Raw genomic sequence first — 72,089 nt, 5'->3', positions numbered from 1 at the left:
GTTGTTTATTTGTTTAGTCGCTTCCGACTCTTCGTGACTTCATGGACCAGCCCACGCCAGAGCTTCCTGTCGGTCGTCAGCACCCCCAGCTCCCCCAGGGATGAGTCCATCACCTCTAGAATATCATCCATCCACCTTGCCCTTGGTCGGCCCCTCTTCCTTTTGCCTTCCACTCTCCCTAGCATCAGCATCTTCTCCAGGGTGTCCTGTCTTCTCATTATGTGGCCAAAGTATTTCAGTTTTGCCTTTAATATCATTCCCTCAAGTGAGCAGTCTGGCTTTATTTCCTGGAGGATGGACTGGTTCGATCTTCTTGCAGTCCAAGGCACTCTCAGCATTTTCCTCCAACACCACAGTTCCAAAGCATCTATCTTCCTTCTCTCAGCCTTCCTTATGGTCCAGCTCTCGCTGCCATATGTTACTACGGGGAACACCATTGCTTTAACTATGCGGACCTTTGTTGTCAGTGTGATGTCTCTGCTCTTAACTATTTTATCGAGATTTGTCATTGCTCTTCTCCCAAGGATTAAGCGTCTTCTGATTTCCTGACTGCAGTCAGCATCTGCAGTAATCTTCGCACCTGGAAATACAAAGTCTTTCACTGCTTCTACATTTTCTCCCTCTATTTGCCAGTTATCAATCAAGCTGGTTGCCATAATCTTGGTTTTTTTGAGGTTTAGCTGCAAGCCAACTTTTGCACTTTCTTCTTTCACCTTCATCATAAGGCTCCTCAGTTCCTCTTCGCTTTCAGCCATCAAAGTGGTATCATCTGCATATCTGAGATTGTTAATGTTTCTTCCAGCGATTTTAACTCCAGCCTTGGATTCCTCAAGCCCAGCATGTCGCATGATGTGTTCTGCGTACAAGCTGAATAGGTAGGGTGAGAGTATACAGCCCTGCCGTACTCCTTTCCCAATCTTAAACCAGTCTGTTGTTCCGTGGTCTGTTCTTACTGTTGCTACTTGGTCGTTATACAGATTCTTCAGGAGGCATACAAGATGACTTGGTATCCCCATACCACTAAGAACTTGCCACAATTTGTTATGGTCCACACAGTCAAAGGCTTTAGAATAGTCAATAAAACAGAAATAGATGTTTTTCTGAAACTCCCTGGCTTTTTCCATTATCCAGCGGATATTGGCAATTTGGTCTCTAGTTCCTCTGCCTTTTCTACACCCAGCTTGTGCATCTGGCAATTCTCGCTCCATGAAGTGCTGAAGTCTACCTTGCAGGAACTTGAGCATTACCTTACTGGCATGTGAAATCATGGGGAATACTCTCAAATAATCATAGAATGGGGAAATACTGTCATATAATAAATCACATAAAAGGAGGTAATTGTTTTTGCACTTGTTATTCAAACTTTCTACCATACCTCCGAAGACACATCCTTTCCAGGTGCGGCCTGTGAAAAGCATCATTGGATCGTAAGTGATCTTACATGCAGCTGGGGGCACCCCCACAATGACACTGGTCCCAAAATTCTCATGGCAGGAAGCGAGGGCAGTCACCTGAGATCAAACAAACAAACAAGCAAACCAAAGACATGCTCTTTATCTGTTGATACATATTTTTACATTTACATGCTGCTCTTCAACATCCTCAGCTTTTCATAAAGGTTACAACCAAATGAAGGATAGAGAAAGTTCTTTTAGGCAACTGCACTCTCATTTTTCCCCTTTCGTTCATTTTACTGAAAAAAAAAATCAGGTGGAATTGTATATGCATTGCTTAAAACAATGATTCAAAATATAAAGCTAATCATAGTCAGATGATCAGTAGATGCACTGAAGAGTTTAAATCCCCAGCTGGACACAAATTCTCAGACAGGAAAGCCTAAGTGTAAAGATAAGCCTTTAATGTGCACCTGGAAGACACCACGGTTGGTGCTTCTCAGCGGGTAGGCACTGTCACTGAGGAGGTGCAGGATGAATCCATCTTCTCAGAACTCTTGACAGGGCTGTTGAAGCACTGGAGATACTGGTGGAAGCCATCCTTTCCCCCCAACCTCCTGTTGGTACTTCTGCTGTACTGGGGAGGAAATTGTTCCCAGCCTAAGCTCCATAGTAGGGAGAAGGTTTGCATAAACAAAGGTGTAATCCTGTCACCCTCTCTACGGTGAGGGGCATCTCAGACCTTCACTCTTTGATGTGATGAACATAAGGAGTGTCTTATTTTTGTTTACTAAAATCATTTACATTCTACTCCTTATTTTAAAAATGTTGAAACGGTCTACATCGATGAAAAAACAGAATAAAAGCAGAACAAAAATAAGCTATAAAAGTATATATTGGGGCAACTTCATGGATACAGAAAAATAACATATAATATCAGTTTTTAAATAGCTCTCAGAGTCCTTGCTCAGAAATTGCTTTATTTTCTCATGCAGTTAAGTGACAAGTATAACTGCCCAGAGTCCCCTATATGAGGGAGATGGGCGGTGATAAAAATATGATTGATTGATTGATTGATTGATTAAATAAATAAATAACATTCCATTCCCAATCACAGGGACACCAAAATGAGGAAATGGGTTCATAATGCAAACCCTGCTTTTTCAAACTTGTGCTGCAACATTGCACACTCATACAAAAGGGGTGGCATTTTCAATGCATTGCATGTTTGGACACTTGTCTTCCCTGACACATTATGTCACAAGAGGGAAGTCTTTGAAATATAAATATGTAGATAGACTTAGATATAGAATCAAAGCAGAATGTTTTCTCTTTTATTAATTACAAAATCTCCATCACATTTTGGTTGATTTGGGGAGGCCCAGCACTTTATGTCAATAGAGGAATTATGTTTTGCTCCCCTAGATGTACCTTGCTGTGTGAGCCTAGCCTATAAGATCAACTGGTCTCTTTTCAGGGGCTTCTAATGCAATCTTCTCAGGGATGAACTGGCTTCTAGAGGTTTTAAGTCTGATACACTAATCCAACAGACAGTCTCCACTTAGATGTCCTCAGGCCACTGGCTAACCGTACTCTGCTCTGGCAGTACATTCCTCCTCCATCAGACATTTCTACTCCTTTTTCTTCCCTTTCTGTTATAGCATTCCCAGGGATACTAAGAAACAGTATTATCATAATGTCAGATGTCAATAACATAATGGTGTGACCACATCTGGGATACTGTATGCAGTTCTGGTCACCACACCTCAGAAAGGATATAGTGGAGCTAGAGAAGGTTCAGAGGAGGGCAACTAAAATAATCCAAGAGTTGGTGCAGGTTCCCTATGGGGAAGAGTTGTGACATTTGGGGGTTTTTAGTCTATAGAGGAAGCAAATGACAGGGGGCATGATTGAGGTGTACAAAATTATCCATGGTATGGATAAAATGGAAAAGGAAAAGCAATTTTCCCAAAACATTAGAACCAGAGATCATTATGTGAAACTGAATCTTGGAAGAATCAGGATAGACAAAAAGAAATTTTTCTACACAATGTATAATTCAACTTGTAATTTGTTCCATCCAGTAACCAGGAGTATACTGGCTGCTCTGGCCAATTTCTGGCTGGGACCCATAGATGATGTTGGTTATGGGGTGCTGGAGCTAACAACCGATTGCTGCTGTATGTTGCTGTGCTATAGTTGGAGAGCAGCGATGTACTGAATTTTGATAGTGTGTTCCTTCAGAGAATTCAAGGTGATATGCATGATTGTCCTCTACAACCTTCAATCCAATGTTAACTTTAAAACAACCCTTGATAATTTATTAGGCTGGAATTGGATCATCTTTTTGAACTTGTAATCATTAGGCAAGATTGGATCCCTGAGACAGAAAATGCTCTACAATAATATAGAGGAAGTATAACACACATGAGGCTATAAATTGCCAGACCCAACCTCTGGCAGAAGATATTTAATATCCATAGGACTGCACAACAGGCTATTTTAATTCTGTCTTATCTGCATTATTTATTGTGATAGTTTCCAAAGTTACATACCATGGTTTCAGTGCGCCCAATCACTTCAAAGGAATAGTCTACTCCACCCTCAGTCAAGTCAAACAGCACTTCATTGATGGGCTTCTTGAAATCGAGGGGGTTGATACATTCTGTGGCTCCCATTTCTTTAGCCTTAGCAAATTTATCCTTGTTGATGTCAACTCCAATGATTCGAGAAGCTCCAGCTGCTTTACAGCCCATGACTACTGAGAGACCAACTCCACCCAAGCCAAAGACAGCACAGATAGAACCAGGCTCTACCTAGAAAATCATGAAGTCAGTATACATGGCATGGTTGTTTTTTTAATTATCTTAACAAGCTTTATAGAAAGAAATATAAAAAATGCAAAATACAAAAAGGAAAAAGGGAAAACAAAAGGAAAAGGAAAAGGAATACATGAAAAAACTATGGCATGGTTCTGCTTTCTCAAGATGGGTGATCCATGCAGTAGACAAATTACCCTGATGTGGGAAAAAAACTTAAGTCCTCAACTAACTACTGAAAACTGGATCTGGAGTTAATCTTGTCTGAGGATTATTTTCAACCTGCTTGGCTCATTCTCTGGGCTGAAGGTTGCCTAGATATAACACCATGTAATATGGGCCTTCTAATATATAGTACAATATATAAAAAAATAGTACAATATTTTTGAAATTTTTAGTCATGAGCTCTGGCACTCGGTATCTATTCCATCTGCCAATTGTTTCTGAAGTACTTGAAATCCAACCTGCAATTTTCCTACTTTCTCCTCACCATCTATGGAACCCAAATGCATCTAGCATAGTCTTCAGCTTGCAGGGAGCACCTCCGGCCAAGAATTGCTCAGCTGTTAGTCAATAGCTGTACTTCAAGAATGCCAGCTAATTATCACTCACCTAGTAAACTAGCATTCAAGTTTTCTATCAGCATGAGGTAAAATAGTTGCATGGGAAGGTGCTTTAATGTTTCAAGGGCATTTCTCCAATGTCTTCAGATACGTCACCTCCCTGACACCTACAGTTTCACCCAGACTATAGCCTGCCATGTTGTAGACATGAAATGACCTCTGGTCTGCAGTACATCAAGCCCCAATATTTTAGGTGTCTGTTAAAATAGTTTTTAGGATGGCCTTTCACTGCCAAGCTAACTTCCATTAATATTTCTTTAATCTTTTTTTTTGCCTCTTTGTAAAGCTGTTTTTATATATAATTGTTGTACACTGCACTAGCAATTATGTAATTCAAAGCAGCCTAAATATTTTAGGGATAGCTACCATAACTTCAGCAAAGGATCGTTACCTTGTCGTGGTGCTGGAGCTTGAGCACCTCAATGATGCCATGAGCTAAACCGTGAAGGGCCACCCAAGACGGGAAGGTCATAACAGAGAGGTCAGACTAAATGCGATCCCTGGGGAAGGTAATGGCAACCCACCTCAGTATTCTTGCCGTGAAAACTAAATGGATCAGTACAACCAGAGATATGTCGGTATACCATCGGAAGATGAGACCCCCAGGTCGGAAGATGGTCAAAATGCTACTGGGGAGGAACAGAGGATGAGCTCAACTAGCCCCAGACGTGATGACGCAGCTAGCTCAAAGCCGAAAGGACGGCTAGCGGCCGACGGTGCTGGTGGTGAACGGCGAATCCGATGTTCTAAGGATCAACACACCATCGGAACCTGGAATGTAAGATCTATGAGCCAGAGCAAATTGGATGTGGTTATTGGTGAGATGTCAAGATTAAAGATAGACATTCTGGGCGTCAGTGAATTGAAATGGACTGGAATGGGCCACTTCACATCAAATGACCACCAGATCTACTACTGCGGACAAGAGGACCACAGAAGAAATGGAGTAGCCTTCATAATTAATAGTAAAGTGGCTAAAGCAGTGCTTGGATACAACCCAAAAAACGACAGAATGATCTCAATTCGAATTCAGGGCAAGCCATCTAACATCACAGTGATCCAAATATACGCCCCAACCACAAATGCTGAAGAAGCTGAAGTAGAGCAGTTCAATGAGGATCTGCAGCACCTACTGGACAACACGCCTAAAAGAGATGTTATTTTCATCACAGGAGACTGGAATGCTAAGGTGGGCAGTCAAATGACACCTCGAATTACAGGTAAGTATGGCCTGGGAGAACAAAACGAAGCAGGACACAGGCTGATAGAATTTTGCCAAGACAATTCACTCTGCATAACAAACACTCTCTTCCAACAACCTAAGAGACGGCTTTATACATGGACTTCACCAGATGGACAACACCGAAATCAGATTGATTACATCCTTTGCAGCCAAAGGTGGCGGACATCTGTACAGTCGGTAAACAAGGCCTGGAGCTGACTGTAGTTCAGATCACGAACTTCTTCTTGCACGATTTAGGATCAGACTAAAGAGATTAGGGAAGACCCACAGATCAGCTAGATATGAGCTCACTAATATTCCTAAGGAATATGCAGTGGAGGTGAAGAATAGATTTAAGGGACTGGACTTAGTAGATAGGGTCCCGGAAGAACTCTGGACAGAAGTTGGCAGCATTGTTCAGGAGGCGGCAACAAAATACATCCCAAAGAAAGAGAAAACCAAGAAGGCAAAATGGCTGTCTGCTGAGACACTAGAAGTAGCCCAAGAAAGAAGGAAAGCAAAAGGCAACAGTGATAGGGGGAGATATGCCCAATTAAATGCAAAATTCCAGAGGTTAGCCAGAAGAGATAAGGAATTATTTTTAAACAAGCAATGCGTGGAAGTGGAAGAAGACAATAGAATAGGAAGGACAAGAGACCTCTTCCAGAAAATTAGAAACATTGGAGGTAAATTCCAGGCAAAAATGGGTATGATCAAAAACAAAGATGGCAAGGACCTAACAGAAGAAGAAGAGATCAAGAAAAGGTGGCAAGAATATACAGAAGACCTGTATAGGAAGGATAACAATATCGGGGATAGCTTTGACGGTGTGGTCGGTGAGCTAGATCCAGACATCCAGAAGAGTGAGGTTGAGTGGGCCTTAAGAAGCATTGCTAATAAGAAGGCAACAGGAGACGACGGCATCCCAGCTGAACTGTTCAAAATCTTGCAAGATGATGCTGTCAAGGTAATGCATGCTATATGCCAGCAAATTTGGAAAACATAAGAATGGCCATCAGACTGGAAAAAATCAACTTATATCCCCATACCAAAAAAGGGAAACACTAAAGAATGTTCAAACTATCGAACAGTGGCACTCATTTCACATGCCAGTAAGGTAATGCTCAAGATCCTGCAAGGTAGACTTCAGCAGTTCATGGAGCGAGAATTGCCAGATGTACAAGCTGGGTTTAGAAAAGGCAGAGGAACTAGAGACCAAATTGCCAATATCCGCTGGATAATGGAAAAAGCCAGGGAGTTTCAGAAAAACATCTATTTCTGTTTTATTGACTATTCTAAAGCCTTTGACTGTGTGGACCATAACAAATTGTGGCAAGTTCTTAGTGGTATGGGGATACCAAGTCATCTTGTATGCCTCCTGAAGAATCTGTATAACGACCAAATAGCAACAGTAAGAACAGACCACGGAACAGCAGACTGGTTTAAGATTGGGAAAGGAGTACGGCAGGGCTGTATACTCTCACCCTACCTATTCAACTTGTATGCAGAACACATCATGCGACAAGCTGGGCTTGAGGAATCCAAGGCTGGAGTTAAAATCTCTGGAAGAAACATTAACAATCTCAGATATGCAGATGATACCACTTTGATGGCTGAAAGTGAAGAGGAACTGAGGAGTCTTATGATGAAGGTGAAAGAAGAAAGTGCAAAAGCTGGTTTGCAGCTAAACCTCAAAAAAACCAAGATTATGGCAACCAGCTTGATTGATAACTGGCAAATAGAGGGAGAAAATGTAGAAGCAGTGAAAGACTTTGTATTCCTAGGTGCAAAGATTACTGCAGATGCTGACTGCAGTCAGGAAATCAGAAGACGCTTAATCCTTGGGAGAAGAGCAATGACAAATCTCGATAAAATAGTTAAGAGCAGAGACATCACACTGACAACAAAGGCCCGCATAGTTAAAGCAATGGTGTTCCCTGTAGTAACATATGGCTGCGAGAGCTGGACCATAAGGAAGGCTGAGCGAAGGAAGATCGATGCTTTTGAACTGTGGTGTTGGAGGAAAATTCTGAGAGTGCCTTGGACTGCAAGAAGATCAAACCAGTCCATCCTCCAGGAAATAAAGCCAGACTGCTCACTTGAGGGAATGATATTAAAGGCAAAACTGAAATACTTTGGCCACATAATGAGAAGACAGGACACCCTGGAGAAGATGCTGATGCTAGGGAGAGTGGAAGGCAAAAGGAAGAGGGGCCGACCAAGGGCAAGATGGATGGATGATATTCTAGAGGTGACGGACTCGTCCCTGGGGGAGCTGGGGGTGTTGACGACCGACAGGAAGCTCTGGCGTGGGCTGGTCCATGAAGTCACGAAGAGTCGGAAGCGACTAAACGAATAAACAACAAGCTACCATAAAGTGGTGGTGTTCAAACTTTGCTGCTTGAGAAGTATGTTTTGCTATGCTTTTGTTTTCTGCTGCTACTTTCATGCTACAGCTGCAATTCTTGGGTTTCACTGACTTGTGGCTGAAGTTAGCATAAACAGAGGCTTCTTCTACGTGGCCCCAAACCTTTTGTGTGTGTGTGTGCTGTGTATGCTTTCAACAGATTTTGCAAGGACTTTTCCATGGCAACAAAAGTCCTGTACTAACTAGCCCCAAAACTCTGGGGGCCAAAGCATCTGTGATTGATATTTGAGATACTGAAGTTCTTTATAGGCAAAATGGTTTTCTACTGGAGAGAACTCCTCTCTGTCCTAGCTTTATGGTTTCTTGGTTCTCTTTTCTCCCTGCAGGCAAGCTGCATCTTATGTTGGGTTTCGGGACAGCCTGACAGCCAGCCATAGTGTTTCTTATTTTTTGTTCACAGTGAAAACAAACACAGCTAAGGAAAGGTAGGGCTGGGGGAATGAGTAGGGTGCTGGTAAGAGGCTGGTTTTTGCGTTCTCTTATTGGTTAGCAAGAGGACATGTTTGTCAGCAATCCATGGCTACAATGGAAGCATTCATTAGCAGACTCTATCAGTGACATTGGAAGCAGTGGTGGTGTAAAAAATGCCCCACATCATTTTTCATCTCAAGGTTTTCATTTATAACAGAGAACTACAAAGTGGAGCACAACATGTGCTCTGGAAGGTCATCATAATAACTAATTAGGCTATGTGCTGTTGACATTAGACTACATGGAACATTATAGGAAATGCCAATGATTCTTGGGAATTTTATATCATTTTTCAACCCAGGAATTTAATATGGAGCAAAGAATGCTGGGCAATGAACAGAACAAATGCAGCCTGAATCAAATTGAAAAGGTTTGGTTCAGGCAGGCAGATAGGTTGTTGAGTGAAATGCACATCACTGTAGCTGCCTTTAAATAAAGTGCATGTTCTTGAAATCAGTGCTCTAGGGCTTACCTTAGCTGTCTGTATGGCTGCCCCATAACCGGTTGAAAACCCACAGCCAATCAGACATACTTTTTCCAAAGGGGCTGCAGGATCAATTTTGACCACTGCAGTGTCATGTACCACGGTGTATTCAGTGAAGGTGCTGGTGCTAATGAAGTGGTGGAGGCTCTTTCCTCTGCATGTGAATCTGCTGGTGCCATCAGGCATTAAGCCACTAGCTGAACTAAGGCTGTGAAAAAAAAGACACACAGAGAGAAAAGGTTACAGCTGGCAAAAAGGGACTTTGCGAAGACCAAAGGTCAAAGTCTACGAGTCATTAAATATTCTTTGCATTTAGCATTTGGAGTTTCTAAGTGCATGTTGACAAGGGGAGGAGAGAGAGCACAGGTGGGTCTGCCGAACATGACAGGCTAAAATCAGGTTGAATAGTTTATGGTTCAGTGTAATGTGGGAAGGGAGCCAAACTATAGCCTTAACATGAAGTGTGATTCAGGCCCTTGGATTAAGCCACAGGGCAAGTTATTTGTTTAGGCCAGTGTTTTTCAACCTTGGCAACTTTAAGAGGTGTGGACTTCAAAGCACGTTGGCTAGGGAATTCTGGGAGTTGAAGTCCACACCTCTTAAATTTGCCAAGGTTGCGAAACTCTGGTTTAGACATTGTACGTCATAGAAAAACAGCAGCTATATTTTGATAACCTGACTCTGAGGTGAAACCCAGCCAGCCCAGCAGCAGGGAGGAAATGAACCCCTTCCTCCTTTGCCATGATCCTGAGGAAAATCTGCCACTAAATTGTTCTCTTTATTGGAAAAAGACTTTGGTACAGCATACTGAAGGGAATTTTCTTCTAATCCAAATGCAAACTTCAAGGAGAGAATTTTCTAATTGCCTCTGCCCATGTTTTGCAACCCTGTATATTTTCACATGTGCACACAAACACCCAAACTGAGTCCTAATTAAATTTCAAGATTATTTGTTTTCTTACGTTCCATTACTTGTATACTGCCACAATTGCATATTTCTAAGTGGTTCACAAACAGCAAAAGCATGACAAGCACAACCTAACACTTATTTAAAATGATACAAAATTAATACTGCATACTGCCAAACAGGTGGTGGCAAGGAAAGCAGAGGGACTGATTTCTAAAGCCTTGTGGAATAGCCAAATTTTACCAGTTTTCCAGAAGATGGCGAAAGTGGAGGCCCTCTAGATTTCAAGGTTAGGGCAGCAAATCAGGAACTTTTGTGTCCCCTTTACCTCCCAGACTGTGGGTAACCAGGGCATCCTGCTGCGAGGAGCCCAAATAGGCCAGAGTCAGCTTGGAGGAAATGGTTCTGTAGGTACTCTGACCACATATTCTGGCATTTATAGGTTAAATCCAGCCCTTTAAATTGTACTTGAGTATCTATTGGAAGCCATTGCAGCGCCCACAATATAGGTGCTATTCTGCTTAACTGGCTCAAACTAGTCAAAGTGCTGACTGCTGCACTCTATACCAACTGCAGTTTTCAGGTTTGTCTTCAAAGATGGCCTCAGAATGCATTGCATTAATCCAATCTGGAGGTAATGAAGGTCTGAGTAGCTAGGATAGCTCAGCTTGCTTCATCCCAGCCTGATCCTTAGAGCCTCTAGATATTAGATGAGAAACTTCACAGACTCTCCTGTTTGTTCTAGATATAAGCTGGATATCCACAGCATGTTGATGACGCCTAATCTTGAACCAAAGGATGATCTCCAGTGTCTTCATGTAGACCTAAATAAATGGTGTGCTACAGAAGTTGGCATTTTCCCCCATATAGCATGGGAGAGAATGCCAACTTCTGTAGTACACTATTTATTTATTTATTTATTAAATGTATATACCGCCCATCTCGCTATATAAGTGACTCTAGGCAGCTTAAGGTAAAGGTAAAGGTTTCCCTTGACGTAAAGTCCAGTCGAGTCCGACTCTAGGGGGCGGTGCTCATCTCCGTTTCAAAGCCTTAGAGCCGGCGTTGTCATAGACACTTCCGGGTCATGTGGCCAGCATGACGACTCGGAACGCCGTTACCTTCCCGCCGAAGCGGTACCTATTGATCTACTCACATTTGCATGTTTTCGAACTGCTAGGTTGGCAGGATCTAACATATAAAAGAGGTAACCGGCTTGCCTGCTCATCCCCCTTCATTACTGGCTCCCATTCAGAAAGGAATGGAACCACTGCAATACAGTATTCCCAACTCCCACTCCACATAAGCAGTCCAGGGGGATATCATGGTGAAAGGTATAAACTAACAGGACAAGGCGGGGTCTCTGTTGGGACCAGCCCATGGTTGTTTTTGAGACCAGGATTTCCTGAGCCACTCCTGACCCTGTTTCAAGAACATAAAGTCTACCAGCATTAATAGTCTCCAACACCTGCCCCAAGATGAGTTCAGGAAACTCAGATAGGTTGCTAGGGAGCTAGGTGGGTAGTCCACCAGCAGAATCCCTACCTTGTTTGTGAAGCCCAGTCTCAGGTATAAACACTTGCATCTAGTCACTTCTAGAGTCGTATTTCTGAAACAGCCGGGTTATCATGGAGTGTGATCAGAACTTCATCCTTACCATTAAGGTTACCATTAAGGTTATTACACCACTGAAACTCTGGAACAGTGTTTCTCAACCCTGAAGATGTGTGAACTTCAACTCCCAGAATTGGCTGGCTGGGGAACTCTGGGAGTTGAAGTCCATACATCTTCAAGTTGTCGAGGTTGAGAAATCCTGCCCTGGAGGGTAGATATCAGAGAGGGGAATTCTCCCATTTTTTCCAGCCAAGTTTTGTGATATTATCAGGTTTTGTGTACTAAATATGAGATGCTCTTCAGTGTTGAAGGCAGCTGGACCTACAGAATATGGCAGAGGACATAGTAGGAGAGCCAAGTTCAAAGCTCAGAATTTTAAGCCAGCTGGTATTCTTCATCTTACCCTCAGGAGATTAATTCCTCAGGAGACTAGGTGAGATTAGAGGAATAATATGCAATAGTTATAAGGAAGTTAGCAAACAAGTTCTTACTTGTGGAAGCTTTCAGCACCCTTTTTAATCTTGCCTGTTGTATATGCTCTAGTTGAAACACTTGTTTCAAATTAAATTACACTTCTGTTAATTGCTTTGATTTCCTTTTCTGTATTCAGGGTATGTGTTGGGCAGGAGACAGAAGAAAGACAGTTTGGGTAACAACAACTTGAGGATTGCCCTGGACTTGTTCAGAAGCCACAGTTGATTTGCTGTTGAAAGTCACAGGTTCCCCTTTAAGCCTCTCATATAGTACTAAAAGCAATTAAGCTCTCATATACGTACATCTTAACCAAAGTCTTAGTGCCAATTAGAGGCATATGAAAAATGGATTAATGTAACAAGGATTAAATCCAGACATAGATTAGGCCCATCAAAGTCAATGCAGCCTGATGGAAGTTACTAATTAATAATTAAAGCTCCACTGATTACATTGAATCTTCTCCAAGAAATTTGTTCTGGATCCAACCCAGAGACAAAATATTAATTCCATTTAGTGTTATTTCTGAATTGGCCCCTTTAATGTAATTTCAATCATAATAACTAAATAATATATTAAAATACTATCTTTGCTAGGGAAAGAAATAGAAAAGAAATTGAAGCTTACTCATTCGAAGTACACAAGTTGCCTTTAGAACTCTGGCAAGACCTGCATTTTCCACATTGTGGAACAAAGAGTGGAATTACTTTATCTCCTAGAAACAAAAGCAAATAGTTATAGCTAGCATGGTCCAAATCCATTGCAAACAAGCACCCAGCTATTTAAATGAAACAAAACACTCCTCAGTGGTGCTGATTTCAATTGGTTTGGGAGCCATGAGCAAAATACTTTGAAAGTAAGATGTTTGGAAATAGTTACGATTGTCTATATTCTATGGATACCCTTCTTTGTACTTTTAAGTACAATAATGTATGTACTGTAGTTAAAGATGGATACCAAGGATCAGGAGATAGATCAAATGCTCATTTATTTTAAAAGAAATGCAGTAGGAATCTGGGAAGCATAATAAGATCTTTAGGACTTCATGTCTTATCAAATCCACTACTTTTTAAATTCAAATGAAGTTTCTTTCATTCCTGGGACTAAAAGGCACAATACTGATTGAAGGTATGAAATGTCTTGTATTTAGGAGCTTCAGTTTGTTGACACCGAGGTAAAGTCTCCTTTGAATTGAACTTGACTGCTAGGGACTCCATGAAACATCCATGTAAGTTTCTTGACAACAGCACATAATAGTTTGTCATTGCCTTGTTCTGGAATGTTTTTTCCCAAATTTAGCTGATAGTTGTGGCATTTCTTCATGGCATGATAAACCATATCACTTTCTAAATTATTACAAATACAGTGCTTTAATGTTGTATTAGCCCTTGCACTACTTCAGGCTTAGTAAGTATAGATGGGAGTTAAAAACTATGTTACAAGGGAATAACTATTCATCAACACACAAAAATCCAGCAAAAGGAATGCACAGTCAATGCAAATGCACCTTATTTGAAACAAAAACAAAAGGGAAAAGCTAATCATATGTCCACTTTGGGACAAAGCATTCATGATCCTCTTTTGTAAGACATATTTATATAGTGATTCTGGATGTTATGTTAATTTTGCCACACCCTGTTCTACTGAGAAGCCAGTGAAAATATGCCAGATGTTTTGGTGTTCTGGGCCAGGTTTTAGTGTCCTTGTGTAACCTGCCCCTTCCTGGGCCCCAATTGTCCTCATACCTGGTTTCACACAAGTCACTCCCTCTCCAATGCTTTCCACGACCCCAGCTGCTTCATGGCCCAGCACCATTGGCAAAGGCATGGCAAAAGCACCACTGATCACATGTTCATCTGAGCGACAGATTCCTGTGGCCAAAATCTGCAAAGAAATGAAATCATGCTCCCAGATAGCAGGAAAATACCTTTGTTTGTATTTTGAGCCTGCATCATATTGAAAATAAGACATACTAAATTAAAATGGTGATTTCCATTTTTACAAGCTGAACAACTATGACTCATCATAATGCTCATTATCTTCTAGGGGTTTTTTTTAGCATAGGTTGTTAGAGTTGCTTAATCCAAATATCTTATTTTTACTTGCATGACACAGCATGCTTAACAGAATAGGGGATGTGAAAACGAAGAGGCATAATTCTTGGAAGGAAAAGCTGGTAATGACCAATAAAATTTTGCTTGGCACTATTTCTATATTTGAAAATATTTGCCTGAAAAAAGCAATTAAAAGCCAACTAAATAAAATCAGCACAGGGCAGATTTATATTCTTTCAGAAATACATAATTTGAAATGTAGGTTTCCTCAAAATACTCATCTCCAATTTTTTTGTATTGGGGCTGTGTTGAAACATTAGGGGAATAAGAAAATTGATAGATAACAAAGTTCTAATTTGTATTTTAGTCTCCCAAATTCATGTCAGTTCAGCTCATGTTGCAATTGCATAAAGTGAATTTCTCAATTGCCTCTTCTGTAATTCAGCAAAAACACCATTGTGCTAACACTATCCTGCCTGATTAGAAAACCATTTCTTGCACTTTTTAAAAGCTGTCATATTAAAATATCCCAAACATAGAAAAATTTCAAAAATGGAATAACTTTAAACACTAAAAAATAAAACAGAACTCAACAATCTGTTTATCTTAGTTGAAATCATGGTTGATCTAAGCTGACCATTACAGCCTCAGTCGGGAAATGATGTGTGGAGCTTCATCACACACTGATCATCAGTGGTATCCTTATTTTTCCCATTGGTAATAATATCATTTGGATATATATTGGAGGAGGAGGAGGCTGTGAGGCTGCAGTGAAAATGGGTTTAGTGTCCATGGTGCTCTCCTTCTGGTTTACCTTAATGCGGACTTCATGTGCTTTTGGAGGTGCTACTTCAATCTCCTCAATGCTCAGGGGTTTTTTCAGCTCCCAAGCAACAGCTGCTTTGCACTTTATCACCTGTAAAAAAAATACCAGAGGCATTAAAGGAATGACATGGTGACATTTGAGCAAGCTTTCAGATTTCCTTCATTGCATTAACTCACTGATATCAGAACTACAACTCCTGTCCCTTATAATTGCTAGCCAAAATGGCTATTGAGATAAATTGACATGCAAGATTTGCCTGTTGTCATTCAGTTAGTTTGATAGATTAGAAACCTCCCTCTAAATCTAACTTGTATTTCTTCATTCTTGATTGTATTTTTTTTAAAAAAAGTATGGTCTTCTTTGCTTAGTACCTGCTATTCATATAGTTAAACTAAAATTGCTATGGATGTCATTTCTGTTTGAACCATTATAATTGTTTAAATATACTGCTTTGAAAGGCTTGTGTGTGTGTGTGTCTTCAAGTCAGTGTTGACTCCTGGCAATTGCCTGGCCAAGTCCTTGCAGTTTTCTTGGCAAGGGTTTTCAAAAGTGATTTGCTACTGCCTTCTTCCTAGGGCTGAGAGAGAGGGACTGGCCCAAGGTCACCCAGCTGGCTTTGTGACTAAGAAACTCACGGTCTCCCAGTTTCTAGCCTGATACCTTAACCGCTTCACCAAACTGGGTCTCAAAAGGCTTTATAAATATTGTTTTAATATGTAACTTCTCAGTGTCTTTACGAAAGAAAAAAAATGAAAAACAAGGCAAGTCTAAACATTCCTGTTCCTATCTGCTGGTGAAAAAATAGTGAAAAAACAATATTTGGCAGCTGTATGTAACCAGTAGCTCTAAAAGAATTAGACTTTTAAAACACAAATTACAGGAATCAAAAGTTAAGCATTCCTAAGTGGATTGCTTTCACCAGGAATTTATTATGCATATGTTTACCATTCCAATAAAATCAGGGCAATGTTAGCTGGACTCTCCCTATTTTTACTCTCATTGCGAAAGAGTTTGGTGTCATTAGACCAAAAACAAGTGTTAAATGTTATAGCCTTCTGCAAACAAAGTCTTTGTTGTAATACTGCATTTAATTTAATTTCACAATTCAATGAGCTCTTTCTATCCCTTGCAATATGCAAAATATGTGTTTTTCTTCTAATGACCACGTTTTACATTCAATAAGCTCTTTTTCTGAATTCCATTTTAATTTATTATTTTGGTTTTATTGCAAAAGTTATAACTAGGTGGGTGGGGGTGAATTTATGTGTACATTTTCAGTTTATAAACCACATGTATAATTGCAACTGAAAGAGACTACACAAGCTAACAGAATACTGTAAAATAAAAAATGGTGTCTTTCACCATAACGAGAAATTTACTTTGTACTGTGAATGAATCCACACAAACTTGTCTACTTACTTTGCCTGCAGTACTCATGGTGCTCCTTTTTGGTTTTGTAGTCACTGCTGTTCTCTGCTTCCTTGCTGTAAAAATCAAGGACGCACCCAGTCTCTGAATTGATCAGCGCGGGTTGGAAGGCTTGCTTTTCAGCTGCACAGAGGCTGCAGCTTTTCAACCAATCTCACTAACTGCCCGAGTCCACCCCTGAACTAAAAAAGGAAATACTTTTGGACCTCCCCTTTCTTGATCTAAATTCCAACTCAAAAGCTGAGTTGCCTAAAAACATCTGACAGCCTTGTAAATATACACATCGGAATTGCTATTAGCAAAGACATTTTTAGCTGAGCTCTTGATTTTATTTGTCAGATTCATATCTGCCCTTCCTTCAGGTGCTTACAATTCATCCCCTGTAGGTTGGACAGAGAGAGGGAGAGGGAGATTCACCCAAGGTCACCCCAGTGAGCAACTCTGGCTGATGGTGGACTTGGATCTGGTCTCCTCAGTTCAACACTTTAATTACTACCTCACAGTGACACCATGCAGGTTAATCATCATTGTCTTAATCATCATGATCACCAAGTTTGGTGAAGATGGGCAGATTGTTTTATATTGCCTCATTTGCATTCCTGCACAGATTGTAAAAGGAGAGTTTCTCGTCTTTCATGAGTAGCACAAATGTCCTGTAAGTTACAGGAAATTATCCCTCCTCTTCCAGATTGTGATAGCTAGATGATAGCTAGCTAGCTGGATGATAGAAGATATATAGACAGATAAATAGATAGATGAGAGAGAGAGAGAGAGAGAGAGAGAGAGAGAGAGAGAATTAATGAGTCTGAAACCTCAAACTGTACATGCAAAAAACAAAGCATGAAATAATGTAGCTTTTGCTGACCTGTACCCTTAGGTGTGTTGAGACTGTAAATCCCAGAAATCTCAGTCAGCATGGCTGAATAACTTTTTAAAACTTAATGATAATTTATCTGCATAGCGGGAAGGAAATTAGATTTAAGGTGTCTCATTTTACAAACAAGTTTTATCTGATTTATACTCTACCTGTCTACCTTGAGGGCATTCAAGTTGGCTATTTCTTACATATTTCTTTCCACACTGATGGAATGAGAATGTGCCAAAAGGAAAGGAGGAGGTAGGTGAAGCATCTGGAAGATCGAGGAATGTTTAACCTGCAGCTGGAAATATACTTTAGAAGCCATCCAAGCTGCTTTCCATGAGGGTTCCTGTAGTCCAGTGAGCAAAAGAGACCAGAGGTGAAAAGAAGGTGAAAAGACAGAACAAAGTTACAGTATTGTCATGAAAGGGCACCAGCATCCCAAACTGTAATCAAATCTAGGTCCAGTAGAGGTATTTATTTCAGTTTTGCAGGGACATTTTGTCATGCAGTTATCTCTCTATATGAACAGCCATGAAAAATATATTCTGCCTCTCCTAAGAATAAGGTGGGTTCTCGTAGAAATTTCCCATTAAAGAAAACACAGAGATGCCTATGATTTGTTAATCTGCATATATGGAGACATAAATGAAGATGAACATTTTGACAATTACTGTCATTTAAAGAGATACCCTTTACATTTTCATCATAATGGGCAAGTCTCTGATCAGATGATCTGAGATGATGGCAGCTTTTTGACCTTTTGACCAGACTGTCCGATGATGCTTTCAGACCACATTTTCGGACAGTCTGGTCATAAGGTCAAAAAGCTGCCATCATCTCAGATGATGTGAGGAAGGATACATCAAGGTCCCCACTCTGAGAACCAACAGTCCTAACAAAATTGGGCCACTAAAAAGGTGCCTAATGACCTGTCTCTTCCAACCTTTTCTTCTTTCATTGCCAAACTTATATGGATCTAGCAAGAGTAAGGTGAGGGTTTTTAAAAATCATTTTGTCTACAGCGTCATGCCATCTATTATCTGACAAGTGTTTAAAATTAGAACTTCAACCCAACACAGAGAGGGCCAGTAAAAGCTGTTCCTGAAAAGGATCATATCCCAAGGCTGAGCTTTGTCATCTTCTTCATGCTTCTTCATGCTTAATGTTTCTAGTCTCTAAGACCTGATACCTCACTATGAAGCTGAGGCAGGCAGAGGAATTTTAGAGGTATGTGGTTTTCTAACCTTGAATTTTGTCTGAATATCAGGAGCAAATTTTCCATGTAAGGATTAAATACCTATGCTTGGGTATACTGTAAATGTAATTGAGTTGAAGGTTTTCCCTAGAAAACTGTGCTGGGGCCAAGTTCTGCCTGGTATATGATCAAGGTAATGAAAGTTTCCACAGGTCTGTTTTGTGTCACCTATTTGATTGTATTTTCCTTACTGTGGTTGAATCAAACATTAAATCTTTGCAGAAAAGAAACCTTTATTCAAGACAAACTCCATGTCAGGCTCTGCCCGCTAACCAGTAAAGACACAGACACTAGTGTGGGCTTAGGTTCTGGCTTTATTGATAGAACAGAGTGGATGCCTTTTAGAAAAGCTGAGAGTGAGGGGAGCACGCCGGAACGGGATTTAAATAGCCCGCGCCGGTCAGCGCTCCACCCCTTCTTACTTCAGGTGCTCCCCGAGCCCCGTCGGTTCCGTTGCTGGTAGGTGAGGGGTCGTGGAGCCCCTCCTGTGCTCCAGGCGTTTCCTTGCTTCCCTGGCCGGTGATGGTTCATTGCCAGGCGATCAGGTTCGTAATCTCTTTGACAGCTTGGGCGCGCCTCGTGGTCTGGTCTTGTCAATTACCTTCTTTGCAACATTGTATCTCTCTCTTCTGCACCTCCGGCTAGAGTTGATACTTTGTTGCCAGCACCTGTTGCTCTCTTTTGTTAGCTAGTTGCCTTTTCCCTTAATCCGCCCGGTACCCCTTTCCCTGCATTGTCATGCAAGCCGTTGCGATGTCACAAGCATCGCAACGGTGATCGTGACACTCCAGTTATACAAAACAGAAACCATTGCCATTGTTAAGTTGCTTCTTCCATCTGCTAATTCATTAGTTATTGAACATATTGTTAAGTAGAAAGATGACAGGAAAGTAGAGCTGACGCTGTCATTAGGTCAAGTTGGGCAGAGGCCTTACATAGCAAATCTCTAGTGCCATGGTTATTATTGTAAAGAAAGTCATGAGCGGAGATGCTTGTAGGATTATCTCCTTATGTGCCTAAATGACTTATCTGGCTTTGAGTACTTTATATCTTGACTTGTGGGATATTATTTCCTCACTTTGGGCAGCAAAATGTGTTGGGCTGGTCCTGCTGAGCCATGATGTGGAAGATACTGAAGAAATTCATTTTAGAAAGAATTGTTTTGAACACAAACTTTAAAACTGATGGTTAGATTGGGTATGTGGTTGACTCTTGGACTGTTGGTTAGGTTAGATAATCGCCAGGACCTGGGAGAGGGACAGCCATGTGTGTGTGGAGAGAAGGGAGTAGGACTGATGGTGGAGAAAGGACAGGTAGTAACATCCAGGTGGTGATGGGTAGGAGAAATGTGATGAGAATCTAGGGGTGGGCTGCTCACAGGAAAGGCTGTGCTCATGTTTGAAACTGACTCCACTTTCCAGCCCCTAATATTTACCCCCAGTGCCAGGTCACAAGATCCTCAGTGTCCCTGGCCTCTGGCTGTTGCTGCTAAATGCCAGGTTAGTCTACAACAAAGTTTCGATCTTTCACAATCTTATCATGGATGAAGCAGCCAATCTGGTGTGTATAACCAAGACGCAGGTGGGCCTAGGAGTTGATCTCCCTCTCTTGAAGATGTACCCAGCTGGGTTTTGAGTGTGCCATTAACTTGTCAGGCCCAGCCCAAGAACAACGAAGAGTCAGTCCATTCAAACTCCAGTTCTTTATTTGCTCACACCGTATAGACAGAATCTTGCCAGACTAAAGCTACTCTACCTAACCTAAGGGGAAATAACCTGGGAGAGTCTAGGGCGGGGCTATCCTGAACCCCTTCATTCTCCCACCATTGCCTCCTGGACTGTGCCTCCTCTTATCTCCTCCACCTCCTTGGAATGTGATCCCTCCTTCCTGAGAACCAGCAGCACTGTCAAAATCCACCACATCACCATGAACCCAGGGTGGGGAGTGGGTGAGGGTAGCAGTTGTTATCTGGGAAGCCCTAAGAGCTTTAAAGTAGTGTGCCTGGGATAACCAGATGGAGATACTGTGGTTGAGCAGTTGGGGTTCTTGCTATTGTACCAGCCTCCCTGCTTTGAAGCAACATCCTTGCCTGAGCTGCTTGACTCTATTTCTGGGTTGGCAGTGGAGTCTTATGATTAACTGTTCTTGGAGACATTAAGTTGCCCTCACGTGATGCAAAGTCTGGATGAGCTCAGGAGTTCATGGCCACCATGGACCTATCCAAGATCATTGAGACCCCCGATACACACGGGTGGTCACATATTAGATTTAGTTTTTCTTGGGGGGCAAGAAGATTGAGGATATCTCCATCAGTCCTTTGCCATGGTCACTCGCTGGTTGCCTTTTGGCTTGTTGGTGCTGCCACCCCTGCCTGCAGGGAGGTTGGATCTATTATCTGTCTCATGTGACTAACGGACTTCAATAGGTTTCAGAGGGAGCTTTTTTTCCCCCCCTGCAGATCTGATGGGCAATTTAACTGAGGCCTTTGCCTGGAATGAGTGAGTGTCAAAAGTCTTGGATCAGATTGCTCCTCTGTGGCCTCTTGGGTCGTTGATCACCTGGGGGGAGTGGCAGGTATTACATGGTTTTCTGAGCAGCTCTGGGAGATGACAGGATAGAAGAGATGCCTAGAGTGCTGTTGGAGTGAATCTGACTGAACACATGAAAGAGCCCATATTAGGGGGGAAAGGTCAAGTCAGAAACCCCTGATTTAAATTGAAATGCCCCCTTAATCCTCTAGTAAAGAGGCACTGGCTGAAAAAGTGAGTACCCCATCAGTGTTATTCTCAGTGTCATGTTAATATTGCCTCATTTAGCTGTAGTCTCTCAGACATTTCATAACTTCATGGGCTTGAATAAATAATGTCAAAACATAACCAAATAAATGATTAAACCTGAAACATCTCCCTCAGTGATGGGGCTTTGCCAGCCATGTGCCCAATGGCAGTATCATCTATTGCACTAGACTTTTGTAAAGATTATTCACATTTTGCTTATTTACTCCAAAATCTATATTTACATTTGGACTGGCATTGGCTGCTGGCTCACTTCATGCCTTAAAATGTATTGAGTTGTCCACTATATTCTATAACAGCTTGTTTAATATGGTGCTCTTCAGATTAGAGTTGTCTAGCTGTTGTGCAATCCCAGAAAAAGACAGTTGCTTTAAAGATGAGCTACATTCATACCTCCACATGCTCCAGAATACTTTTGGGGAATCAAATCCAAAGCAGAGTCCTACTCCACATACATTGGGATTACAATTCTTGGACTTTGCAGACCTCTAATTGGAGTAATCTAGCATTTGCTGTCCTAACTACATCTGGAGACAATGTCATTTAATTCATTTTGAATGCAAACCCAGGAAGCACCAAATCAGAAACATTTTTTTGAAATACCCAAACACAAATCACTCACTTTAAAAAAGATAGTTTTGTTGAAGGAGAGTCTGAAAAAAAATGTGTACATTCATAAAAATTGCATATACAAATGCAGGACCATATTCCCCCACCAGTGTTGACCAGCTCAAGCCACGTGTCTGGGAGACCCTGCTTCTAGTTCTCCCCTTTTGTGCAGTGAGGGGGTTAGAGGAGGGTAAGTGTTGCTCTTCACCTGGTAGACCTGCCTTCTGAAGGAGCATCTCCCTGGAAATTCCATCCGCTCCCACGCTTTTGGCTTTCTCGAAATTAAACATTGAGCTATTTCAACAAGTCTTTGGGGTGTGAATTGATCTTATCGGTTATTGGCTGAATGTATGCATGTTGAGGGTTATTTAGATCTTTTTGTTTGTTGATTTATAACATGGGTATTTTATTGTGTTCTTTTATGGATGGATTGTAAACTGCTGAAAATCTTTTGGTTGTGGGTAGTTTAAGTCCAGAAAGAAGGCAGGCAGGCAGGCAGGCAGGCAGGCAGGCAGGCAGGCAGGCAGGCAGGCAGGCAGGCAGGCAGGCATCTGTTTGCAAAAATTGTGACCATTAGACAAAGTTGCAAACTTTGGGAAATATAGATAAAATTGGGTTTCTGTATGTACACACACAGACACACAGATATATATATATATATATATATATATATATATATATATATATATAGGATGAATCTAACAAATGAATTCAAAAATGAGGAAGTGAGGAAAACTGAAAGTGGTTGATTTCTTATCCTTCATCCTAATACATCTGAAAGACTTCTATTTGGTGAATATCCTTACATTCCCTTTCCTTTCCTTTATCTGAGATGTTGACCCCAGTATATCACTTCAAGAAATGGTAGCTAATTATTAGCCAGTATATTATGCAGTAAATCAGCTTGTAAACAGAATATCTCTTCTCCTTTGCGCTCTACTCCATAGAACTACAGGCAAATGCTGCTTCCATATCTTCAGCTATATTCCCCAAAACTTAGCAATAGCCATTTTTCTCTTGATTGGCTCGTACAATAATATCTATTTGTTTTTCCCTTTTGTCGATGGCTTCATAACTTGCAACAGCCTACAATATTGACACAGACACTTGGTAGCTTGCATAATGCTTACCCAAGGAAAATATCTGTATTTCTATAATGAAATGTAAAGGGCAAGCAGAAAGAGGACATAAAAAAAAAGATTCCTGTTCTGACCAGTTACAACATGATTTATTAGATCAGTTGGGGGTGCAGGGTACTGAAGAAATACCAAGAAGAGGGCAATTGACACAGCCAGCTCATTCAGTCTAATCTAGTGGGTTAGATTTTTATCCATTCAATCATGTCTGATTCTCGGAGACTCCCTGGACAAGTCCCTGCAGTTTTCTTGGCAAGATTTTTCAGAAGTAGTTTGCCATTGCCTCCTTCCTAGGGCTGAGAGAGAGCGACTGGCCCAAGGTCACCCACCTGGCTTTGTGCCTAAGGCGGGACTAGAACTCACAGTCTCCCGGTTTCTAGCCTGGTGCCTTAACCACTACACCAAACTGATTATCATGGCTTAGATTTAGCCCAAGGTAAATCCACTGTTGCATTGGATTAAGCTGAATCAGTTCTTTGCACAACAACACGCAACTACTGTACTATCCAGTACAGGAGCCAGTAGAAAAGTATGCTGGTTTTAGGATGTGCTGATTACTCTTCCACCCCCTATTCTGCCTTGTCAATGAAACAGAAAAGAGCCGGGGGGGGGGGGGACAGAATTAGGATGGGGAACCCTCCTTTGATGCCAGTAGCTGCATCAGAAGACTCACCAGTCCCTCACTGTCAGTTCTCCGATCCCACAGAGTGGTCACATTATGGCCTTGGAGAACTGGCACAAGAGAAGCTGTTCTCCCCCATTTCTTCAACCATGGAGAGAAAAGACCTGGTTCCTCTTTTCCTCCCCTGAGGAGAAGTGGCTGTTCACTCCTTTTACCACAGAAGGCACCACCTGAAGAGCCTCTTTCCTCGCTACCCTTCCTCCATGGAAAGGAAGGTGGAAAATGATCTTCAACCAGCACCCACTCAGCAAAGTTGTCATACTCCCCCCCGCCCCCACCCCTGCTCCAGTGTATTAAGATCTTGAGCACATGGTAGTGGATGGGCGGTTAACATATCTTGAAAAATGTGCCCATGCAGCTTGCAGGTCAGGTCCTGCTGTACCTGGCCTGCCAGGGCCGGGGGGCAAAGATACCATGGGGGAATAGCAGCTACAGATCATCCCTTCCCCTGACAGCTCTGTGAAGCCAAAGAACCTCTTTGTGGCATTAGCAAACTGGTGATTAAGCAGTCTCTTCTCCTCATGACACAAACACACTTCTCTTATCATTCTTCCAAGCCCTGGTCACTGTCAGGGAATCTTTGGCCAGGTCTGGCAGGGTTGACAAGAAGTGAAAGAGATGGCCGCTTGCCTGGATTCTTCCCTGCCAAAAGGTGAATGGCCCTGAAGATCAGTGACCAGTGATCAGGGAGGCATGCACGCAGCATCCTTGGGGCCAACAGAAGCAGGGCAGGTCTCCATCCCTAAACTTTCCTGTGTACAAGGAGCCACAGTCAAGCCGCATGGCAAGAAAGCAGAGCAAAAAAAGATGAGTAGAGGCTGCCTCCTTGGGACAGGGTGGGCGAGAGGCAACATTAACCATTCATGTCCTCTATGTCCATTTGCTGAAACATCGCTGAACTGCAGTTAGTGGTTGTCTAGAGGAGTGCTTAGGTAGCCACAACCATATTGTGGGAATGTCCAAACTCAGTCACTGCCTGATTTTGTCCCCCTGGTCCTCCAAGAAAATTGCTGGAGAGAATAGCAATGAAAAAGCAATTTCTGTATGAAAGAACTCATTGCCACAGCTAGGTAGCATTGATTCACTGCAGTGGCAAAGCGAACCCTCTTCAGCCTGCCTGATCAATGGGAAAAGGCAAGTGATGCAACAAAGCCTTGCCAATATTGTCCTAACACAAAGGCTCATGAGCCTGGAAAAAGTGAATAGGGACTCATTATGCCCCTGATAGGTTAGTTTGAATAAGCTACCAGAACCAACCACCAGTCAACAGACATGAGCTGACATGGTTAAGCATAATCTGGGAACAAGACCTATCTATGAATTATGTATTTTAAGTAGAAATTATTGCTATATTTTGTGAACAGTACATACTTCCTTGTGTAATTGCTGCCTAGAAGACAATGGATGGTGTACAATACACCAAACTCTTTTGCTATTCAGGAACCATCCATTTCAGTGTGGCACATATCAAATTCTCACCCAAGAATAGGGCAAATGAATGGGATCAGCCCCAAAACCATATAATGAAATTGGTGCGGGTGGGCTAGGACAAAATAAAAAATGGAACTACTGAATTTTCAAATTCTCTATGTAATATTTGATAGCCTTCCTTTACAGCTTAAAATTTTGCATTCAAAAGTCAAGGAACCAAAATCTTCTATTTTGCTAGGCAAGAAGTGCATGTGGTCTTTGAAAGGAGGTGTGTGTGATTTTCAAAAGCTTCTGCCAGCCAAAACTTAGGTACCATTGTTAAGAGATAAACCACCCAACAACACACCTTATCCTGAAATATATCCAGTGTCACCAGTGTGCATGCTGGAATAACCTGATCTGGGCATGGTCCATGTTGGATACATGGTTATTGCCCAATTAGAAGCTGTCTTATCCATGGCAGTATATTGGGATATTTCATGAAGGACATAGAATATTGTGGCAATACAATCTTGTAATAATAAGTGCTTTGAGTGTAGAATATGAAAAGTGGATTTGTTCGTTTGTTTGACACAATATTGGTTGAAAAATAAACTTGTTGGGTAGATAAAAGGGAATCTATGGGCAAGTTTTGCATATGTGGGCTTTGCTGTGAGATTGAGATTCTATTGAAATATGCAACAGACATGCCACTAATGTACCCTCCTGCAGCAGACTGGACTAAATAAGTCTTTGCAGGGAAAAGAAAAACTGCAGAGAATTGGCAGGAACTGCAGCGTTCTATGAAAACAGCACTACCACTGAATCACAAGAATGGTGAACAGGTCATCTATGGAATATTTGCAGAAAATGAAATTGCACCATCTAGTGGCACACTCGCTTACAGTGTTGCCCATGGATTTCCTACACCAGACAATGGAATTTTCTTTATCCCCACAAAGAGATGTTAAATGAACATTTCTTTGAATTTTAGATGATGCAAGAAGAGACTTGTGACATCTTCTGGAAATTCTCTTATCAACTAATGGACAAACGTGATGAAGAAAACAAAGTTCAAAGATGGATTTCTTCCTGCCTCCCCAGCCCTGGACAGCTGGTTGTTTATCTACCAACAGAATTGAATTAATGGAAAAGACACCTAGAACAATGGTAGTGGAAAACTAGAAGTGATGAGCATTGGTAAGAGCTCATATTTGAGCTTACGTATGTAGTATCAATACGGTGAGGAAGCATCAGTTTTTCTTGTGCTTATATTGTCTGCAGATTCCTCCCTGATGGCCTAGTTCAGAGTTACTCAGATCTTTTTAGAGAAAGATGGGTAGTATAAAGTACCTGCAGGCATGCCAGATGAATTTGCAGGCTGCGCATATCTGCTCTGGGTTGGACATCAGTTGGGCAGTGTCTCTGCCCAACTGATGTCTGAACTCTGTGCTCTCTGTAGTCTGAACTCTGTGACCTGAGATCTTGACTCATATCCTGTCTGGCTCCTTTGGGCAACTAGCAAGGAATGAATAGCTGGATACAGGAGGTTGTTTATGCTTCTTGAGGGAGGGGCTTAAGGCTACCTCCTTTGAAAGCAATACACCCTGTATTGAAGCCATTTCCGAACCCAACCATATTTGATCACTTTTGTTTGGTCTTCAACTTTCTTCCTTTTTTAGTTTGTTGAGAAGGTGGTGAGGAACCAACTCCAGAGGTTCCTAGAGGAAGTGGATTATCAAGACCCTTTTCAGTCAGGATTCAGACCCTCAAGAGACACTCCTACTGTCCCAAATAAAATGACATGAAATAATTCCTTAAAATTTTGTAAGATCACAAATTTCATTTTGGCAATCTCTTTCAATTCAGTTCAGTTCAAAGATTCTTGCAAGATTTCAATGATCTCACACCATAAAGTCACAAGTTGTTAGCCTTCTCTTAGAAGATCTCATAGGGTTTTGCTAGTTCTTACATTGTATCTCACATATGATTTTAGCATTCTGTGCAAGGTTGGATGAAATTTTGTAATCTGGTAGGATTTTGGCCAGGATATTGGGCTGTAAAAGATTGATGACCCCTGCCTTAGTGTAATACAATGGCTGTGTTCACACTACAAGCTAACCTTACTTAGTTTTAACCTCTGTTGAGTGGTGTAGCTTGTTGAATAGCTCCAGTAAGTTCAGTTTGTTTAAGATTAAGTATATTACATGAATCCAAAAAATGGGTCAGACTGTGTATACTTTGAAAATGACTTAAAAAATGTTTGAATCTTGCATGAGCTCACCAGCAATTTGCTGTTCATTAAAATAGCTCACCAAAAGATGCTGCTGCTTTAAAAGTCACATTAACTTTAAGGAGTGGTTTCCTTAAAGCAGCAACATCTCCTTTCCAGGTTCACAGAGAAGTGGGGCTGAAAAATGTGGGGCTGTTTTAATGAGTGAGAGATTACATTTGATGGTCATCCTATCACCAACTTCACTCCTTATTTAGGAATGGCTTTTATCTGCTTTATTTTTAGCATCTGTTTTATTAAGTGAAGCTAAATATTTGTATAAATAATTATGCTTCCAGTAGTAAGCCATGAATTTCACAGAATTCTCTGTTTACAGTACAGTGTACAAGAAACCATGGGCTTACTTACATCTGTATATGGTGGGAAGATGTCATAAAAGAAGTGATGTACACAGAATGCTGGAGGAAAAAGATTCTTGGGTTCCAGTCCAAAGCTGCTGAGTTTTTATTTGCTTTTTTCTTAGCTGTTCAGGAAAGCGAAGAACAAAGAAAGCAAAATATAGGTTGAAAAGCTTATCAAATTGCCTGAGACAAGGGCTAAATGTATTGCAAGAATTGCTTTGCCTATTCAGAGAAAAATAGTTCAAAATCAGAAAAGCAAATCATTTGTCTCAACTGAAAAAGTGCAAGCAGCAGTAGAATAAGGAAGACCTCTTCACTGCACTCCACTAGATATATTAGAGATATTTTGTTTATATTGTATAATTTGGTAAGTACTCCTGATTTCCAGTATTGTTTTGCCTTGACCTTTAAGTAGAGTGAGGATGGCCACAGGGATGATTTAGACATGGTGGTTCCCTCAATTATGGGAAGATGTAGAGGCTCTGTTTGGCAAGTGCTAACAGAGCAAAAGGTTGCATAATAATTGAATTTGGGAAGAATGCCACCAAGATCCATGACAAACCAGGGATGGGGTGGAAAAGGGCATTCCTGGAATGCATGCAGACCTAAAGCATATCTTAATCAATTAATGAATATTATAATGACACTGTAACAAATGAAAAAAAACCTGAAATATTGAGAGGTCTCTTCAGATTGTGAGGTCGTAAGCTGTAGCTTGCTTACTTCATAGCTATATCCATTTCTAGGTAGCAATAAAGCAGCCAATAGCATCTATAAGCACAAGGGATGAACAGGTTCAGTGTTCTTGAATTGAACCTGATATGCTTCTCCTACATTTTAATTCTGCATTTCTCCATTGTTTCCTATAACCAGTCTTCCCTAGGAAGGGATTGGATTCAAAATTAATGAAGGACAAATGGGTTGAAAATTAATTAGGGAACCTCCTCAGCAGATAAATATTTTGTAGTTATCTCTTATGATTAAAGCATCTCACAAACTGCCAATTATGGATGTAACTCCATCAGTTAACTGCTACTAAAAGGTGGTAGCAAGCTTGTTTTCCAGAAAATGATAGGACAGAATAGTACTTGAACATTTTGTTTCATGGCTTGGGTTTTATAAAGCCCAGATACTTTTTCCTTATTTATTGGCAGCTGTGAATCTGGGTTAGCTACTGTGCTCCTGTGATGGAAGGTTTCATAGGTTTCAGCCCTTTAGTGCAATGGTTAAGCCAGAATTTAGCAGTTGTACACATCTAGTTTTGGTAGCCCTACATGGACTGCCATTTCTCCTGCTGACTATGGATCTATGCAGTGGGGATATGTCCAGAGAAGGGGAGAAGCTGGAACCAAAACAGGAAGAATTACTCATGTGCCCAAGTTCCAGGTCATAGGAATAATATTTGGCAGGCTACCTTTTTGCAAAGATTGTGTGGGGCCTGAGCAGTTGGCAGGAGCTATGCTGGGGTGGTGGTAGGATCAGTGCCTTTATATATATATATATAGCCACCCATCTCACAGCGGTGACTCTGGGAGGCATACAAAATTAAAACAGCAACAATTCCACAATGTAAAGCACAATGTCCAAGGTTAAAACAATAATCTCATTTTTTTTTTAAAAGGGAAAACAATTAGACATAGTTAAGCATAGCCTTGTGTGTAAATGGAGCTCCTTTTCTTTAGCCCCAAGTCCTAAAATAGTCGTAAAATAGCATATTTGGCCAATTTCCTATATATATAGTACTGCAGAGTTTTATTGTTAATTAAATCCTTGCCAAGGTTATGAATCAAATATCTGCAGCATTACAAATATTATGGCATATATATGTTCATTCCATTTCAGGAAGGTGAATAGTTGTATAGACTCCAACTTATATAGACTTACACAGTGTTGAGCTTATTCTCTTGGAATGAGACTAACACCATTTCTGTAGGATAAGATTTATTTTCAAATGTACACAGGAAGACTTCCTGTTAACCACAAAAACCCCAATTTAGTAATGGTCCTGTGATGGGAGATAGTATCAAACCCACAGGTGCAATGGGGTCTGTGTGTGTTCTGTATAGAGTGAATATTCCATACTAATCTGCTCTATATTTGTCATGTATAATAGTCTATGGTAACACATGTAAGAAACAGACTTGGATGAAGGAAAAGTAAGTCCTCTCTGTTCATGCCCTCCTAGGGCCAGCTTAGCTCTCATTTCTCAGCTATCAGGTGTGTTCATCCTAGGACAGTACCAACTAGACCCACAGTTATTCAAGGTTACAGAATTGGAAGCTATCCTGGAAGACAGTTTGATCAACCTCCATCCCATAATACTATGATACCTTGATGTGTATGAGTGTTTGTTTGATGTGTATGAATCGTTGTTCCCCTCTATTTCCAGCATTAGAGCTCTCTCCAGGAGATGCTGCAACCAATCTTTGCCCCAGGAATAACTGCATGGAAAAAAGCAAAGCTTTAAGATGAATATCAATTTCCGATCTCAGCCTGAGCCTCAACTGAACTACAAAGGAACTACAAGGCAGAAGTCAAGTGACCCCATACAAGGGACAAGAACTTACTTTGTTTGTAGACACTCCCCACATCCCAAAACAGTATGTCACATTAAAGGTAAAGCTCCCTCCCTCCCAAAAGCCCATATGGCTAATTTCTGTTCTCACTTATGGTTTTCTGAATAGAAACATTGGCTGAGTTCACATATTGTATTAAACTGTGCTTTGTTTCAACCATGGTTTCTTTACTAACTGATTGGGATCACTCTTCACTCCAAACCATAAGCTATGATTTACAAATCATGATGTGTAGGTTTATATAATATGGCTTAGATTGATCAACTGAGAGATATTTGGCATCTCAGGTTCACTAGCAATAACTAACTATGAAACCCTGGAATATAAATTAAGTTGTTTGATGCAGTAAATCACCACCAGCCAGTTAATGAATTAATAAATGGGTATTTTGGCAAACTAGAGTTCACTAAACTGAAGCTTTCTCCTTTTGTGAGATTTTGTGAAATTCATAAATGGATAATGTTGGTTCAGATAAGTATGTTGGATGCTGAAGCATTACATGATTGATCTTAGAGTTTTCATACTGACTGAAGTCAACTCAAATGTGAAGCTCCTCAGCGGAGTTAGTTCAAATATGCTTGGGCAAGGCTGCATCTGGAACAACAGCATTTAATATAGTGAGTATTCCTCTGGGATGATTAATCTGTGCTGGTTCATTTATCCATTTAGCAAAATTATATGACTGTACAGCCATGTAAATAACATTTAGATATGAACCATTTCTGTGTGCTGCATAGTCATGGGTACTTGCCTATATAAGACCAAGATTCAATACCTTTATTCCCAATGTGTTTATACGAGGCAGACTTCCTACCCCACTTAACTTAAATTTTAAAAAACAATTTGAATTAAAAGTAGTCTTTAATTATAGTTTTGCAAAGCAAAATGCAACTTTCAAAAATTGCCTTCACTGATACCTCTGGCCTCCTATATCTCTCAGAAGCATTCTAAGAAAATGAAAATGGACTATAGCTCTGTTGCCTTGTTTTGCTGTAGCACATCCAGAAAAAAGAGAAGATAGTCAAGTTAGAATAGTAAAAAAGATCTTGGCACAGGCGGGAAGGGGTTGCAGGGGGCAACCTCCCTGGTTTGCATTCTGGTAATTTACTGTTTGCATCATGACCACTAAGGCCTTTTCTTTGGTGAAAGCAACCACAACATATTCTTAAAGTTCCTAATATACTCAGTGGCCCCAAAAGATTGCCTGCCCATTATGCCAAACAAAATTACGCACCTGAGAAAATATTAAATGCACATTTTCTTGCCCAGGATTAAATGATGCACCTATCTGTGTTGTACGAGACCGAGCATACAATGAAAGACATTTCATCACCCCAGGCTCAGAACACAGTCAGCCTTACGGGCATGTTGGAACTGCAGCAGATAAGACTTTCCCCAGCAATGCTCTACCAAGCCTGATACCAGGGCAAATCAAGGCAAATGTTCCACGTAAGTAATATGCAAGACTGCAAAGCCACTGAGGCTTGAATCCTTCCTTCAAAGTTACAATCTGAGTTTTCCCTTTGAGACATCAAATGACATCTTAGCCTTTCACATCTATATTATTTTTTTCCATGCTTTCAGTAGAAATGAATGGCTGAAGAGCACTAAGACGAAGCCTAGTCTAAGTGAAGTCTCTGCCATCCCTGGGTGGTTTATAACTAGAGATCCAAAAGATAAATGAGACAGAGAAGCAACTAAAAGGCCAACCTGAGATGCTGTTTAAAAACTGGACCAGCCTACTACAATTTACTTTGTGTTTCTCAAGGTTGATGAACAATTTTTTGTTGTGGTGAATTATAGTAGAGGACTATGAATGGTTTGCAAAAAGGTGTATTCACTAGCATGTATATATTGCTATCACTACAATATTGCACATTTGAATTTGGGTATCTATTTCCCCATTCCCAACTAATAAAAACACTACACATTATTGAATTTTTCAATAGAAGTTTTATTAGCTGCTCATCCTTCTTAATTTCAACTTTAACATTTTAAAAATCTTCATTATATTCCAGATCTTACTGGAAATGAATTTGCAGAGCTAACGAAGCGAGCAGAAAATACTCCTCTCTTAAAGAAAAGGGTAAGGAGTCCTCTACCGTCATTATAATTAAACCAGTCAGGACTTCTTGTTTTGATTGCATACAGTCGTCACCATCTTACAATCATGCCACCCAAATAGCCAAATTTCAGCAATGCTTCTATTCTGAAGAAATGACTGGGGAAAGAGATGATTTCTTCTGATTTACATGGATGTAGTATCTGTGGGAGAGCCAATTTGGTGTACTGGTTAAGGAATCAGGCTAGAAACCGGGAGACCGTGAGTTCCAGTTCCACCTTAGGCACAAAACTAGCTGGGTGACCTTGGGCCAGTCCCTCTCTCTCAGCCCTAAGAAGGAGGCAATGGCAAACTACTCCTGAAAAATATTGATTCAAAGGTGCACGCATGCATGCGCACAAACACACACACACACACACTTAATTGTAGAAATGGGGGTTTACCTATAGATTTCTCTAGCAACTGGTGTGATTAGGAGACTGGATCTGACATTTAGCTATATGCAGGTATACCCCCATTTTCACCAAGAGGCATAAAGATAATTCTTTTGTCTCCAAGACAAACCTGTCAGATAGATCAGGAGCTGAAGCCACGTCTCCTCAGGGTGGAAGAAAAGGGTCACACAGTTAGTTCTTCCCCAACTTGGCTGATGGCTTGAGCCCTACAAAGATCTCCCTTCACCTCCTCAGATGTACCCCTTTCCCATATCACACCACACCACAACAGAAGCATAGCAAATTTGGAAAGATGCATTTTGTTCTCATCTATATTTGCTGCCTCTCTTTGTATGATACTTTATCATCAGGATGACCCTCTGAGAAAATACTTAGGAGACCGTCCACAAAGTAGGACTGCTCAGGACCTCCATCTTTTCCCTCTTCATAAACCAGACATCAGGGGAAATATTAATTATACCCCACACTATCTGGATCAGGAAATAAAAGTAAGATATGATCAGTAAGCAGTTCTTCTATATATTACATGAGTATCTTATGTTAAGATAAGAAGGAAACATTTAAGTACTTCCAGGCTGGCATTTTACTCAATCAGTAGTACTTGAATTGCAATAACTGAAGCTTACTTCTAAATAAACTTGGGATTATACTTGCAGTTTGAAACTACCTCATTCATTTACACTGCTGTGAAGATGATGCCCAATAAAAGGAAGTGCTCAGATAGCACCTGTTGACAGCTTCTTGAACAAGCTGCATTTTTTCCCCAGCATTGCACACTTTGCCCCATAGAGATGATGCATTTGCTTTAAGGAGTTGCTGACAGGTGCTACCTGCTTGCCCGTACATGGCCTAAGCATCTTTTCCCCTTTGAATCTAAAGCACTGCACAGCCCAATGGGTTATGAATTTGATTTCATGTTGGCCACAGAGGAACAATGCTTAGAAGACAGATTAAAGGAATATTTCAGTGAAACAGTAGAATGCACGGTAACTTCCCTCTTAACATTCCAGGAAGTTCTGCAGTAGTCTTATTGTCCTTTGAATTGTTTGCATTGTCTAATGGAACTATCAGTAAAAAATGCAGGTGGTAGATGAATTTATTTATTTATATTTCAAATTTTGTCACTGCCCATCTCACTCCAAGAGCAACTCTGGGCAGTTTACAATAAAACTGGAATAAAGATTAAAACACAATAAAAACAATATTCTTAAATAAAAATGTAAATATAAAATCCATGATAGAGATGTTAAAAAGTTCTTAAGTTAAATTCATTTAATTCATGGGAGTCTCATCAAGGCGCTAACCACTCCCAAGATTGATTACCCCTCCTCACGCCCCACGTGAGATGGCAGAGCCAGGTCTTCACTCCTTTCTGAAGGGCCAGGAAAGAGGGGGGCTGCCTTACCTCTGGGGGAAGAAAGTTCCATAGGTCGGGGGCCAGGGCAGAGAAGGCTCTCTTCCTGGGCTCTGCCTATCGACAGTCTCTCATGGATGGGGTCCATAACACGCCCTCTCTGCCTGAGCAGGTGGGAAGGGTCGATGCAATGGGGGTGAGACAGCCCCTCAAGTAACCTGGCCCCATGCCATGTAGGGCTTTAGAGGTGATGACCAACACCTTGATTGGACCCGGAAGCAAACTGGCACCCAATGCAGCTCCCGCAGCAGAGGTGTTATGTGTGCCATTCTTGAGGCACCCCAGACTGCTCGCGTGGCCACATTTTGAACCAGCTGTAGCTTCCAGATACTCTGCAAGTGTAGCCCCATGTACAGGCATTGCAATAGTCTATAAGGGAGATGACTGGGGCATGAGTGACCGACCAGAGGGCTTCCCAATCCAGGAAGGGGTGTAATTGGTGCACAACACAAAGCTGTGCAAAGGCCCTCCTGGCCATGACTGCCACTTGCTCTTTGAGCAGGAGTCGTGAGTCCAGGAGAACCCCCAGATTCTGTACCGGGTCTGTCTGGGGCAGTGCAACCCCATCTAGAACTTAAGATGGTAAATTCCGAGATATAGAGGAGCCCCCAACCCACAGCCACTCCATCTTACCAGGGTTCAGCTGAAGCCAGTTGTTTCCCATCTAGATCCCTACAGTCTCCAGGCACTGAGAGAGGGTAGTCACAGCATCACTTAAATCAGCCAGGGTTGAGATATATAATTGGGTATCATCTGCAAATTATTGGGAACTGAATGCAGATAAATGCTTAAAACGTCTTTATAACCCATAAATGTCCTAGGACATCTGTCCCCAACCATGGTATCCTCCACATACATAGACTTAAACTTCCAAAACTCACCAGTGGTCATGCTGGAAGAATTTAACTCCACATGAGTGGAGGATACCCACCCTGGGGAAGGCTGCAATAGAATCCGAGAAGGCACTGTTTCCATCACTAATTGATGTGGTCATAAACCACAATGTCACGTGACCACACCATTTAGCATTGGCAGTTCTGGCAGTCCCTGGTTACTGTTGGTAACGAAATCACTGTGGGTCACATGAACACAACTTATGACTTCCTGCTGGCTTTCCCATCGATTTTGCTTGTGGGAAGCTGGCAGGGAAAGTTGCAAATAGCAATCATGTGACTGTGGGACACTGTGATGGTCGGAAATACAGGCCAGTTACCAAGCACCCAGATCATGATCATGTGACTACTGGGGCACTGCAATGGCTGGAACTTCAAGGACCAGTTGTAAGTACCACTAATTCAGTGCTGTCACAAGTTTGAATGGTCGCTGAACAAGTGGTCGTTAAATGAGGACCACCTGTATTAATATTGCCTTACTTAGTTAATGGCACCTAAGAAACCAATAGTGGTGGACCTTTTTTTTCTTAGGCTATGATATTTGGGCAACAAATATCAGGATGATCATTAAATGGCAATAAAGAATAAAGATTTCACCAGGCTAGAAACTGGGAGACCATGAGACCTAATCCTGATTTAAGTACAAAGCCATCTGGGTGACCTTGGGCCAGTTACTCTTTCTCAGCCCTAGGAAGGAGGCAAGGGCAAACCACTTCTGCAAGGGCTTGTTCAAGCAGTCACCAGGAGTCAACACTGACTTGGAGGCGCCAAAAAAAAAAAAAAAGGTTGGCTAGATTTTTGCAGCCTGGATACTGTAGCCCTATTCTTTCCATCAGTCTCCACATGATTTTTCTTAAATTCAGAATCCACTGGAAACTGCCTTTTGCAATTTTGCCCAGGTGCATGAAAATGTTGTACTGTCTTTGTCAAAGTCACAGGGATTGTACTCCCTATTCTGTGGGACAACATCAAAGTTTGGGTAAAGTTCTATGTGAAAATACATTGTATTTTTACTGTTATGCCATTCATCAAAATACCTGCCTTTTTCTACCAGCTTAGATATCTGGAATCTTAGAAAACTGAAGTCTGCAACCATGATGTTATGTGTTATACATTATGAACGTTAAGTAATATATTTTCCATTTTACACCCAGCGCTTATATATTTTATTGTAAACCGCCCAGAGTCCCCTTTTCCGGAGAGATGGGCAGTGATAGAAATTTGAAGAATAAATAAAATAAATAAATAATTTGTACTGATGTTTGGCTCAGTATAAACCCAGTCAGAGATGAAATCAATAGAATTCTAAAAAGAAAAATATTGATATCTTTTTGGCAATAGTGTCTGATTTTTAAAAACATCATAGTTCTAACTTGACCTGGAACATCAAAAAGGTAAATAGATTTGTACAATAAGACAGTCAAAACTACTGCCTAACATGACCATCTTGATGTTCTTTTTCTAGGTCCTAGAAAAACTCTGTGACATTTTACAGGCAGATACTGTTGCAGATATCCGAAAGTGGATATCAAAAGCAAGTGTGAAAGGTAAGAGAACACATGTTATAGTTGCACACAATCAGAATGTTTTTTGTTTTGTTTATTGTGTCAATTATCAACAAACCACATTATGTTTTTAAAAAAGTAACTCTGATATTAGATCTGTGCACAATACACTTGGAAAATAACTTGGAAGAGCTTCTTTGGAATGTTTTGCTATTCCTTAAAGCAACACATCAGTTTTCAGGCTTTTACATGAACTTAAACATGCTGCTGCTGCTTTAAGGATCTGGCTCATTAAAGTTAATGTGACTGTTAAGATAGCCCTATCTTTTTTTCTCAGACTTACCCAGAAGTTTGAAAAATGGTGGGTTATATTAATGAATAGCCAAGAGGTGCTGTATTCACATGGAGACTGAAGTGCTTCTGAATCACTTTCAAAGCATGCTCAACCCTATTATACCTCAGAATTTATACAAAATGTCATAAGCAACTTCTGATCAGTACATCATTCCCTCTAGTAGGAAAACCCAGTCGAGTGCCTATTAGTCCAGAAGCAAAACAAGACCACCCCAAAACTAGAAAAAAGCTTTTTCTGCACACTCTAAGGATTGCCTAAGTAGGGAGAATTTGTATTTGCACATTAAAAAAAATAAAAAATATGTGATTTGTGAAGCCGGCCATTGTGGTTTTTAAACATAGGATAGAATCAAAAAATTGGAATGGGCCATTTGGGTCACTGAGTTCAACTCCATGCTCAGGGCAGGAACTGAAAATAAACCATCCCCAGAAGATGGTTGTTTAACCCCTGCTTGAACACATCCAATGAAGTAAGCTTGCCAACTCCATTAATAATTTGTTGCATTGTTGAACTGCTCTTAATGTGAGGAAGTTTTTCCTAAATTCAGTTGAATATAAAACGTAGCAGGTAATATTTGTCATATATTATTATTATTATTATTATTATTATTATTATTAACATTTATTATGTCTGCCCACTCCAAAAGACTTTGTGATGTGATGTGATGTGATGTGATGTGATGATGTGATGTTGTTATGTTATGTTAATAAACTGTGGCATCCACAAGAGGATGAAAAAATCAAGATGATGGCTACGACTGTGTGACTGACATCTTGACCTTTTTATTCCTCCTGCGGATACTCTTGTTAATAAAGTTTGGACTCATTTTTAAAAGTTTTATGGAAAAAATAACTATATGGAAATAATCTTGAAAATATTTTATTTCATTCAGGAAGAAAGAAGACTCTCACTCTTGCATCCTTTTAAGTCATCTCAGCTAGATATAGGACTAGATCTGATGTGGTAGACAAGCTGCATATTGAAGCACAATGATGTGCAGATACAGGATGAGCCTTAAACATTGTTTCTAGGAAAATCCTCTAGGTTACACATGTGTGGAATACTCTCTAATTTTGAAAGAGGATGAAGGAAGCATCCTTCAGCTACAGGGTGAGGGAAACAGAGTTTGCCACATTGGCTCTGTCTCTTAATCAACTTTCTGCATGTACCCACACTCTCAGTCACAAAGCATACCACACTGAGTGACACTTATACATGAGCAAATGCTCACCACAGAGCCAAAAGGTGAGTTGCAAAACGTACCTTTTAAACTGCCCCTATATTCTTTGCATTTTAGAGAAGGAGTTTGTATCCAATTTCATACGCTCAGATATGACCAGCCGAGATCTGTTGAATTATAAGCAAACACCACAGATTGAAAGTGAAGCTCCAAACATTCAGGCTTTGCTGAGGGCTCAGAAAGGAACACCTACTGAATGCTACCGGGCCAGGTAAACTCACAAAAAGTACACAAGTAATGGAGTTTGCATCATGGAAGTACGTGCTGTCACCTGTTTATCTGAAGCTTCTTAGGGCTCCTGCATGTATAATTTAATTGCTCATCATCTCAAGGGGAGCAGCCTGACTTTAACAAAATTATTTAAGGAAGTGTGAGAGTCAATGGAATGGGAAGGTCCAGGTCCTAATATTCCCTTAGGCACGGAAGCTGTCCGGGTGACTTTGGGCCAGTCACTCTCTCTCAGCCCTAGACTGGGAAGTTAAAAACCATCTATCTACCAATCTGTACTGGATGAATGTGATAGATTATGGCCCATAACCTTCAGTGAAGAGGACTTCGTCCTACAATGGGTTGATTTGGGTTGATAATATTTCAAGGCAAGTAATTTTGACACCTTCAGTGGTAATACTGCAAACTTACAGCTTGACCTGCCATAGATAAACTCATGATGCATTCTCCAAGAAGTGTGCACACACAAACAAAAAGAAAATGCACCGTGCTTTTTCCAAATGTGCATGATCATCATGTGTATGATGCCACATTGCTGGACTGCAAATTCTGCCTCTTTTGATAATGTATCATGATGTCATATGGATGTCCCAAAGGGGCAGAGCCTGCAACGTGATGCTGCTTTGTCATTTTTGTCATGACAAAAGCAGCTGGAGCTGGAATGCCCATGGAAATGGAGATAATATCCCATTAGTAGTGTGGTATTTTTATTTAGTATGTACTTAATATTTAACTTCAGCACATCATCTATTTTTCAGGATGAGAGATATATAACTTATAGTGCACGGGAACACCCATCATGCAGATATTGTCACCCCTATGTAGATACAACTGCTTTCAACCAATTGTGGCTTCTCTGTGTTTTTTAAATACAGCATTGCAGTATTATTAATTTGGCAATACGCTTCAATGAGAAGGTGCATGTTATTTATATCAGTAGGGAACACTGTCTGGGGAATTTTCTGTAGGCATGGTGAAATGGGTTAGAAGACACTAAAATCTAGTCTGCTGATAAAGCTAATTTCTGAAATCAAACAGCAAATTATCATGGAGACAAGTGGGAAGGGCACAATCTGTCATGAGTACTGATGGTGAGCAGGAGGAGGCCCCTATCCAGGGGGAAAAAAACATGCATATTTTAGAGGTTTTGAACTTTACGTTTTTCCCCCTGGTTAGGGCCCCCCTCCTGCTCACCATCAGTACTCATGACACAACCTCTCATCAGTGATTATTCAATAGAGGATTGCTACCAGAAGGTTTTACACACTAAAGGATTATGGATCCTTCTATTCAACTTCCTGCCTACCTACATATTTATATTAGTTCTTTTCCTGGGATCCTTTTCTTATTAAAGTCACACTAAATTTAATGTTAGATTTGTACAGAATGGTTAAACGATCTTACTTCCATTTAGGACTTCAAGCCAAGGATTGCTAGCCAATAAAGGATCAAGACCTGGTAGGTATACATTTCGGCCCTAAAATATTAGCTCATAAATATTTTAAATTAAAAATAGCAAGGAAAACAGTATCAGGCTGCTGCTTAGTGTCTGCATAATTGCTTAATTAAGGCAGCTTTTTCATTAGATGTGTAGACAAGAAAATTCCAGTTCTTAAAGTAAACTAGAGTTTTGGTTCTGAACATTTCTTTCAGAAACGGAAAGAAGTAATTTACTTGCAAAGACAGAGAAAATAAATGAGAATGTACCATTACAGGATCTTCCCAGCAGCCCTGCAAAGCCATCAAGTAACCCCCAGTCTCCTTTATCAACCCAAACCAGCACCCATTTGTTATACCGCAAGGCTCTCTCTAAAAGGACTCAGTCTTAATTAGGAGGAAAGACTATTCTTCCAACCTGTTTTGTTCCTGAGAGTCTCTGAAAACCAGCATGACATTTTCTTGGTGGATAACATGTTCTAAGTCTCTGACAGTTACATCCAGACCTAAGCCCAAATCTTGAACATTAATACAGTGAACCAATAATAAAAATGCTAAATAAAGGTATTTTATTCTTCTTTATAAGAGCTCATGACTTGTGTTTGATATTTGTAGAAGACATAACTGACATTTTCATTATTTCAGAATACAAATAATGAAGTAATTTACTTCTTTGTAACTTTTAGCATTCTGAATGCATTTTGCATTGAGGATAAACTCTGGGAAAGATTGTCAACACTTTAACATCTTAAATTATCTTCTGTTTTGTTCATTTAAAAATGAATTATTTTGTTTTGTACTTACCAAAGAAACTGTTTGCTTCATTTAAAGATGGAGATAGTGTTGTTTAACTGTTTAATTTCATAGTTTCAACAATGGAAATTCAGCAATTGCATGCTTAGTCATTTCTCCTTTCCAACAATCCTTTGAAGAATATTGGTGCTGCCTGAAGCTACCTTCATAAGTGATAGGTTTCAATATGCCTATAGCAGCATATTGTTACAATCCAAAACTGGAACAATATGCAGACATGCCTAAAATTCCTACTTTTTTTCTGGAGGAGCTGGATGGGGCTTTTCTACCTTTATCTTAAGAGCTCTGAAAGACCTGAAATCATGTATACTATCATCTTAAATGTTGCTTTAAAATGGATTCGGGATTTTTTTTCTTATGCCTGATGTGGCTATCATTGTATTTTTAAAAAGTAGGATAACTTCTTTAATCTTATTTCAGATTACTATTTCTTAAAATGGCCACTGCACAATTCTTCAGTAGTATATCAGTGTACTTATATTAAGTCAGTTCACATCAAAATGGTTTATTGGGCAGAAATCATTAAGGGCTCTATGTCTATTGGCAGTTCTAGGATAACCCATCTGTTTGCTGATTTCAGTTATGTTAACTCAATGACAACTCCAAATGAATGGGAATACATTCTGCTTTCTTCCTCTGGATAACAAAAGTGCTTGCTACAGTGACTTTAAGTATCATATATACAGTACATTAATGAAACTCATACTGGAGAAAATCTATCTATGTGGTACCAACTTAACACCAACACATAATCAATTAATGAAACAGTTCTTTAAAATGAGCATTTGCTAATAGGTACTTACATGTCTGTTTTCACAGGCATTATTTCACAGATGGTAAATTAAGAATGACCATTTAATGATACATAGAATTCTGATGCATACTGTGCACATCTTTAGACCAAATGTAGCTTATGAGAGAGAATGAAAGCAGTAGTGCCATTTTTGGGCAGAAAGGAGAATTTTAACAAAGCTCCTTACTAAATCAAATTGTATATATGTTTGTTGAGAAATCCAAATCAACACTGCAGAAGCATCATACTCAAATGGATTATAGTTTCTGCATAAGCATAACACAGGGAGAGTATTTGTTAGTTTCACGTTCTGGCTAGAGCTCCTTATATCCCACAGAGCATCACTGTGTATCCTTATTTGTGTGTGAAGAGTATCAGTGCAATGGAATCCAAAGTAAGCTTCATGCATTTAATAATAAAATCTTCAGATTGATCTTGACTCATTGTCTTCATGGACTCATCCATGTAGTCTGCTTGGCAGTGATGCAGAATGTGTGTTTGTGTGTACAGTCATAGGAAAAAATAAGTACCCCCCATTGAAATGTTTTTAAACAGATATTTGATCTTCATTTCAACAATACTGATAAAGATGATATAACATCCCGCACCATTTACATGTTGCAATCCATTGTGTAATTTAAATAAACATAAATGCAAATTTCACATGTGGGAAAAGTAAATACACCCCAACATTTATCACTACCTCAAATACCTAAAATTAGAATTAGGTACATGTGGCAGGACGGTCATGAAATTGTAGGCACCCTTTAAGTGTTTTCCTTCCCCTTTAAGTCTAACACACCTCAGCGTAAGGAGGGCAGGGAGATGGTTAAAAGCCCTGGGTTTGGAACAGGTGGTGGTGGTGTGGGAGAAGCAGAAGGCAAGAGAGCAGCAGTCAAGGCTGGTAGCAAAGGTAGAGAAGGAGCAAGTGAGACTTTGTCCACTACTTAAAGGAGAACTGGGTTCTAAAGATAGCAGTAGAATTGTTGGTAGTGTTAGTAAGAGAATAGCTTAGCGATCTACACGCATTAGTTGGAATGGACATAGTTTAGAGTAGTAATAGTGATAGAAATATAGATTAGTTGGGAAGAAATATTGTATTAGTTGGTCACCTAGGTAGAACAAAAGCACTTTTATACTGTAACTAGTGGTTTTATAAGTAAAAGAACCCCCCAACATAAAAGGGGTGAACAAAAAGGTTTACCTGTTCAGTGTCTCATTTGGGAACATTTTGGTGAGTCTGAGTAAATAACCCTTGGGTATCAAAGGAACCTGTGACAGTACACCAGATGAGGTGGAAATGGTTAGAACATTGCTGAGAGAGGATCTGGGAAGAATCTGTCTTATTTAAACCAGACATTTAGTTTGGTTTGCTCTTTGTTGCTGAAGTGTGTGGTACCACCATGGCTGGATTGAAAGTGCTCTCTCGAGCCCTTCAGAAAGGTTATAGATGCTTATGAGTCTGGAAAGGGATTTTAAAAGATTGCCAAACAATTGGACACCGATCATTCCACTGTCTGGAAGATCATCTACAAATGAAGAAGATCTCAAGCAACTGCCAACTTGCCCAGGGCAGGCTGTCCCAGCAAGTTCAGCCTGGTAGCAGAACACAAGATACTGAAAGAAGTCTATAAGAACCCCACAATTTCGTCGTGCAACCTACGGGTAACTCTCATTACTCCTGATGCCAAAATGCATGTGTCTAGTATTAGAAAGAAGCTGCACAAATTAGATCTATGTGGGAGGTGTGCCACAAAGCAAAGATAGTTATTTGGCCACAGTACATGAAGACATAGTGGTTTAGGTGCTGGGTTAGAAACCAGGAGTCTGTGAGTTCTAGTCCCACCTTAGACACGAAAGCTGGCTGGGTGACTTTGGGCCAGTCACTCTCTCAGCCCAACTCACCTCACAGGGTTGTTGTTGTGGGGAAAATAGGAGGAGGGAATATTTGATATGTTCGCCACCTTGAATTATTTATAAAAATAATGACAGGATAATCAATAATATATTTGGCCAAAACCAAAAACAGCATTTCCCAAGAATGTGATACTAACTGTAAAGCATAGTGGTAGAAATGTTATGGTTTGAGGCTGCTTTGCTGCATCAGAGCCTGGGCAGCCCACTGTCATAGAATCCACTATGAATTCTTCATTGAACCAGAGGGTCTTGAGTATAATATGGGACCATGTCAGAAGACTGAAGCTCAACCAAAAGTGGACCTTGCAACATGACAATATCCTAAACATTCCAGTAAATCCACCAAGGAATGGCTGAAAAAGAAATGTAATGTTCTGGAATGGCTAAGTCAAGCCTGGATCTAAATTCCACCAAGATGCTGTGGGGTGATTTGAAATAGGCTGTGCATGTAAGAAACCTCTCAAACATCACACAGTTGAAAAAATTCTGCCTCCCAGTTGATGTCAAAGTTCTCAGCCCTGTCCTGAATGTTCCCAACTAATGCACAGTAATTTATTAACTCTAGCCTAAGGTTGCATGAAGAAAACTTATGCCTGTGTCCTCCAGTTCCCCTTCCACCCAGTATGCATGCACACCTGCTCCTTTGCTTACTTTAGTTGTCCACCAAAAGTAGCAGAACCAAAACAAGCTGTAACATAGAAATGAGAGCTACACAAGTCTATTCTAGTGCAGTGGTTACATTTCACTGTACTATAATAAAGTGTTATGGTCCTTCTGCAAACTTTCCCCAGACATTAACAGCTGAGTCTGCAGTCTTCAGGATCCTGTATGTCTCGGTCTACTGAGGAGTCAAATAGGCCAGTTTAAACAGTCATATATCAATGTCAGACAGTTCCTAAAAGTGCTCAGACAGCAACTAAATGTTCCTAGGCATGTATTTATACAACTTACTCTAGGGAGCTACTAAAAATGTCACTGGAGATTGGTTTGTACAAAGGACAGCAAACTTTCACAGTATTATGGAGAAATTCATGATAAAATTGTTTCCTAAAAAGGCAAATAATTATTCACAAAAATAGAGATTGAAAGTGTTTCTATGTTATTTTTAAATCAAAATGACAGATCATCATTAATGGTACCACTAATAAAGGCAAACTCAAAACAGGGAAGCACAGAATACTTGATACTTGAAAGGAGAAAATAGGAAAATGCCTTATTTTGCCAGCTCCCTGGAGCACCAAAACAAATTTATTGGCAATAAACTTTCAGCAGCACTTTGTTAGTTAGTTCAGTCATTCTTGATCTTCCAGGAAAATGTCCAGCTTGTGTTGTGCAAAATATCTGATTCAAACAGGTCGTTTAGACTGTTTTTTGAGTTTGGAACCCTTCCTATATGATAGGAAAGATAGTGGTAAGCTTCTGATAGTTTAAATCTAAATTTAAATAGCTTTTTCAAGTTTTAAATAGGGTATCCAAGCACAGGTTTTGCACACTGCCTTTCCATTCCACTTTATTTTATTCTTACTGCTTCTTGAGGAAAACCATTAGAGTCCCTGGTGCTCTCTGAGCCTTGTTGTTTTCTTGCAGATGTTTCATTGCCAGACTAGGCAACTTCTTCAGTGCAAAGAGGGAGTGGGCCTTGCTCTCAGTTTATATACTGTGGCTTGCCCTGCTTGTGTTGGTGGGGGTGTTGTTCTCTCCTTGGGAGTTCTTTGATTGGGCTGTTGTTTGCTGCTTGGTTGATGGCCTGAGTTAATAGTTCCTTGATTAGGGTGTATTGTGCTGTTTGATGGTTCATCTGGTGTTATTCCTAGTGTTGATTTTTGCATATCTGGGTGTTGATTGCTGGCAAGGGAGTATACTGGTCTTCTGGCTTTTCTATTGTCCCTTTTGAATGGTATATAAATGTTGTTTACCTCTATGTGTCTGTTGATGGCTGCTTTCTCTGAGTGCCAGGCTTCCAGGAATTCTCTGGCGTTTTTGGATTTGGCTTGGTTTAGGATGCTCACAGTTTGCTTCGACTGAAAACCATTAGATTTTAGAATCTAGATTTGTTCATACATACCAAGCTGCATTTGAGTAAACAAAGTCAAAATAGTGAAAGAATCCACTGACATTAACTATAACATGTAAAATATTTCTGCTAAACTCTATTATTCAAGCAGCACATTTAGTTTTATAAATTTCCAGTGTCATTTCACTTCAGTAAAATTGCAACTTGAAAAAACTTAATTTTTTAAAAAGACTAAAATATGTAGAAACAGTTCTACTGGGTTGGAGAATTAATTCAACAGATTAAACAACATCAACTTTACTGTTTGATATTGATTTATTCATTGGCAATGTATATATTGTACATTTTTTTATTTCAAATTTCAAATGAAGTTGAATAAGATAGGCAAAAAAGGATTCAAGTCTAATAGCATATTACACTGTTTGCAGAATTTATTTGGTCAGCTTTTTTAAATGATTACCCCTCAAACAAAGCCTTGCACTTCTAATTTCGGCATATGCTTAACTTCTTCAAAAAAATTCCTTAATTTGGCTAAAAGATTTCAAGCTTTTGTGATATAACTGAATTTTATAGTAATTCTGAACTACTGAAAACTAAGTAACTTTGAAGATGCAAACTGATTTTTTCCTCATGACATGCAACATTATAGTACATAGAAAATGCGCCTTTCTGGATATTCAACTGTTTTAATATTGCCAAAGAAGAACTGAAACAATTAAAAACAAAACTATCAGTGAAAGTGGGGAGGAAACTGGAGCCTCTAGTTGTATTCATTTGCAACACAGAAGTTGTGAGAGCATAGCTCTTCACACTGTTGAAGGTTAATATGAAAAGACCTCCTAAGCCTTATGGAAAAAACATACAACGGTAACTCCTTACACCTAGATGTTAGTAGCGTAATGAAAAGCTGCACTATAGATTGTTTCTGATGATGCTCCACCATTTGCATTCTTAGTGCAGAAATTATTAAGCATGCCATTAGGTCAACTGCAGTAGGATTACATCATCAAAGCTGAAATGTAAAAAAAAAAAAATTCTGCCTGTTCCTACCAGTACAGGAATCAATAGAATTAAGAGGATTGAGGTAAAGACAAAAAGTCTTAATGAAATGCAAGACTACTCTTCATCTCCCTAATCTGCAATTCCAGTTGCAGTTGGATCTTGTCATGTCATGCCTTTACTAAAGAAAGAACTAAAATAATACAAACATGAAGCAAAATGTAGAGCAAAGAAAATGAGAAACCAGAAGACATTACACTTAACAAGAGTTTCTGTACATATTTCAGCCAAGTGAATGTTTATTATAATTAAAATTCTGTTGTGAGGTTCAGAATAAGAAACATACCCTCCAGCAAAGATTAAATAAAAAATAAAAAATGAATAAATATTGGCATCCTTTGATTTCTAAGCTCCTTCAACTATTCTTTTGTATATTTAAAATGCTATTAAATATTTTTTAAGTAAATATACAGCTTATATTTGGCAATAAAAATTTAGTGCTTGAAACCAAGAGACAAGCTATATCATCATCTCATAAATTCTGTATTCAGAACCCTTCTATCTCGTACCATCTATAGCATTTTCACTGACACTTAAGCTCCTTTCAGAGACTTCATCTTGAATCATTCCTGACTCCTCCTGCTTGCCTGGAGAGGCAACAGTGACTTCATGCAGCAGTGTGGCCCCTTTTCGTTGTGGCAAGATAGTAAAAAATGCTTCTTCCCAGTTCCTCTTTTCCAGGTATGCTAGGATGATTTCAAATACTATGAGGAAAAAAAAACCATCCGCTTTTTAAAAAAGAAAACAAAATACAATATTTGACAAGGTAAGAAAATTACTGAGGTAATGAAACTAAATCTAATTATTTACAGCCTCTGCAATAACCACAAAATAACCTCATTTTGCACACAGTATTTAACTTATACAGTGTTAGCAATTACTATTAAATAGAAGAGAAGGCAGCATGGGATTGTTCCTAAGTGAGAAGTAATTGTATTTCTTAATGTTTTTCTCCCTAAATTCTGTAACATGACAAACTTTTTAAATCAGATCCATAAATACAGAGAATTAATTGATATTTAAAACAGATGAAGACATAGTTCTAAAAGGTATATATTGCAATTAAACTAACCTGTAAATAAGAAAAATAGACTCAACAAAATCAATTCCCTTTTTTAACAACCAATAGCACTTGTAGCTTATGTGTGTTGTAGGGGTTGAGAAAAAAGGTTACCCTTCCAATGAACTATTTCTGTGAGTATGTAAATAAAAATTAGAGCGTAATTTATTCATGCACACCCAAGCATTTTCCTGACTTCTACTTGGGCAGATTAACTGCAGCAACAAAACTTTCCTCTGTTGTGTTGCACTGCCTTTTTTCCTGGTTGAGGAGTACTTGTGTAGCTTCCCTGTCCCAGTTAGATTTACTGTGATTTGAATTGTTTACAAATAGTTTCACTGTACGGTGAGTAAAGGAGCAACTCGGGAAATACGTTAAGTCAGAACTCTACAGGTGCATATTATGAATAAAATTAACTGATTAATAAAATTAATTTGTTAAGTAATACAATGACACACAGTGGATATCTAATCTATTACACTAATATATACAAGTATTAGATAACTGTTGTCCAGGAAGTTGAGAAATAAAGACAGCTGTCTGCTGTAGTAATTCTTGTCAGTATTTATCAGAAATCACAAGTAGAGATGGTAGTTGGTTCTGACATTTACAAAACATAAATCTAACGGTTCACTTACAAAACGTAGAATCAAAACTAAATGAAAAAAGTAAAATTTATTCTTACCATGATTGACTGCCAGAACTTTCCTACTGTTCATTTTCACAAAGTTTCCAAGGGGGAGTTGTGCATGGCTTATACCTTGTTCTTTTGCTCTTTTGTACGTGATTCCCTGTAAGCAAAACAGAAATAAAATAACAATTTGTATTAGATTACCTGAGATTATCAGGTAACTTATTTGTACTTAATTCGCTTTAACTCTTTATTTTTGCATAGTAAAATATGTGCATTATACACATATAAGAAGTCTTATGGCATGATTTAAAGATGTTTTGTATTATAGAGCATTGATTTGTAAAATATATCAATTATTAAGCCATTGTACATAACCTAAAATGCTGAGAAAAGGCTGAACTTTTCATGGCTTATATATAAAGTCAAGCAATTACCTGATTAAGTGTTCACAAAAGTAAACAGTTCCTTCATAAACTGAACCAGTTAGCAGAGCGGATATGGAGAGAAACAGCTCAAAAGATTAATTAGAATATTGGCATTTTTCTTTCTTAAATATATGCATATTAATTTGTTGTCTATATCAAATCCATTCTATGCTGTCTTTTCATTTTCCTTAATATTAAACTCACATTTTCAATGATGTCCTAAAACTATCTGTTAACAAATAACGGCTGGTCAAGCTGAAGAAGTATAGACCTGATCTATGACTTGAAGACAGATCATCAGGAACCATACAAATCACACAAGCTTTTTAAAGAAACAGTAAGATGATGACAGATGATAATAATAAACATACCAACCATTCAACAGCTTGCCCTATTTGCATGATCTACGGATTATTCTGTAAGCTTATGCCTACGTATGCTATAAGCATTTTATTAGACACTAAATTCCTTTGGGGTTCATTTTTAGCTGCTAGCAATACCACAATAAACATGATTAAAAATAATAAAATCTACTTTGGATGAAGTGCTAACAGCACAAATAAACTGCTGATATGCTATAGCTGTTTTATGAAGCACACTATATGATATATGATCATAATAAATACTTGAATCGTGACAGTACCTACAGAATTTTCTTAGATATGGAATGGTCTGGAGCCTTTTACTTCAGTGCATAGTTCCTGCTGGTGGTCTTGGGGAGATCAGCACTTGAGCCTCTAAGAAGTCAATGCAGGTGGCTCAGGGCACCACTGATGGGACTAATCTCCCCCTGAAGGAGCTTACTGTGACTTCAGGCTTTAGCTCCAGCTCAAGTATGTGGAAACCATGGTCAGAAAGCCTTCACCCAGCTCCATCTGCTGTGCCAGGTGCAATCCTACTTGAGCCAAGATGCCTTGATGACAGGAACCCGTGTCCTGATTGTTGGTCTACTGCAATGCACTCTATATGAGGCTGTCTTTAGAATGATCCAGAAGCTACAGCTAAAACAAAATGTAGTGGCTCCCAACAGGTTTGGTAGCACCCATTTTGAACTTGCTGTACTGGTTGCCAGTAGGTTTCCAGGCCCAATTCGAAGTGTTTTTAAAGTTCGTTACAATGCAGCGTCAGGATATATCAGGCATATAACAGAACTGAGCCCACCCATTTTGCCCAGTAATCAAGAGAGGGCCTACTGCAGATCCCTCCTTCTTATTAGGTGCATGGGACATGTGCCAGGCAACAGGCCTCCTCAATGGTAATCCAGACTTTGGTAACCCAGACTTTTACTCTTCCCCAGAAGTACAGATGGCCCTGACTCTGCTGGTATTTTGTGAATAAGTTATAGTACTTTAATTCCAATGAGCATTCAGCCCTTAGACTGTGAAAGGTCCCCTGTGCAAGCACCAAGTCATGTCTGACTTTGGGGGGGGGATGCCGCTTTCACAACGTTTTCTCGGCAGACTATAGCGGTGTGGTTTGCCATTGCCTTCCCCAATCGTCACCTTTCCCAGCAAGCTGGCTACTCATTTTACCAACCTTGGAAGGATGGAAGGCTGAGTCGGCTATCCAAGAATCCAGCTTCCGCTGGGATTGAACCCGGGTCGTGGGAAGTTTTGGTTGCAATACTGCCGCCTACCACTCTGTGCCACACAAGGCTGTTGTGCCCTTATATTAGTTTCAAGAAATCTATATTTATTAAGAGCTTTTAGCAATATTATGTTAATTGTTTATGCTGAGCTTTTACTTTTGTTTTTGACTTTTGCATTTGACTTTGTTGTACCCTAACTATGGTGCAGTGTATAAATACAGAAAAATACTTGAACTCCCAATGACTCCCACCATGACCCGTAGTGAGGGATGTTGCAAGCTGTAGTTCAACAACATGTGAATGCCACAGATTCTCCATTACTGAACATCACACTATATTCATCAAAATCCCACCTAATAGGTTGACACCATTAATTTTCTATTAATTTTTTTAGTTCAATGAGACCTTTTCAAGTATGCATGTACAGAATTTTAATAATAAGTGATCTACCTTGTGATGATTGTGATCAACCAAACCTCCAATAACATAAGCTTTTGATTCATCTAATTCACTCAAGACATCTGGAGAATCTGAAGTAAGGTAAACAAGATCTTCCTTTTTCACCAATTCACTGTAATGAGCTGATTTAATATGAATATCCTTCAAGATATAAACACAAATCCAAATATAAACCAAGTTATTTTAAAACTAAAGATCTTCAACTACCCTGAGTATATATTCATGCCTGCACTGTTTTATAATTAAGAATAAAACTGTACTGTATGCAACTGTCAGCAAGGAATGACATAGCAATGAAACAGTATCACATTATCACTAATATCTGGAAACATTCAGATATAAGTACTATATATAGAAGTAATATTGTAAAGCTTATAGTTTAAATGAAGAAAGAACTTAAGACTTCATTTGTAAGTCACTTAGTCGTCACAAAATGGTTTCTTCATTTCACTGAAGTCAAAGTTCATAGTCTGACAGACCAGCAATCTGACAATTGACAATGTTAAGAGACAGTCCCTGATTCAAGAAAAAAAGACTTTTCATAATAATAGTTAATTAAATCATATACTTAAATTGCGAGTACCTTCCAATTTATCCATCCCTTGTCTGTTTCATTCATGTTGTCCTTCAGCTGCCCTCCATGACTGGTCAAGTAAAACTGAGAAAGGAAAAAGTAGACAATATTTATTGACACTTTTTAAGATTATATAACCAAATACTCTTTTTCAACATTTAATATTTTCCACATTTTAGTTTCACCTCAAACATGACAATAGCTTAGAGTTGGAAGTTTGAAGGGATTTTTTTTTTGGTATATATTTTTTAATTAGGTGATTCTGCGGTGCTGCCTAAGGCCCCAAATAATTTGTGGCAAAAGTTAGATAGACTATAGATGAAATAAAAAGTATGGAACCGTATCAACATACCAAATACCAAGGCAGTTTTGTCTGACAGGAAAATGGAAATGAAAAATCAATGTAATAGTGAAAAAAATCAAGCAAATAGATGACTTGGGAACATGGATAGAATTTGTTTTTTTACTACTCACAATTTACTAAATGGGAAACTGGATGAAGAAATTTCAAGATGCAGAAATCCTAACAGAAAAGTAGTGGATAACACGTGGTCTGTTGTAAGGAATGAATGTTTGTTGGAGGAACTGAAAATGGCTCTTTAGTGTGCCCACTTTGAAAGATGGAAGAATTGGATATGTTAGAAGAATGCAGTAGGAATGGCGCACTTAAGAAAAGGATGTGGTGAAAGAAGAGATAAGGTCAAGTATGAATGGATACTATGTGGACTGAATATAAAAGCAAGTGACCAGTGTAAAAAAAAGTATGTTGAAGTATTTTCCTCTAAAGCTCCCAAAGGAGCACCTCTGGGTAAAGCGATTACGCTATACCTGTGTGGAATTCCTACAAAAGAGGAGCTGAAAGCCACTGAGATCAGTAGAAGCTTTATTAAAGATAAGTACTTCCAGGATTATACAAGCAATGCTCCCTGTGATGGAAAACAGGTACGTATGCTGTGTTCTGCCATGGCACGTTTGTACCAAGGACTAGTTTATAAAGCTTTTATAACCATCATGCTAAGCATTTATTAATCTTACGTGCAAAACAAGTTGTCAGGTAAAATATGTGAAAAACAAGCTTATCAGTGGAATACCTTTTCCATGAAATCTGCAGTGTGTCTCTACAACACTGGTATAGTGAATGGGATTACCGTAAACTAGATTTAGCCGCATTTTCTTTATTACATGTCATTAACTTCTTTTCCTTACTATTTCTTACTCCTGTTCTATGTATGTATGTATATATGGTTACCCAAGATATTTTGGAGCAGAAAAAACCATGGCTATCAGTACTTTAAATTATCAATAGTATGAGTAAACTCATTATTGATAACTATATTTAGACACACAGGGACATTCGTATTGTCAAATTTCTAGACCAGTATCTAGATAACTTTAAAATAACTTTTCTTTATGTATGCTAAGAATGAAAGTATAATAAAAACTATGTTAAGTTATCTTAAGTTATCTTTCATACGTATTGTAAAACACTAAGTAAGTGGTCAGAGAACAATACTTGGAAGTTATTTGGATTGACATACCTGAACAGGATGAAGTGCTTTACGATTTTCTGCGTAACACCTCTGAATTTGCTTGTGAAGTTTCTTGACATCCTGTATATAATACAATTTGTTTTTATACTGTCCTTCAGAGAAAGCACCACAAAATGCTTTAACCAAGAGATTCAGAGAGACTCTAAAGAGAAAGAAAGGAAGCTTTTAACCAACAAAAATTACTTCTGACTAAAACATTTATCTTTGAGAGAAGTTAAACCACTATGAAGAAAGTATATGTCCACTACAAATATAGAGGGTTTTCTGAGCTCTCACTTAACCATTACTAACCCATCATACTAACATTAATCAAGATAAAGCCAATAACCTGACTAAAGATAATATCTGGGCAGCAATAGTGTGAACACGAGCAAGTGTTGGGTACGGCTTCAAAACGTAATAGTGATGGATAATTCTTTCTAGGACTAGCATAAATCTTTTTGCTGTAATTTTGAATTCCGTTTATTAGTAAAACATAATAAAATTATGCAATGAAAATGAAAATTAATCTTCCTGGAATTAAACTATATAAGCAATTTACAAAAGTGTGACACCAATTTCCCTAAGCCTATTGGAAAGTATTGGTAATGTTTATCAAGCACTACTCTAACATATGAGAGCCAGTTTGGTGCAGCGGTTAAGGTATCAGGCTAGAAACTGGGAGACCCACCTTAGGCACAAAGCCAGCTGGGTGATCTTGGGCCAGTCACTCTCTCTCAGCCCTAGGAAGAAGGCAATGGCAAACCACTTCTGAAAATCTTGCCAAGAAAACTGCAGGGACTAGTCCAGGCAGTTGCTGGGAGTAAACACTTACTCAAAGACACATACAACATATATTCTGTACTAGGTTAAACTTTACTTCTTCTGCCATATAGGTCTTCATTAATTCTATATTAATTTCTCAGGATTGAACAAACACTTTCTGAAAAGTTTTTGTATGAATGCAGTTCAGATATTAATTTTAGCACACGCAGGTAGTCCTCACTTAATGACAATAATTGGGTCCGGAGTTTCCACTACTAAGTGATGTGGCCGTAAAGTACAATGCCGCATGATCGCATTGCTTAGCGACAGCACTCCTAGCAGTCCTTGTTGCTGTCATTAAGAGAGGATTGCAGGTCGTTAAGCGAGAACCTCACATGACGACTTGGAACTTCCTGCTGGCTTCCCCCAAAGTCAATGGAGAAGCCGGAAGGAAGTCGCAAGCCCCCAGCGGCTCACAAGCAGGCAGGTGGTTGAGTACTATGGGGTGACGTGGGGTAGGAGTGCTGCTGTGAAGTACAAGCAGGCAGGGAGGGTGTGCTGCTGCAAGGCGTGAGTGCAAGTGGGCTGGAGAGGGGTTGCTACAGTGAGGGGCTAGTGTGTGTGGGCTGGGGAGGAGGTCTACTGCGAGGTGTGATTGTGACTGGGAGGGGGCGCTGCAGCCTGAGCACGCACTACCGACTAAGAGATCCCTATATAGCAGAGTTCCTCAGGAGAAAAAGTGGTGGGAGCAACTTGCAACCTTCCCTGCCGGCTTCTGCACTGACCTTCCCTGTCCCACACGACTGCAGGACATTGCAACTGTGGTAAGTGCAAGCCAATTGCCAAGTACCTGGATCGCGATCACATGACTGCAGGGGGTGCTGGGACAGCCGGACCTTCCGAGGGCCGGTTGTAAGTACCGCTTGTTCAGTGCCACTAAGTTCAAACAGTCACTTAAAAAGTGGTTGTTAACTGAGGACTTCTTGTATCTTGTGCATCTCTGAGAATAACTACAAAATCTATGTGGTTGCTAAGAGCTGACAATGACTTGATGGCACTCAATCAAGATACTCAGAATAAATTGCTTCCAAAATATTACTTCCATTTACCTTGAACTCCATCAAATTGTCAAAACTGCAGTCTATAATAAGCCGAAGTGCACTAGGAACGATATCCCTACGCATACGTTTCCTGACACTTCCTTCACCATTTGATTCCAGCTGAGATTGGCGCTCCATTTTTCTCTTCAAGCGTTTTTCTTTACGTTTTTGCCTGAAATGTTGGAGAGAGAACATCACTGTGTTATTCAGTGATATAATATAGGTTATTACAAGCTGATGTCTTATGTTCTTCCATATTGTTGTTTTAGAGATAATTAGGCTTTGTTGATTATTTGCTGAAGCATACGCTCTTTAAATGTTGGGGTGCTGGCATATAATTCTCAGGTAGAATACATGCTTCAAGGATAAACTCAGCTAGTGAAGAAAGAGTTAAAAGTGTTCATTTTATCTTAAAATGTCATGATTGAGCTAAAAGGAAAGTTTCACAGAGAAGTCCTATATAGCAGAGATGGAAGAAGAGGTTGAAAGAAGATAGTTTAAAACTCAAGAACTCCACTGAATTGTTACTTATTTATTTAAACAATTTATATCGCTATCTCAAAACAATGAATTTGGATGGCATCATGCTATTTGGTAGCATTGCCAAAGTTATGAAAAGGCACGTTTGAAATGCAGAAAGGCAGGCCAGAAGAAGACAAAAAAATTGTATCCATTTATATATAGCCTATTATTTCATTTGTCCAATAACAGACCATTTATACAGTGTGAAATCAGATAGGTCATAGTAGTTTCTTAGAAGTCTTTCATCATGCAGACTGAGAGAGATTCCACATTTGATCACTCCTCTCCAGTATAAAGGAAACAGAAAAGAGGACAGGGTGAGCTCATATAATCCTCAGGCTTAGTTCTGAACTCTTTCATGAAAGAAACTGGGGAGCAATAAAACTTGAATCAGTCAGAACTGTCTAGTCACAAAATCCATCCTTGTTATAAGAAACAAACCATACTTGCGTAAGACTCTTTGTTCTTCCCACTGTTTCTGCTTCATTAGCTTCTTTCTTTGCCTTTTTGACATAGTTTCAATATTCTCCATCTTTTCCAATGGCAATTCTTTGCTTTCTACCTTATCGATGTTGCACTTCACATTTTCTTCTGTATCAGTAACCTTGGTTGTCTTAAGGTTTTCTGGTGGCATTCCTGATGACATGAGCTTTCTAATAATCAAACTGTTTTTTTTTCTTTGAAGGCCCTATAAATTGTGGAATCCAAATAGAATATATTATTTAAAAAGTGTGCCTAAAATATTGTATTTTTTAAAACTCTGGTCTAAGGAAGTTGAATATAAAGCATCGTCTCCACCTAATGTACAAATTATGAAGGGAAAAAATCCCTTATTTTATAATGTATATATTAATATGCATACACAAATACATATAAAATGTCAAATCAACATGAAATACTACAAATTCAAGGCAATTGCTATTGAAATAAACAAACAATAGACAGATGTCCAAAGCTGGTATTTTGGGAATTGTAGTAAGACAGGAACATTCACAGAGGTCACAGTTACACTGATATATTATATATTCTCTTACATTTTGCAACCATATAATACGTGGCACCAGGAGGCAGTACCAGCAACCTCCTGAGATGTGGCGTCTCTCACCACAAAAGAATCCTGTACCTACCGTTGTTTTTTCGACCTCACCCTCGCGAGGGAATCGTTGGCTCATTCCCCCCCAGGGAATCCCATAGACCGAAGGGCGAAGGACAGGTCGCGCGACGCGACAACTGGGGGCTCGTCCGGGATCCCTTCGGTCTCACAGTGTGATCTCTGTCTAGAGGTGCACTGCCTTCACTCTCGTTACTACGCACCTGGCAAAGGCTCTGCAATCGTAAGTAATGGGCTCCCCACTCTCCAAAGTTTCGTCAGTTCATAGGGACGAACTTTATGATTTAGTGAAAAAGGCTAACTCTTGTCAAAAGGCTAACGGTACGACCATCTTTCCCATTTCAAAAAATTCGGTGACTCAACTCCTACTGTACATGGAGAGACACTGCCCTGTCTATCCTTCAGAGGGGTCGCTCAAAGCATCCACTTGGGAAAGGATAGGAAAATATTTTCATGATACCCCACGAGCACCCGTGCCTATTCTGACTGCCTGGAAGGCTGTTATGGCGGCCATCAACACTCTTTACCCTCCCCCGTCTTCCCCGGAAACTTGCCCTTCTCCTCCCGGCCCAAAAACCCCACCCCCTCTTGCCGCCCATCTCGATGCTGCCTCACCACCACCCCCTCCATACCCAGCCGTTCCTCCTCCCCCTTCAGCTCCAACCCCCGACTCCCCTCAACACCACCCCCTAGGAGGCGCCATCACTGAACTCCTCTCCTCCCCCCTCTCATTGGAAATGGAGAGTCCCTCTGCCTTTCCCATGACCATCGGCCTAGGGGCGGCGGGAGGAAATTTGTATAACAATATTGAACTTAAGGTTTTGAAACAAATCAAAGATGCTGTAACCACCTACGGCTTGCACTCTCCTTTTACTAGGGGAGTTTTAGACTCTTTAGTTACTGCTAACACTGTTATGTTATTGTATGATTGGAAAATGCTTTTTTCTATGCTTATGACCCCGGCGCAATACGTTGTGTGGCAATCTGAATACGACAAAGGGGTGGAAGTAGAAATTAGAAGAGGTCTTCCCGCAGGGGTGACCGCAAATCAATTATTAGGAAAGGGACAATTCGCAACCTTAGTCCAGCAACAGAACTCCCCCCGTCGTTGTTTTGCTATTATTCACATGTGCGCCATGAATGCTCTCAAAAGAGTGGATGATTCCGACTCTCAATCCACCCAAACGTTTTTGAAAATAATGCAAGAACCAAATGAACCATATGCTTCCTTCATAAGTCGCCTTCAGATTGCTTTAGACCGACAAATTGATAATGCCACGGCTAAACAAGAGCTGCTAATGAAACTTGCTTTCTCTAACGCTAATCATGACTGCCAGACCATTCTGCAACCCGCAGTCAATCAACTGGGTGTAAAGCTTGCAGACTTCCTGCAACTCTGCAGAATCGTTGGTACCACCTCTCATAAAGTGAGCGCTCTCGCTGCTGCCATTACCACCTCGCTACCTTCTACTAACCCCTCCCCTCAGCTCCATTCCCCGGAAGCCCTCGCAATCACTCGTCATGGAAATTGCTTCAATTGTGGGAAGCCGGGCCACTTTAAGAATCAATGCCGTGCACCCGGGGGAGGTGGGGCGCCCCCTTCCACTCAAAGGGGGCCGCCCCCCCCCTCCAAACCTAAAACTCCTTGTCCCAGGTGCCGCAAAGGCTATCATTGGGCCTCGCAATGTCGCAACAACTCCTCCCCTCACCAGCCTTCGGAAAACTAGATCGGGGGTTGTCAGCTAACCCCGCCCCAAAGGCTGAATTACCCATCACCAGCTTCCCTGTGGAGTTGGCAGAGGATCTTTTGTATGACGATCCGGGGGCTGTCCTTTCCCTTCCTCTTGTTGTCACGCTGCATAAACCCCTCCCTCCTTTTACCCCTGCTTTGCTTATTCCCAACTCCTCGCTCACGCTTGAGGGAATGGTTGCTGCTCCCTATTTGTATGACTCGTCAGATTTGACACAAATTGCTCTGGCAGGAGTGGGAGATAGGTGCTTTTCCTTAGATAAAGGAACAATTGTCGCCACGCTCATACTTCTCCCTTCTCCTGATATGCCATCATTGTTTGCCTTGCAGCAACCAGTCCAAACCTCTAAACCCACCCTCCTTGTCACACTAAATGGTCGCTCTTTCGAAGGCTTGATTGACACCGGCGCCGACGTCTCTGTCATTCGTTCCGCTGAATGGCCCTCCTCCTGGCCTATCGCCGAAGCCTCCTCGGTGCAAGGAGTAGGCGGAGCACAGGCCGCTAAGGTCAGCTCTCATTGGCTTTCTGCTGTGACTGCTCATTCTCATATTACAGCTTATCTAAAGCCTTATATCTTGCCTTTGCACTGTAACCTATGGGGCCGTGACTTGCTTTCACAGTTCCACGCTTTTATTCAACTTCCCTAATGGCTTTACAGGACCCTTTAGGGTCTCTCTCTCTCTCTCTCAAAACCTCTGTGCCGGTATGGGTTGATCAATGGCCACTCACCAAAGAGAAACTGGACGCCTTACATATCTTGGTCCGACAGCAGTTAATTGAAGGCCATATCGAAACCTCCACCAGCCCATACAATACTCCGGTATTTGTCATCAAAAAGAAGTCTGGCAAATGGCGCCTCCTACAGGATCTTAGGGCTATCAACACCATCCTTCAGCCCATGGGACCTCTGCAGTGTGGACTTCCCAACCCCAACTTGATTCCGGAAGGGCACGACCTCATTGTAATAGACCTCAAGGATTGTTTTTTTTCCATACCTTTGGCACAAAAGGACAGAATTATTTTTGCATTTACGGTACCGGAGCTCAACAATTCAAAGCCTACTGCTCGGTACCAGTGGAAGGTCCTCCCACAAGGCATGTTGAACTCACCCACAATGTGCCAATTTTTTGTTGATAAAGCATTGCAACCCTATAGATCCCAATTTCCGCATTTTCTTGTGTATCATTATATGGATGACATTTTAGTCGCTGCTGAGGGCCCGAAAGGGACAGTTCAAAAAACTTTTCCTACTCTTTTAGCCACCCTAGCAACGGCAGGGTTGCACGTTGCACCAGAAAAGGTCCAGTCTCGTTATCCAATGCAATATCTAGGCCACAAAGTTTTAGCCTCCACGGCTGCCCCACTTCTACCTATGCTCACGCTTCCCCAGCCGACCACCTTGGTCCAATTACAACAATGTCTGGGGGTCATTAACTGGGCCCGCGCATACCTCGCTTTAACTACACCCATGTTATCACCTTTATTCCAAGCGTTAGTGGGTTTGACAAACCCAGCTGACAAGGTGTACCTTACAGAACAACAATTGCATGCCCTACAACAGGTCAATGCCGTCCTTACGACCCAATGGGTGGACCGTGCGCTCACTGACAAACCACCCTCTCTTGCCATTCTTTCAACACATCAATTATTAACTGCCATCATTGTCCAAACGTCTGATAACAAACATCTACATATTTTAGAATGGCTACACTTGCCACACACACCTAAGACATCCATCATCACCAGAGCAGCACAAATGGCCTCTCTTGTTGAGAAAGGCCGGAAGAGGATTAGAGCCCTAATGGGACTGGATGTTTCCACCCTGTACATTCCCCTTAAGGTTACTCAATGGGAACCCCTCCTACAAAACTCCACTGCACTGCAGGATGCCTTGGAGGACTGGTGTGGCCAGGTGTCATGCCATCTTCCCCCTGATCCTCGATTGCAACTGTTGCGAACTGTACCCTTCACACTAACCTCGCCGTTCGTTCAGCAGCCACTCAAGGAAGCCCTCACTGTTTTTACAGACGGCTCCAAAACCATAGGGGCTTGTACATGGCAAAATAATTGCAAATGGCATAAACGCCTAACAGGCCCACAAGCATCTGCCCAACAGGCTGAGTTAGCCGCTTTTCTGTTAGCCTTGTCCCTTTTCCCAGAACAGCCTTTGAATGTTATATTAGATAGTATGTATGTCACTCAAATGGCTGTGGCCATGTTTGATGCATATATTTCCCCTGTTACCCCCCCCTCTCTCATGACGCTTTTTTTGCAGCTTCAAACTCTCCTGAAGGACAGAACATCCCCTTTGTTTGTAGCGCATATTAGAAGCCACCAACAGCTACCCGGTTTCCTGTCCGAAGGCAACCACATGGCAGATGAGGCTTGCAAAATTATGGCCTCTTCCCCTCTTCCTCCGCAGCTTTTAGCAGGGGACAGCCATGCTTATTTCCACCAAAATAAAAAAGCATTGGTGCGCCAATTTGGCATTACATATCAAGAAGCTACCGCCATTCTTCAACAATGTCCAACCTGCAGTTTGCAGGCAAAGTGCATCCCTGAGGGAGTTAATCCCAGGGGTATCCAAGCTTGTGACACATGGCAGATGGATGTCACTCATTATCCCTCTTTTGCACCTTGGAAGTATATCCATGTATCTGTGGATACTTATTCGGGATTCATCCTGGCAACTTTGCAAAGAGGAGAAGCCACGAAAAACGTAATCAATCATTGTATTCGCACTTTCGTCACATCGGGATGTCCCAAAACTTTGAAAACTGACAATGGCCCTGCTTACGTCAGCACTCCCTTTGCTGAGTTTTGCCGTAAGTGGTCCATTACCCACAGATTCGGTATACCATTCAACAGCCAAGGTCAGGCTATTGTGGAAAGGGCTAACCAGACCCTAAAGAATGCCCTTGATCGGCAAACGGGGAAAAAGGCCTTAGGCCCCCCAAGCCTCCCGATGTTACAAAATATCCTTAATCTCACCTTGTTTACCTTGAATTTCCTTAATCTTACCGGTACCCCCCCTGCTACGGCTGCATCTCGACACTTTTCTAAGCCAGTAGTTCCCTCTTCCCGTCCCCTTGTTTATTTTAGGCAACTGCCCAGCCCTGAGTGGAAAGGCCCTGCGCAACTCGTCACCTGGGGAAAAGGCTACGCTGCTGTGCAACTTCCTGATCGAGTGCTCTGGGTTCCTGCTCGCTGTGTCCGGCCGTATCATGGGCAGCCTCCTGACAAGCACCTCCTTGACCCTCCTTCTCTGTTATCTCTCTTCCATCTTTGCTCCCCTCACAACGAACCCTAAAACAACCTCTCTCATTCGAACCCATCGTTTACGCTACCCTGCCACCATCGGCCGCAGCTCAGCATCCAACGCCATGGAATGTCTTCAACGCTCTCCCATCAAAAGAAAAGGCACCTTCTGGCGCTGGTTTCGCAACAACACTCTTCTCCAAGATGGCGATTCCTACTCCATCACTTATCACTTTCGCCAAACTACCCTTGCTATCACCAACGTACAGTTGACCGATCTAGGACAATATCACTGTGAAATAACAAAATTAATTAAGGGGTTCGCCACCTCATCTCGCCTTACGCTCACCTTGTTTCAACTCTCCCTTCCTGAGCCCGCCCGTTGGCAGGGACGACGCCTGCTGGCATCTGACGCCCAGGGATCGCATCGCCCTTACAGTATCACCTGGACAATCTGCGATGCCTTGGGTCAGATCCTGAATACCTCCTTTTGTTATAGCCCAATTGTATCTTGTTTCCCTAACCTGTATTTTGACTTTTCAGAAATGCTTTTAGGAGTGACAGCCTACAGGAGGCTGGACGGCACCCCGCCCAGCCACTCCATCGTTAAAAGGTATCCCCTGTATGTGTGCCCAGGACATGACACCCGCCCTGACCACGTGCACGACTGCGGAGGCTTAGCAGATTACTTTTGCAAGTCTTGGTCCTGCGTTTCCACCGGCCACATCTACTGGACCCCTCCGTATAAGACTGATTACATCACTCTCACTCGGTTGAGAGAGGACATTGAGTGCACCGCGACCAATCAGGGTTGGAATAAATGTAATCCGGTTATTGTACAATTCACTGCTGCAGGAAAAGCTCAGGGGAATGCCTGGGACTCAGGTGTAAAATGGGGAGGTCGTATATATGCCGGATGGCCCGGGTTTCATTATGGCAACATATTCTACATTCAACGACAGGTCACTCTCCCTCAGTCCCCACCTGTTGGGCCCAATGCCGACGACATTCACTCCACCTTTCTTAAACCCCTCACCAAACAAAAAAACCCCCTTGTCTCTCTTCTTAACTCCTCCTTTTCCCTTGTTCACACCGCTTCTAACACATCTCGATGTTGGCTTTGTTTGTCTTCCTCTCCACCATTCTATGAAGCAGTCGGTTCTCCTGACCCTATCCGAAACTCTACCTCAGCCTCCTCCTGCCGCTGGCAAAACACCACGTTGACTATCACCTCTATCATAGGGCAGGGCTGCTGCCTTGGCCGTGTTCCTGCTAACTATACTCAATATTGCCTTAATTCTTCTCATGATCACTGTGCCCTCTATCTTCCAAAAAATCGCTTGAACATCAACGGTTACACCGGCCATGGTGGCTACGGTGTACTCTACACTACCTCTGATAATATCTCTGCCCGATTGACAGGGCAATACTTTATCCCTGGGAACAACTCTGTTTGGGCATGTTCTTCTGGCCTCACCGCATGTGTATATGGTGATACTTTGTTACGAACTAACGCCTTTTGTATTCAGGTGCTCCTACTCCCCAAAATCTCCATCTATTCCCCTGACGAACTTATCTCCATTTTAGAACCCCCTCATTACCCCCTCAAGGCTAAGCGCGAAGTAGTGACTGCTGTAACTTTATCAGTCCTACTGGGCTTAGGTGCGGCCGGAGCCGCCACCGGTGTGTCAGCCCTTGTTGTCAATGATCAGAACCTGCGTCACCTTAGTGCTATCATTGACACTGACCTTCGCGCCATCGAACAATCTATTGTGGCGCTACAAGATTCCCTTACCTCTCTATCCGAAGTGGTTTTGCAAAATCGTAGGGGTCTCGACCTTCTGTTCCTCAAACAAGGGGGACTGTGTGTTGCTCTAAAGGAAGACTGCTGTTTTTATGCCGACAACTCAGGAGTAGTATTGGACTCTATGAAAGAGCTCAATTCCCGTTTAAAAACAAGGGAATTGGAGCGCCAACAATCCATGTCATGGTATCAAAATATGTTTAGCATTTCTCCATGGCTAACCACACTGTTGTCCACTCTGTTGGGGCCCCTCCTGTTATTGATTCTCGTATGCACCATAGGCCCCTGTGTGCTGGGTCGCGTTCTCCGCTTCTTAAAGCAGAGACTTCATACATTGGACTCAGAGGTATCCGAGACAAAGCTTGCTGTTCAACACCTGGTCACTGCTGTAGGTATGGAGAAAACACCACTCTTGGGATGGTCCTCTGATAGTGAATCGGAAATGGACAAGGACCCCCAGTCACACTACCCCCCGAGAGAGGACGCTGGGATGGGTCTCCTTGGACTGAAGAGTCCCTGGCTCCCCGACTCAGACCCTCTGGGGGGAGGACAAAATTAAATAAAAAAGGTGGAAATGTGACGAATCTGACTCCATTAATGCACAGCTAGATTGCATGTCTCTCACGTAGCCTCAGAATGCTGTATATTCCCTTATAAGGGCATGACTTGTATTTCCCTATTCTCTTTGTACTCACTCCCCCGCCCTGATAGAACTGCTGAATAAAAGGAGGTGGGGGCGTGGCACCAGGAGGCAGTACCAGCAACCTCCTGAGATGTGGCGTCTCTCACCACAAAAGAATCCTGTACCTACCGTTGTTTTTTCGACCTCACCCTCGCGAGGGAATCGTTGGCTCATTCCCCCCCAGGGAATCCCATAGACCGAAGGGCGAAGGACAGGTCGCGCGACGCGACAATAATAGCCACTGTATTTATTTCAGTTTAAAAATTATCTGGATTATGTCTCCACTTTATTATATTTATGAGAGAAATAAGCAAACCACTTGATTTCAACTCTTTGGATAAGAATGAAGAGGACTGGTGATGGAAGCAGAATGTTTAGAATGAGAAAAAATATATAAAGAAAAATGAGGAAGATGTTACATAAAAAATTAATTTTGAAGCCGTACATTATAAACCTATCTAGATGCTCTCATAGTAGTTTATTTACAAATATTAGCTTTAATCATAGCACAGTGATCCGGTTGCTAAGAAATTTATATTAGAATACAAAGACATATATTTAACATGTGTCATGTTCACTGTTTCAATGTGCACTGTACATCGTAACGTTTCACATGCCATGGCGCTGACGCGCGTTTCTGTTTGGGAGGGACCTGCTGTGAAACCTTGTGCCAAGCTCTGTATCTATGTTCATTTCAATGGAATGTGTTTGGGTCATTGTATGAATGGATCTGTCTGGCCGGCAAGGCTGAGCATGCCCAGCATGCCTTCATGCAAACCAGACGACCTGAAAAACCACCAGCCACCATGAGGGGACCCCGAAGTGCCGCAACTGCTGCCTGGCCAGGCTATAGAGCCTGGGAAGAGGAGAGAGATCAGCGCTATGCGAGGGGTCAGTGTCTCCAATGTGGAAAGGAAGGCCATAGAGCAGCTGATTGCCCAAAATCCAAGGCTGGAGATCGAGCGGGCAAGCTGCTGGCCAAATCGCCCCCCCCCCCGTGGCGGATGACAGCAGCCAAGGGCGCAGCCAACGCTGAGGAAGTATTCTACTTCTCGGGAGAGGCAGAAGATGACTCTAAGGAGCCGGTGGGAAATGCCAGCCACCTGCCATGAAGAGCACCTGCGGGCAGGTGGAGGAGGATGGGCGCGAGGATCCTATAGTGAATGCTGACTGTCCCACTTTAGCAGTAAAAGTGAAATTGGGCTCCCGCACAAAGACTACAGAGGTCTGGGCTTTAGTTGACTCTGGGTGTTCCAGGTGTCTAATTCACCCTGATCTGGTTGCTGCTTTGGACCTGCCTAGCTTCCCCCTCCAGCAGCCTTTGATCTTTACACAGTTGGATGGTTCAACGGCGGGGGGGGGGGAGGTGGCAACCCATTTCACTGGAACTGTCGCAATGCAAATGGGCAGCCACCATGAGACTTTAAAATTTGTAGTGGCACCTGTTGGCAATCCCTTGGTAATTCTGGGGATCCCCTGGTTGACCTATAGAAGCCCATATATAAACTGGGAACACAGAACTCTGACTTTTAAGGATGGGTTTTACCAAGCTCCTACATCGGACAGAGCTTCACGTGCGGGGCTTGGAAGGGCTGCAATTGCCACGCCACGCCCTAGTTTTGGACATTTAGAAGGCTTGCCCGATCGATACCAAGACTTTGCAGACGTCTTTGGGGAAATGGAGGCAGATCAGCTACCCCCCCATTGGAAAACTGACTGTGCAATAGAGTTGGTTCCCAACGCTCAATTGCCCAAGCCAAAAATTTATCCAATGACTCAGAAGGAGCTTGAGGCATTACGGGACTTTATTGATAAAAATCTGTCAAGGGGGTTTATTGAACCTGCAAATTCCCCAGTTGGGGCCCCTGTGCTATTCCGGGAAAAGAAAGATGGCATGCTTCGACTCTGTACAGACTATCAGGGGTTAAATTCCGTGTCAATTTGCAACAAGTACCCTCTTCCGCTCAAGAAGGACATGTCAGCTCACTTGTCTAAGGGCAAGATTTTCTCCAAGCTCAATCTTCGTGAAGCCTATTTCCGCATCCGCATCCGAGCTGGAGATGAGTGGAAAACCGCTTTTAATTGCCCACTGGGTTCATTTCAGTACAAAGTCCTCCCTTTTGGGTTGGCAGGGGCGCCCGGAGTCTTCATGCAATTGATTAATGAAGTATTACATGATCATTTGTTTAAAGGGGTCCTGGTTTATTTAGATGATGTTCTCATTTACACTGAAACCGAGGAAGAACACGAACGCCTCCTCAAACAGGTGTTAAGCAAGCTTAGAGATGCCAAACTTTATGCCAAGCTTTCCAAATGTGAGTTTCACAAGACCCAACTTGACTATCTGGGCTATAGGGTGTCTGACAAGGGCATTGAAATGGACCCTGCAAAAATTCAGGTGATTTTATGTTGGGAACATCCCCGCACCCGGAGGCAATTGCAAAGTTTCCTCGGGTTCAGTAATTACTATCGCCAATTTATCCAGGGGTTCGCTGAGATTGCTTTGCCCCTCACTGATTTACTCCATACCAAGGGCTTGGGGGAGACACACAAAGTAAAAAACCCTGGGGCAGTGCTGAATTGGACGTCTGAATGCCAGGCAGCATTTGAGAAGTTAAAAACCCTCTTCACTGCTGAGCCTATTCTACAGCACCCCGATCCTGAACGCCCCTTTGTGGTCCAAGTTGATGCTTCTGACTCCTCAGCTGGGGCTATATTGTTACAGAGAGATTCTGAAAATCACTTAAAAATCGCTTATTTGTCCAGAAAATTTTCTGAAACTGAACGCTGGTGGCATGTTTGGGAAAAGGCGGCTTTTGCTGTAAAAGCCGCTTTGGAAGCCTGGCGTCACCTCCTGGAAGGCGCTAAATGCCCTTTCGAGGTTTGGACCGATCACAGGAATTTGGAAGCCCTCTGCACCCCCTGGCATCTCAGTCCTAACCAAATTCGCTGGGCTCAATTTTTCATTCGCTTTAACTTCCAGTTAAAATTTATTCCAGGAAAGAAAAACTTTCTGGCCGATGCTTCGTCACGTTTACCTCAGGACCTTGACCACGTGGCGGATGTGGTTGGGACTGTTCTCACTGACCCACAACTGGGCTTAGTTGCTGTCATCCGGAGCCAGACCTGTGTGCAGGCATCCCTGCCCCCAGCCCAGTCTGGGAAGCGGAAAGTGCAAGTTCCTTGCCAATTACAGAAAGACTTTCTCCAGGCGCTGAAATCTGACACTTGGTTGCTAGCTAATAAAGACACTGTTTCTTCTGAAAACGGTCTGGCATGGGTGCAACACCGCCTTTATGTACCCAAAACTTTACGACCTGACATTTTACAGCATTCCCATGATGATAAACTTGCTGGGCATTTTGGTTTTGTTAAAACATTGCATTTGGTTCGTCATCAATTCTGGTGGCCCACCTTGAGACACGATGTAAAAGACTATGTGGCTTCCTGTCCTGTTTGTGCCATGTCAAAGAGAAAAGGGGGGAAACCACAGGGGCTTCTGCAGCCTGTGGCCAGCCCGTCCTGTCCCCAGGACGAGATTTCTATGGATTTTATTGTGGATCTTCCTCCCAGTCAGAAGAAAACTGTAATTTGGGTTGTAAAAGATCTTTTTTCCAAACAAGCCCATTTCATTCCATGTGCGTCCATCCCGTCGGCCCCACAACTGGTGCACCTATTTCTCATCCATATCTACCATCTCCATGGTAGCCCCTCCCATTTGGTCAGCGACCGTGGGACAGAGTTTACTTCCCAGTTTTGGAAATCATTTTTAAAATTGATTGGCACCAAACAGGCGCTATCCACCTCGTCCCATCCTGAGACTGACGGATCTACTGAGATTTTGAACTCCTCCCTTGAATTTCTTAGAGCATACATTAACTACCATCAGGACAATTGGATGGACTTGCTGCCTTTTGCTGAAGTGGCTTACAACAATGCTGTCCATCAGAGTACCGGGCAAACCCCTTTTCGTGTGGTTTCTGGTCACGACTTTGTTCCCATCCCTGAACTGCCACAACCCCCTCCCCAAACTTGTTCTGCCTCTGACTGGGCTGTTAAGCTTGCTGATTTCTGGCCGGTGATTCAACAGGCTTTGGCTGATGCCCAGGCTGCTTACAAGTTTCAAGCCGATAAGCGTTGTTCTTTGCAACACGATTTCAAGATTGGGGATCAAGTGTATCTATCTACCAAATTCATCAAGTCCCCACAACCCTCTAAAAAACTTGCTCCCAAGTTCATTGGTCCTTTCCCTATTGTTGGCCTTATCAATCCAGTTACTGTTAAGTTGGATCTGCCTCACAATTTGAAATCCTTGCACCCTGTTTTCCATTGCAGCTTGCTCAAGCCTGTCCACCACTCTTCCCGCTGGCATCCCCAACCTCCTCCTCCTGCTCCGATCATGATTGACGGCCAACATCACTTTGAGGTCAAGGAGGTTGTTGATTCTTGCAAGCTTCGCGGCACCCTCCAGTATCTGGTCTGATGGAAACACTTTCCTCATCCTGAATGGGTGTCTGCTTGCCACGTTAATGCTCCTGATTTAATTCGCCATTTCCACTTGGCGTACCCTTTAAAGCCTGATGCTTAGTGTTTTCTTTCTTTTGGGAGGGCAGTATGTCATGTTCACTGTTTCAATGTGCACTGTACATTGTAACGTTTCACATGCCATGACACTGATGCGCATTTCTGTTTGGGAGGGACCTGCTGTGAAACCTTGTACCAAGCTCTGTATCTATGTTCATTTTAATGGAATGTGTTTGGGTTATGTGCTCTGTTCAAGGACCTTTCCTGCAGACCATCAGAAGCCGTTAGGAGCACCTGGGATTGTGAGCTTGGGAAGATTCTACCGGGGAAGGGATCTCATTTGTACTGAGGGTTTTTAGTTTGCATTTGGCACGCTTTTATCATTCTCAGCTTTCTTTGTGATCCTGCATACTATTCTTTAATAAATCAGATATCTTTGCATTCCTGCTCATGAGTCTGAGAGTGTTTTAGAATAGGCATTCATTACACTATGGGGGCAAATGACCATAAAGCCTCCAAGATCAGGGAGAAAACACCAAAAGACAGGAAATAAAGTTAATTAATAATTAATAAATGTGCAGCCTTAGTATCCTAAAATTTATTATAAGCAAACACCACAAGAAGTTATCTATGGCTAACTTTTCTATATATCCATTTATACAACTGCAAACTCTTTCAGAATAACTGAGATACAAGCATTTCAGTTGGCATCACATCAGTGATATCGGTTTGATATCACTGGAAATATCAGTAAAGAAAGTAATAGAGTTTATATGGTTGCAAAATATAGCCTCGAAGCTTTATATAACACAATGAAATGAAAAATATCCCCAAACCCTTAAAAAAAAGCCTTAGAAAAAGGTACTTAGCAACATTCAGAAGCATGAAAAAAATCACCTCTCCTTGAGGGCTGCACAAGCATGCAGACAACCAGAGACAGCTTTCAAAGGGACTGTGCTGTACACCGCAAAGAACCTCTTCCAAATGCTTTGTGTAAAACTGTCAATAATAGGACATAAAGTATCCACAATTTATTCTACTGCTTTAAGGGAATATATTTTCTCGAAACAATTTAAATTGCAAGGAACCATGACTTGCAATTTTGTCCAGCAGTGTCTGGGAGTCAAACTTGGAGTCTAACAGAAGCAGCAAGCCCCACTCCTTCTATACACTCACACACACAGAAGCCAGAACTTGCGGTATGATGCTGCTTTTGTCATTTTAACAAAAGCAACAGCAGCCTGAAGATGCTCATATTATCCTATTTTTACTAGGAAGCCTGAGTCTTCTGATCCCAAGACATATTGAGGAGATGAGTTGGGAACATAGATGCCTTAAGTCCACTTTGTTTTGTTTTCAAATTATGAGTGTTACCCAAAAACTTTGCTGAAGTTTCAAGTTTTCATTGGTTAAAGCCTTATGTCCCTAAGATCCATAGAAACTGAGGGCGATGGACAATAATACAGCTGTGAATGCCAATGGACACGCCCAGTTTCCACTCCCATGTGAGCTATTAGTAAGTTAGATATGAAAAAAGCGATGGAGCCCACAAGAGAGTAAAATCATCAGAGATAGAAATGAAGTAAGATGCATTGGTTCTATTATTTCAAATATTGGTTTTGATATATGCTCTAATGTATGTACCGTTATTACATCCTGAATATTAATTTGAAAAGCAAATTACACTAATGATTAATAACACGGTATAAATCACACTGGCATGGAGAAAAGGGAGAACTGCATGGATAATGAGAGAGCAGAATAATTACTGTATCCACATTTAGTAGAAGCAGATGTTGGAACCAAACTCCCAGAATTCTCAGAAGTGTGAGTCCAACAAATCTGGAGAGCGCAGAGTTGGAAAGGACTGTCAGCCACGTCGTGTCCTCGGGCTCTGCGAGCCATTCTTTGCTTTCTAGCCTGGGCTGATTTCAATGCCCTTCAGCCACATTAATTCGGATTTTCCCGGCCCCGCTGTTTCCTGGGAGAGTTCAGACCACACTCACGCTCCTTTCAGTCCGAGCCCAATTCTTCTTGGATCTGAGCGAGCACGTTTTGGCCCAGAGAGCCTCGTCAGGCCACAGACGGGCCCACCCCTGCGGTGCTTCTTTCGTGCCGCAAATGACTAACGCCGGCGGCCTCCTTCCTCCCTTCAGGTCATTCATAAGAGGAGCTCGAAGCATTTTTAACGACCTTGCTGGGCAAGATTGGGCTCGACTGCAGAAGCCGTTGGGGAGGGAGGCTGAGGAGAAACGCGACTTCCCCCGCCGACCAAGCCAGGAGGCAGGCCTCTTCCTCTCTTACCTTGCACCCCAGCGCACGAATCAGGACCAATGGCCACCGCCGAAGGGCCTGGAAACCGCGCCAGCCCTTTCCTCCGCACGCGCCGCGGACAACCAAGACCACAGCAGCAACAGCCCGGCGCGGAGTAGTGACGTAATGCCTCTCTTAGTCTCGAGGCTTAGCAGGCGGAATTGTAGTAGGAAAGCGCCCTCCCTTCGCGGTTGCCTTTGAAATACTTTCACTTTTGTGGGGGAGTGTTGATCGGCTTTTTAATTTAAAAAAAATCATACTGCCTTTCAAATGTACTGGGCTACAACGCTTGTCCGCGGGAGCTGAAGAAGTATTCCATACCTGATTCAGTAATCCAAATGTGATTTTTTGCAGGTGCTTTTAAATTTATAATAGGTGGTGCAGCGGATTTCAGAAAGCACGCTGGCTTTGAATCTGCAGCGTTAATGTCTGATTAGATAGCCTACGTTATGCAAGACATCTTTCCCATTTAAGTGTTTTCGTTGAAGGGTATTAAGCTTACTTTCGTTGAAGGGTATTAAGCTTACTGCATAGGAACGAAAATGAATATAGAATATATCTTCATCATGGAAAATATTACTGCATAGTGAGCCGATATATGGATATGTTTCTCATACAACTCGGGATGACATAATCACATTTTTAGCATTGGGTCTTTAGGAATTGATGGATATATTATTGTAAAAAGATAAACTACAATTGCCAGGTTACTGTAAATAGTCATGAGAGCTTACAGTTAATTGCAGTCAAAGGGATGCATTTTAAGGGGGATTAATCAATGGCTTGGGGCTATGCAGGGCCCTGAGTCACAAAAATGTGATCTTTGGAGCTGTGACATTTTTTTTTAATCGGGTGACTGATGAGAATGATAATGCTGCTATTGATAGCAGGAACTCAAACAATGTGGTTTCTGCCAATGTGGTTTCTGCCAATGGACAACAATGGTTGGCAGCGGGTCCCTGGAACAGAAGCAGAAGGAAAAATAAGTGAGTGTATGTTTGAAGAGATGCATGCAGGTTTGCATGTCCATACTGATACGTTCCTGACAAAAATATTGCCTACACACATATTAATGCATAGTGATGTTCTTTCTGTATAAGCTTTA

General features: G+C 41.3%; 3 protein-coding genes across 4 annotated transcripts in view; 1 reads left to right on the top strand and 2 right to left on the bottom strand.

Moving 5' to 3' along the window:
• The window catches only part of LOC134502231 (alcohol dehydrogenase 1), a 20,540-nt gene extending 3,614 nt beyond the window's left edge, over positions 1-16,926 (bottom strand). Inside the window, exons 1-7 of the mRNA XM_063310451.1 lie at positions 16,733-16,926; positions 15,302-15,403; positions 14,179-14,317; positions 13,061-13,148; positions 9,430-9,649; positions 3,950-4,210; positions 1,376-1,511 (exon numbers count right to left, since the gene is read on the bottom strand). Coding sequence (XP_063166521.1) covers positions 1,376-1,511; positions 3,950-4,210; positions 9,430-9,649; positions 13,061-13,148; positions 14,179-14,317; positions 15,302-15,403; positions 16,733-16,750 — 964 coding nt within the window. The 5' untranslated portion in view covers positions 16,751-16,926. The remainder of the gene's footprint in view (positions 1-1,375; positions 1,512-3,949; positions 4,211-9,429; positions 9,650-13,060; positions 13,149-14,178; positions 14,318-15,301; positions 15,404-16,732) is intronic.
• Positions 16,927-30,592: 13,666 nt separating this feature from the next.
• Positions 30,593-40,897, top strand: C8H4orf17 (chromosome 8 C4orf17 homolog). Its single transcript, XM_063310734.1, has 7 exons — positions 30,593-30,740; positions 31,970-32,149; positions 32,719-32,786; positions 33,568-33,705; positions 36,990-37,071; positions 38,682-38,835; positions 40,495-40,897. The coding sequence occupies exons 1-7, from the start codon at positions 30,593-30,595 to the stop codon at positions 40,679-40,681; spliced, it is 957 nt and encodes a 318-aa protein (XP_063166804.1). The 3' UTR covers positions 40,682-40,897.
• A 5,225-nt stretch (positions 40,898-46,122) lies between these two features.
• TRMT10A (tRNA methyltransferase 10A) lies at positions 46,123-71,066 on the bottom strand. 2 transcript variants are annotated; one of them, XM_063309931.1, is made up of 8 exons: positions 70,976-71,066; positions 55,988-56,229; positions 55,029-55,191; positions 53,164-53,235; positions 51,635-51,709; positions 51,043-51,192; positions 48,631-48,736; positions 46,123-47,589 (listed from the first exon to the last, which is right to left on the bottom strand). In XM_063309931.1, exons 2-8 carry the CDS (start codon positions 56,185-56,187, stop codon positions 47,384-47,386), a joined length of 972 nt encoding a protein of 323 aa, XP_063166001.1. In that variant the 5' UTR covers positions 56,188-56,229; positions 70,976-71,066; the 3' UTR covers positions 46,123-47,383. The 2 variants fall into 2 exon arrangements, with proteins under 2 accessions (XP_063166001.1, XP_063166002.1); XM_063309932.1 differs by lacking the exon at positions 51,043-51,192.
• Positions 71,067-72,089: the final 1,023 nt, after the last annotated feature.

This window comes from Candoia aspera, chromosome 8 (genome assembly GCF_035149785.1).
Source record: "Candoia aspera isolate rCanAsp1 chromosome 8, rCanAsp1.hap2, whole genome shotgun sequence".
Lineage (NCBI taxonomy): Eukaryota > Metazoa > Chordata > Lepidosauria > Squamata > Boidae > Candoia > Candoia aspera.
The sequence above is the reverse complement of the archived record's forward strand: the minus strand, read 5'-3'. Positions and strand labels throughout refer to the sequence as shown.

Excerpts from the sequence above, each read along its gene's own strand:
- TRMT10A (XM_063309931.1), bottom strand. The coding sequence starts at position 56,187 with ATGTCATCAGGAATGCCACCAGAAAACCTTAAGACAACCAAGGTTACT. Across the intron at positions 51,710-53,163 it reads AAGCACTTCATCCTGTTCAG|TTTTACTTGACCAGTCATGG; the intron begins GTATGTCAATCC and ends TTCCTTTCTCAG. Across the intron at positions 47,590-48,630 it reads AGTTCTGGCAGTCAATCATG|TATTTGAAATCATCCTAGCA; the intron begins GTAAGAATAAAT and ends TTTTCCTCATAG.
- C8H4orf17 (XM_063310734.1), top strand. The coding sequence starts at position 30,593 with ATGAATATCAATTTCCGATCTCAGCCTGAGCCTCAACTGAACTACAAA. Across the intron at positions 32,787-33,567 it reads CTCCTCTCTTAAAGAAAAGG|GATGACCCTCTGAGAAAATA; the intron begins GTAAGGAGTCCT and ends CTTTATCATCAG. Across the intron at positions 38,836-40,494 it reads ACTGAATGCTACCGGGCCAG|ATTTCTTTCAGAAACGGAAA; the intron begins GTAAACTCACAA and ends TTGGTTCTGAAC.